The sequence below is a fragment of the Ixodes scapularis genome, unplaced genomic scaffold (assembly GCF_016920785.2).
Source record: "Ixodes scapularis isolate PalLabHiFi unplaced genomic scaffold, ASM1692078v2 PGA_scaffold11__112_contigs__length_91849675, whole genome shotgun sequence".
Classification (NCBI taxonomy): Eukaryota; Metazoa; Arthropoda; class Arachnida; order Ixodida; family Ixodidae; genus Ixodes; species Ixodes scapularis.
The window spans coordinates 47,837,289-47,909,377 of record NW_024609837.1 but is presented as its reverse complement, the minus strand read 5'-3'; the positions used below and the strand labels follow the sequence as shown (position 1 = coordinate 47,909,377).

The window sequence follows — 72,089 nt, the reverse complement described above, 5'->3', positions numbered from 1 at the left end:
AAAACGTGAGAACAAATTCGCATTCACGAAACGAAATTATCGTAAGTTTTGCGCAGATTACGACAGAATCCTAGGACAGCTCCGAAGCTGCCTTACGCACTTCTTACGATCAAATCAGCATGGCCGACAGCGTCGCTCAGTTACTTGGTCGCGACGACCAACGGACGTTTCTCTTTGTACGTGCTCTTCTCACGCGTCCCGACTACAAGCAGCAAGAAAAAAAAGTAAATAGTACTTCAAATAAACCACAACGAACAAGAACGCTGGATCCACAGACACCCGGGAAATGCTCCAACGGCCACGATTCCACTGACCCCGACCAAGCGAGCTCGGCAGATAGGCCTAGCAGGCACTCCGACTCGACGCAGCGGTGCTCCGACGGTGCTTGGCCGATACCGTTTGCCCACGACCGGCTGGCGCGCTGAATGGAATATGCCCGCGCGACCCTTGTGAACCCTTCGCGTATTATACTTTGACCGTTTACCTCAATTTTAGATTAAGAGGTCAATCTCTTCCTCTTGTCATCTCCTTGTTTTCCGAGGCAGCGGTGACTCTTGCCGGTGAAAAAGCGGTGAATCTCCGACAGACGCAGGAAAGGTAAAGCAGCCATCGCTTTGACTAGCAGACGTAAAGCAGACGACGTTAACTGCGCTAGCCTGCCAACGCCGTTAAAGAGTGAGGAGTCTCGCCGCACACGAAAGAAGGGAAAAAGTATTTGGGAGGGAACTTGCGGACGCTCACCCCCTCTCGGTTCTTAGCAAACAAACCTCGGCGCCTCGGGACACCTCGCCAGTGAGTCCTTTCACTTCTCTCCTTGATGCGCGTCTGCTAGTTGTTAGACAAAAACAACGAACCGCTCGAGTTATTTCGTCTGCCCTCTGTGAAAGGCGAAGTCGAGCTCGCTCGTGAAGACCTGCACTTCCGAAAGTCGCTGCAAAGGTGAGACAGACGCAGACGATGTTGCGAGCAGACGACGTTGCAAGAGAGCAGACGACGCTCAGATATGGGGTCGCGATCAGCCAATCAGGGCTCGGGCGTTCTGACGTCACCGCTACTTCCTTTCTCATGCGCAGAGGACGAAAATGAGCCCACTTGCGAGGCGTATAGTAATGACTGACCTGGCGGCCGTCGGCATCGGCAGCACATTCATGTACAACCGCTCGGGGACGGCGTCGGCCGGGATGGCCGCCGCCTGCTCGGGACGGCGTGGGCCTGTCGGAGGCCTGGTTCGGAAACTCCAGAGAGGTGGCGGCGTGGCGTGTAGAGGTCCGTCCTCGATCAATTGCAAGTCCAGTAAAGCGGAAACGGCGCGGCACTTTCTGGCGTGCGACACGCGGCGGTGCTGCCCAAGGCGCGCGTTGTGCAGTAGTCCGCCGGGGGTGTTGAGACCCGCATGGACCTGCATCTGGACGATCGGTGTGAAGTTCAGGAGACCCATGACGATGCGCATAGTCCTCCTACACACAACTTTCAGAGTCTCAAAGTTAAGTATATGGAAACCATGCTTATTTATTAATGTGTTTTCTTTTGTTAGAACTTTCCAGAGTTGCGTCGGCATTGTATTTTTTAACTTTCTTTGTGGGTGTCGGCGTTTTGGAGGGAGCATCGGCGGGGCCAGAGCGGCCGCAATGCGGGAGCCGTCCCCCGCGGTCGTTAAGAAGCGTCTCGGGTTTCGGGAGTCTGCTCGGACCGGGACCGAAAGAGCCCGCGCTGGAAGATGCTTGTGGCTTATAACCGAATGTGCGTGTATGCAGAGGGTTTTGCCGCTTAGTGTAAAATTGTCCTTTTTGCCCGATGCAATAATTTAGCGGTTGGCGCCAGACAGGCTGGGAAAATTGCAGAGAACAACTCTACAAGGAATTTAGGTTTGGAGGTTAGGGCGCCAGGATGACAGCTCGCCGACCATTGGAGAACATTGTACCACGTGTGAGTGGCGGAATTTGAAGAGATTGGTCGGTTCCTGAGGGGAAAGGAGGCCCCTACGGGTCTACAAAAAGAGTGTGGAGAGGATTTTGGGGGATTCAGACTTGGATTTGATGGAGAGAAATTGGGGACGGGGGTCGAGACTTTAGACGAGGCCGGATGGTCTCCCAAGTTGGGACTTGTAACTAGAGTGTAAATAAATGCACGTAGTTCTATTCAAGCAGTGAGTCGACCCGTCATTGAGCGACGTTCGTGCCACCACACTCCAGACCATCGAAGCGGAACCTGCCTCCCACACCACCGGGAGGAACAACAACACTACAACTTTAACTCTCAAGTTGCGTCTTCGTGATGCCCACGTTGTGGAACCCATAAAGGTTCCTCGCCTGGATTAGGCTCCGGACCAGCATGTGATGGATGATTGAGTGAGCGTCCCAACCCTTGGCAGTTGTGCAACGAATGGTGTGCACCATTTTGCTGATGGAGGCTTTGGTTTTGCTCACTGACGTCTGGGGTGGGCCTTATGCTGAGAAGTCGACTCTGTAAACTCACAACACGTTGGTGTCCTCGATAGTTTTGCCACCGAACTTAAGATCGAGGCAAGACGTCTCCTCGCGGAGTGTGATGGTGTTTGCAAACAAGGCGTACTGTGTCATGACTAGGAAGGATGTCATGCCTCGTTCTGCAAAAAAACCCTAAACGCCGTCCCCTTGTGCGGCATCTGTTTGAGGACCGACTGGGCCACCTGTCGTTCACATGGTGACGTCGTCTGCGTAAATCCTGTGGCGGACGCCGGGGATCTTGTCGAGGTGGCAGCTTAAGTCTGTCAAGACGAGATTTAAGAGAAGTGGTGATAGCATTGCGCTTTATGGGACCACCACCACTAACGAACACGATAGAACACGGGCTCAGGGTGTCTACCAACCCGGAAAACCGGGAAAACCGGGAATTCTCAGGGAAATCTCAGGAAAATCTCAGGGAATTTGCGCTTCTATCAGGGAATTCTTTTCATTTTTTGAAGTGTTACAGATGGATTCTCACAGTCCAAAATTCTTCAGATATCAATGGAATGGGCCAAACTTACTGTCGAGCCCGGATATATCACACCTGCGTATTGCGAATTACTCTTTATATGAAACAGTCCAAACATCCCCTAGAAAATCACATCGCTTTTCTGTATCGAACGCCCATAACTCCCATGGGGAGACACTCGATGTAGGGAACGAAGACGAAGCACGGCCGTCCTTCGATTCTCCCGGGGTCGGATTGCGCCGGCGGCGAGCACATAGGTCGGGTTGCGGGGCTGACAGACCGCCCAGCCAGCATACGCGCACGCGGGGATACGCAACGAAAAAGCGATTGTATAAAAAATAAAAAAAAGCAACCAATAAAAACAAAAAAGTGGAGGATGGCAAAAGCAAGGGGAAGGGCACCCGTGCGCGTAGGGAGGGCAGGGAGGGTCCGCTGTCGGCACGGTCGCGTGCGCTCTTTTACCCAAACACCGCTGTCGCTAAGCGACTCCTTAACCCCAAAATAAAGAGAAAAAAAAAACAAAAAAAAAAACATGATTTTGTCATGTGGAGTGTGTTGACAACAAGGGTTGAGCAATCGCACTTTGAACGCCTTATCTTTGTTTACCTTTTCCTTTCCCCGTCATTGCTCCCGTTTTTCTTATACACCTTTTCCGCGTAGTCGTCGCCATCTTGCGTGTTGCAGCGACAGCCGCGCCATCTGGCGTACGGTTGTTGTGCGCCCATTTTGGTATGCGGAGAGCAGCGTTGTTCCTAGCTCCCGCGTTGTCCCAATTGACCCCGTGCATCGTATCTTCATTGTTTTCCCTTTAGTGAGTTCTTCATTTGTTTGTTATTCAAAGTGTGAATTATTGTGTTCTGGCGTGCTTATTCGCCTTCATGGCGCCCGTTGTTGCGCCAACAGCGCCGAGAGGTTCGTCGCCAGAGTCGCTGATAATCGTAATCGGAGGCATGTTCACTTTTCCTGAGGACGTTTTCCAGTGTTTACTCTTCGCGTGTTGTTGTTTGTGAAGAATGACAGCCTTCTGCGAATGACTAACGGAGGGTTTCTATGCGCGAGCGAGGGCGACCCTGGGCATAGAAGTATCATCGTTTAATCGTAGAAATACTCACAATCGGAGTTGGCGACGCGGGCCGAAAGGTTTATTGTTATTGTGCACCGTCGAGGTACGATCGCTAGTTACCGGGACATTTCTACTTCGAATGACGCCCAGATGCGTCGGAACTATTCAGGAGATGGGGGTGAAAGGAGGGGGGGGGGGGGGGGGGGGGGAGAACGACGACGATTTGCGCCCTCTTTTCGTATCGTTTCCATTAACGTATTTTAACGGGCCTCGCTACCGAGCAACACACAAAATTATAGTGCACATCCTCGTAGGAATGAACGGAATGAAAAACAAAACTTGAGTAGCCAATAACAATCATTACACCCAGGGTGTAATGCACCACAAGCTGCAAAATTCGTTCTACATTTGACTTGTCGAGGCCTATTACTGCACTTGTAGATGTCCGTTTCTATACTGCCTATTTGCTTTTTTTTGTGCTGATATTGCATCGCTTCCCCGCTGATATCAGCGGGGAAGCGATGCAAAGTGTATAGGTGGTATTCACTGGGCCTGCAGGTTCAATTTTGCCAGGGAGCGCCACCGTCGATCCGCCATCTTCGAGGTCGCTATTTGACGTTTGATTGGCTTGTGTATGCGGTCATCAGTTGGTAGTGTGTGCTAATCTCATATCGTTGAAGCAGCTTCGTTGAACAGAATAGAGAAAACACTTTACCTCGGGGGCAAGCCGTTTTAATTCCCTTGTTGCCGCCGAGTACCGTGTGTAAAGGCTGAACAGCATGTAAGAAATTCAGCGATCGAGCCACGATACAAGACGAGCGACGGCGACCCGCTTCGCTGTCGCTCGGTCACTCGCGCGACGAGGCAAACCGTATAAAAGTGACGGGAGCAAGCTACCAAGGCTATGAGCGACGATTTCCAGAAATCTAAAAACCGAACGACGCTACGAGCGACCGTGAGGAATCTCCGTCGCTCGTCGCCGACTCCCGTCGCTGTCGCCGTCGCTCGCTAAATCGCTTACATGCGGTTCACCCTTCACTGTCGCTCGTCGCTTAGCTCAGTTTTTGAATTTTTAGAAAACTTATCACTCATCGCTTTGGTCGTTTGCTTCCGTCGCTTTCATGCTCTTTGCCTCGTCGCGCGAGTGACCGAGCGACAGCGAAGCGGGTCGCCGTCGCTTCTATCGTCGCTCGCCAAATCGCTTGCATGCGGTTTTTAAATCGTTCAGGCTAATAAAAAATGCGACGCACTTTTCATTAGCTGCGCACTCGGTGAGCCGCACGGTATGTTTCTGCAGAGAACGAACACCGAAAGCACGACGAACGACGCGGAGGCGATGGAGCAACACGGTTACGCGGCCGTAGTGCAGAAAATCCGCTAGAGAAAAAACAATAAGGGAACTAGCAAAACAAAACAAAGAGTAATCACACCGTGCTACAAAAGCCTCAAAGTATAGAATCACAGTTCTCGTAAAAGAGCTACCGTCGTGGGCACGGCGCGCGACACGGAGCGCGTCATTGAGCTGATGGAGCAACGCCGCCGCGGCGGAAAAGTCCGATAGCGACAAAAATGAACTAAATCACACACAAAAAATATTCCCACGGCGCTTTAAAAGCACCAAAGTCTAAGAATAACCCATAGTTTCGGCCAAAAAGACCATTTAAAGCTGTAAAATGTTGCTATCCCACGCTGAAAGGTCCAGTCAGACGGCACCTGACACATACGTGGGATAAAAGCAGACCTCGAAGATGGTGACCGTGGTGGCCGATGCCAGCGCACCTAGCGAGTTACGTCAAGTGAATGTCACCTATACGTTACAACCGCCTTCGCTTTGCGATATGCTTGTGTTCGGTGCACAATTTGTCGCGCGCTATCTTCCGTTTTCGGAAATTGCTGCTGCAGCCAACGACTGCGCAGTGGCAGCCCGATGACCAAATATGCGCGGACATGATACATCGAAGTATTAACCCACCTTATTACAACTCACCTCGCTGTCAAGGGCTTGAAAACCCGTTTAACGCGCACCACTTCAGCATCTTTCCAGCCGGCTAGGCCTGCTCCCGCATACCGGAAGTGTTAGAACCGGGAGAACTATTCCCGCTGTGCGCCGAGTCGCCGAGTCGAGGCTACGCACGTTACGCGCTGGGTCGAGGTTAGACGGAAAAGGTGTATAGAGCGCCGCTCTTAGGCGCCCGTTTCTTCCGGCTTGAGCGGCGTCGCCGTCGGCGTACCCGTTAGGTCACGTCACCCCCCCCCCCCCCCCCGAGGTCACATGACCTCACGGGGAGAGGGGGGGGGGGGTCACGTAAACCTCAGTCTACCTTTTTTTATACTTTATACGCTATGAATTTTGCTAACAACTCCGTTCTGTTTTCTTTTTGAATCTAATAAAAGTTACTCGTTATCATTAAGACTGTAATATGTTTTTTTTTAATTTTATAACATGCTTTTTAGATAGTGACAACATCTGGCGACATGGCGTCAGCCCATCTTGACCTAAAGCGAAGTTCTGTGTCACTGAGGGAATTTCACAAAAGTACTCAGGGAAAACCTGGAAAACTCAGGGAATTTGAAAATGTCAACTTGGTAGACACCCTGTGGGCTGTCTACCAAGTTTTAAGTAAGCTGTACCGCATTGGCTTCCAAGACCTATTTTACGCATTACTTAAAACAATTGTCAAATCGTACGCAGCTCGTTTTCATATGTAAAACTCATAGTCCAAAATGTTTTCTTAAGACTGGCGTTCCGCATGTCTCTGTGTTGTCCCCTCTTATGTTCAATAGCTTTGTCCAGGATCTTCCGCAAATACGCCGATGATACTATTGTGTTGTCAAGTCATATACATTACCATGACGCCGTTAAATTTCTTCAGTTAAATGTGATACAGATAATGTACTGGTTTTCAAACAATGACATTCAAGTCAGTGCTCAAATAAACATAAACGCAACTATTATTTATTTCTTTTTCTATTTAAACCTCAAGCCCCTTTCGAGCATTACATAAGGGGAACGTGATACAACTGTTCGTACAACTGAACCAAGTGGCAACAAAAAGATAAAAAGATAAAAAATAAAGGCCAAAAGCATAAATTGAGGGTACCAAGCATCTGGCGTAATTTCGGCCTTCAAACATAAGATATAAAAACTATGGCGCACTGTAAAAACATTTACATCAGAAACAAGACACTGAGGACAACAAATATTGCGGGGATACAAGACTATTCAATGTTAAACATGTTTAGAGCTGCGACAAAAGACTGATGGTGACTGATGGAGGCAATTTCTCTAGGGAGGCTGTTCCAGTCCGATATAGCGAAGTGTAGTGGAGAGTTATTAAACATGCTGGTTTGTGCAAATATGAGGTTACTTTTGAAAGCATGACCTAAGCGGGACGACATATGGTGAGCCGGTAGTAGTAAAGTCCCCAAAAGTCGAGGGACTGTAATAAAGTTTATGTATAAATGATGATGTACGAGGTGCCTTCTTCTAAGAAGAGGTGACAAGTTAAGTCGTGGTTTCTAACTCCTCACGCTTGTAACTCGAAAGTAGTCGCAAGCTATAAATCTAGCAGCATTGTTTTGAATAGATTCAATCTTATATGTCAGATATGTTTGATGAGGGTGCCAGACAATTGCTGCATGCTCCAGTTGAGGTTTAGCCCACTAAAATCGAGTTTCTTAGACGAGCCAATATTTTGGTACGCTTCAAACTGTATCTTGCAACTCGGTACCAATCGATTATCTGAACACAATTAAAAATCGGGGAATTCATTTTGATTGAGACCTACCATGGAAGTCTCACATGTCCTTCATCTTCAAAAAGCTACCAGCTGTTTCCTGCACTCTCTACAAGTTGCGCAAATTTCTTCCTATGTCAACCGGAAGACTGCTGGGGCATGCGCTCGTGTATAGCATACTTCGCTATAAGATAACTGTATTCGGGCAAAGCACGTGGCAATTAGAATAGAAAGTGAACTGTTTACTTAGGGTTATTTTGCAAAGCGTAGCATATGACCGAATCTCCAACCATCTGATAACCTCCTTAATGACCTTTCTACACCAACACTTGAGCGCTATTTCGGCGAACTGTCATACTGAAAAACTACTGAAATGGCATGTTTAAAAACCCCAACAATGTATGTTTCACCCTTCGCGATCGGACACTATTTATAGCTGTCCGCATCGATGCGCATTTTAGAAAATGCATTTATCTTTACTATGTACCTCAGATTTTTAACAATCTTCCCTCTGGGCTAACAGTTGTAACACCTCGAGTAGCTTTGAAACGTAAACTGATAGCATTTTGTTCAGGCACATAATGCAGCGTTAACATGCCCATAGAATTTTTGTTTTCATTTTATCTTACCGTGAACTCTGCACGTTTTGCTGTTGTCCCCTGCTTGTACATATTTTCTTCCGTCGCGCGTTCGGGCTTCTGCCTTTTCAGATTTTGATGTAGGAGTGCATTGAACTTAATATTTTTAGGGGCTAGTCCTGATACACTTTACGGCTTCGATGGTCCCGTTCCTATACGTCGATATACTTGAGCCCCTGCAATAATCTATTATTTTTATTATTAGTAGTAGTAGTAGTAGTAGTAGTATTTTATCTATCTCTACTGTCTACCGTCTCGTGAATCTTCTTTGTCGTCTTCATCTTGATATCATGGCCGATCCTGAAATGTGCGGCATTTGCTCGGAACTTCTGCCATTGGACGGCAGATGCATGAATTGTGCTGACTGTTCTTGCCTGTATCATTTGGGAAAGATGTGCTCCGGCATCGCCGACGGCACCTTTAAAGTAATGGGCACTGCTAAGCTTGAAAAGTGGCGATGCCTCGCATGTCGTGGAGGTCCAGCGAAGTTGGATTTACCTACCGACCCTCCCTCTTCTCAGGCTGAACCCACTGCGTTTTTGGCGCAACTAGAAACAGTGAACCAGAAACTCGATTTTCTGGTATTTCGGAAGGCGCTCCACGAACTGCACCCCAAAATGTATGCATTATTGTCGATGAAGCAGGCGGCCGATACGATGCGCGACACAAAGGCTGGGATGCAAGAGTCCCTGAACTTCGTGTCGTCTCAATACGATTTTATTAGAGCTTCAGAAAAAGCTCAAGACAATATCATCAAGTAGTTTTAAACAGAAAACAACTACCTTGCGGTCAATGATATCTGACCGATCAGCTGGGCAACTACAAATGAAGGACTTCGAGCCATCACACGTTGAGGTTGTGCATCGCCTTCCCGCTAGGTGTGATGTCGTGCAGCGCTGGATGGCGTGTCGTGGCCTCTTGGGCTCTCTCACAAGACAAGATTCACAACCTCAACTATAGTTCAACGACAATCTGACAGAAGACAACAGAGAACTCTTCTGGGTAGCAAGAATCAGAGGGAAAGAGAAAGGATTGAAGTTTGTGAGGCTCGTCCTGTTTTTTTTTGTTTTTTTTTTGCAAAGGAAAACGTAGGCTCTTTTATACTCCGAATCACTAACGCTGTTTTTTTGGAACATATTCTGTAGAATTTATGACCTCATTTGTAGACTTTACGGACCTACGCCCGTTCTCAAGAAACTTCCAGTTAAGTTCGGGTACTTCCTTTACTTTATTGAGCGTTAGTATTAGAAGTTTACGTAAGAACTGGGATGAGTGATGTATTTGTTTTCACATAAATTAATATTTACAATGAACAGGTTGATATGTTTTCGCTACCTGGATTCAGCAGCTTTTGTATACTCGGGACAAAAAACACGGAGGTGGTATCGCCATTTTCTTAAAAGCCAAAGCGTTTTATTCAAAGATAACCATTTCATTTCTTTCTTGCATATCACCGGCACTTCGTGTCATTACTTATGCTTATGTCACCTACTCGCTCGCCTTTTATAGACCACCTTCTTAAAGTGTTCCTGGTTTTGTCTCTGAGCTACGCCACTGCATTCAATCTTTGCCGGGTAATGCAACCCTCTGCGTCGCAGGAGACATCAACATTGGTCTTCTAAAACCCTTCAAATCACTACACTAGTTTGCGAGTGTCTTACCTTAATGGCTAACTACGGAGTTGAACCCTAGGTTCTTTAACCACCAAGAGAAGAAGTTCTAGGTGACGGACTTCTAAACTCATCAATAGATCACATGAACGTGAGGGCATTATCATAGGCAAATAAATCGGCAATTATAAAACAAAAATTATCAGATCACTATTTCGTATTGTGGAAAATCGAATTTCCAGAGCGGGTTTCTACTGACAGAAATATAGACATCCCCCGAATCGAAATCGTCGACATTAAGACTTTTAATAAATATGTCTCCGGTTGCGACTGGGTTACATTTCAGTGACGTGTGAGCCATTCAGAAATCTATATTTCGTCTGTTCAGTTGTTTTGGCAGTTTTATCATGCAAAAAAGAATAATATTTCTAAAACAAAGAAACTCAAGCATACGTTGGATAACTACTGACACACTATGCGCCATTAAACTTAAAGAAGTAGACTGGAAGCGTTGCCGTCGCTCATTTCATAATCGGAGCCTGCAGAAAGAGTTTCGATCTGCAACAAAGTTATTGCGCTTATTTGCTAGGCTAAACAAATTTACTTAAAAAAACAGCTCTTGGAATCTCGGTCCAACTCCGCTAAAACTAGGTCATAAATTAACACAATGCGAGGTGTCTCGTCGGGCTTACAAAAAAACCGTCTTCAAGACGTGTTTGGGCATAATTACCTCATAACTCATAATACTTTTAATGATTTTTTTGCCGCCTCATATGGTAGACTCCGGAAAAGCACCTTGTCTTTTTCTTTTTCTTATACAAACTCTGTTTCCGCTTTCCTTTCACAGGTAACAGGTGATGATTTGAAAGCTATAATTTTTAGCTTAAAGTCGAGTAAATCCCCAGAATTCGATAGCCTACGGCTGAGTGATCTACGCAGGGATTTCAATTATGTTCGGGACACACTTCTTCTGTTGTTTGACAGTAGAATCGAATCTGGTTTGATACCTGATGAACTAAAAATCGCGGTTGTCACACCCATCTGAAGGGAGCCTATCGTAGCAACGTTGAAAACTATCGCCGTACTTCTATTTTGCCGTGTCTAGCTAAAATATGAGAGAAATTTTTTTTATCACCATGTTCTGCTTTATAGACAAGCATAATTCTTCATAGAACTATATCGGAACAGGTTAGAGAAATCAGGCGAAACCGTTGTTTCACATGAATAAAGTTTTAGTTGAAAATAAAAAAAAGATTGCGTCCCTATTTCAGCCCCCGTCTTTCGGTGCTGCCATCTTGGAATCACGTGACACGGCCTCCACTAGGTTGCTTCAACTCGTCGCTCCGCTGTCCTCTCCGCGCATTGGCGAATGCGGTGAGTCCGTGTTTCTCGTATTTATTATATAGTTGCACATCATATATTATATGCCTAGCTTCGGCGGTAAATGTGTAACTCGTTTTGACTATTTTAACCGTCGGCGTCCCCGATGTGTATGAGGAGGCTACAGGAGGCGCATAAATCAGCGTTAGCACTCACACACATTAAATATTTAAATGGCCAACTGCACGGGGCGCCAAATGCCAATTATTTGACATCTCCGTGTGTCTGAATAATCGTGGCGGGATAGCTTCATTGAGAAGCGCAAAGAATATTTCCTCGAGCGCGGCCGGCCAAGCAGGCAGCGCACTCGTGGCCTAACGGCTATCGTGCTTGCCTGCCAGGCGAAAAGCCGAGGTTTGATGTCTGGCCGCGGAAACACATGTTCGTTGTTTCTGTAATGTCGTGCTCTGGTAAATTCGAAAACCCTGTTGTTTATTCGAGATTAGAACCTTCTGCGCTCCGAACCATCTACGCCGATTCTTCCAGAAGCCCGCGCGTCTACATAAGGGACTCCGCGTGCCGAGACGGAGTCAGACTTGCCCCAGCGCTCGATCCTGCTCTTTCGCCGACATCGACGCCTGCGACGCTAGCCTTATTATTATATTTTGTTCTGGGTGCAAGTTCCCCTCATTAAACGTTTACTTTATACAGTTATTTGCCGCCTCATCATTTGTCATTCATGACAATATTTATGATCGCGCCTTTATGAATAAAAGAAGGTGGCATAAACAATAAATTTAGTAATAATATAATAACGCGTTTTATTTTCCGTCAAAAAATGTATGACGGAGGGAGACCGAGGAAAAAATCTCCATGATGCAGCTTCACCAGCCCTCGCAGTTGTAGCAGTGGTGCAGAAAACAAAACGGCAAAATGCACCTGAATAATTATTCGCAGACAAAGAATACACACAGGGAAAGCACCGTTCATTGTTTCAAAGGAAATATGATACATTTGCTAAACAGTCATATTAAAAAAAAAAATGCTCGAATTTCATTAAATGACCGGTTAGGGAGGTCGATGTTTTCAGTGGGAAATAAGTGGAGTAGCCTAGGTAGTCTACTTGAGATTATCATTTCCTCGCCATGCGTTGTTTTGTAATTTTGAAGCACCCAGTACTCCGTGCAACGGGTGGAATATGCGGTCACTCTGTGTGTTAGGGAAGCGAGTTCCAGAAATGTACGAGCATTTTTTCTAGGTGTGATTTATAGGTCAGACACAGTCGATATTATTACAGGCAATTCAGAGCCATCAAAGTCAGGCCATTAAAAATAGGCGCACTAGGATTGTCATGTGGAACATTGCAGATGTTTCGTAAAAGACTTTTCTTGAAGGACAAGTATTTTATTTAAATTTTCATTTTTTGTATTTACCTTGAGTAGATGTCAATAGTTTACATGGAAAGATAGAATGATTTATTAACTAGTAATTTCTTATGTCTTGGTAAAATATGGCGTTGGCGGTATATCGCGCCAACCACGCGTGACAGCTTTACCAATACATAATTTACATGCTCGTCCCATTTCATTCGATCTGTGAAAATGACACTAAGCGTTTTAAACCTAGAAATAACTTATTATTTTTGATGAATTTAGGATATTATCACTGGTAATATTATCATCCTTGTTTCTTGGACGAATAAAAACGGCTTTTGTTTTGCTCTCATTAATTTTTTAACGAATCATAACTATTCCAAATAACTAGGCCCTTGAATGGTTTCTGCTTTAATTACTAATTTGTGACCGCAGTTGTTTAAAAAAAAACTAGACTTTTATCATCAGCATAAATTATATATTTCATATCTTGTTTACGGTTACGAAATCATTCACCTACAAATGAAAAAAAAAAAAAAGGCCGCAAGATATTAAGATATTCCCTGCGGAACACCGGATAAGATTGGTTTCACATAAGAACAGAAACCGTTTATGTGAACATACTGTTTTTTATGCGATAGGTACGACGTAATTAATGTTGACGCATAACCACGAAATCTGCATATTTCCAGCTTCCTTATAAACAGGTGGCGGTTTAATTGACCGAATGCTTTGCCGAAATCGATGAAATTTGCGAGTGTCATCGTTTTATCTTCAAAACTACTCAAAATGTAATCTTCTTGTTCAAAAAGAGCAAGTTCCGTAGATCGGTTTTTGTGAAATCCAAACTGTTATCAAGTGTTTGTATCATGCTTATCAGCATAAAAAATGCCTTTGGAAAACACTGATAAGATTGAAATCGGCCTTGAGTTTCCTATGTCATTCCTATCAGCCTTTTTGTACAAACCACTGACACATAGGCAACGTATGAAGCATATCTGTGTTTCCGGAAAGCTTCGAGCTTGGCTTCGTAAGAAATTGAAAACCGCCTATTTTGGTGAGATTTCTATCAAATGATGAGATGCGATTTCTGTCAATGTACGTCTTTATGCCGACGCTTGTGTGATGTATAACGAAGCCAAGAGTGTTGATGACCAAATTAAGCTTAATGATGATTTGAACAATATTCTGCAATGGTGTGACACATGGCAAATGTGTATAAATGATGACAAAAGTGTTTATATGTCCGTCACTAATAAAAAGAAGCCACTTTCATTTTCCTATCACATGAACGAACATATCCTAAAAGAAGTTACTGAAATAAAATATCTGGGCCTCTGGATCAGTTCCGATCTTAGATGGGACAAACAGACCAATTTAATTTCCTCGTACGCCCTCCGTAGATTCTTTTTTCTCAGACGAACACTAAAATCAGCCACTTCAGATACTCGACTCCTCGCGTACAAGACTCTTATCCGGCCAACCCTTGAATATGCAAACATTATTTGGGACCCATTTACACAGGTAGGAATTAATCGTATACAACGAATTCAAAATAAAGCTGTCAGATTCCTTTTTAATGCCGATAAGAAGGCGTCCGTTTCCGAGCTTAGCAAACAGCTTGGGTTTGTCCCGGTTCAAGAACAAAACCGTGTGTGTAGACTTCTTTTTTTATTTCAAATAATTAAGGGAAAATATAAAATTAACGTTGAGGAATACATCACTTTCTCGACTGGTTACGCCACCCGAGGAAGAACCCCACTTATGATTACACCTTACCAACCGCGCATCAACGTTTTCAAATTCTCCTTTTTCCCTCAAACGATTATAGAATTAAATGGGCTTCCTTACGAAAGTATTAACCAAGATTCTGTAAGTTCATTTGTTTCCGCTTTGTGTTCTGAATGAGTAACTAGTAACGCTTTGGTACTAAATCGCTTCATTTTATGTTACTTTCCACCCTGCTACGATCCCTGAAAGGGGTCAGCAGTATTTGTAAATGAAGTAAATGAATAAATAAAAATAATATAATTCTTATGGGGCACACATTTGAGTTTATATGCCTTCTCTCCTGCTACGCTGCCATTTAGCGGGAAATTATTCTCTAGATGTCTCGCTAAATTTAGCGGAAAAAACTGCCCCCTAAATTTAGCTGGGAAATTTTCGCTCTAAATTTAGCTGGGAAAATTTGTTGTTAATTTTACCGAGAAAACGTTCCCGCTACATTTAGCGGCAATATTTCCCCACTAGATTTAGCGGGATAATTTTTCCGCTAAATGCAGCCTGCAAATGTTTCCGCTAAATGTAGCGTGGAACGTTTTTCGCTAAATTTGGCAGGGACCTTTTTCCACTAAACTTAGCGAGGAATTTTTTTTCGCTGATTATATTGTACGGGCGCTAAGAGCTAAGCTCGGAAATGTCTATGGTGAGCGTGCGGCACCTAAAGGGGGCGCGCCAATCCAACCTATGTGCTCGTCAATTGACTTTGTTGGGAGCCGCTTCGCGGCGCCACTGTATTGTACACGCGCCCCATTTTCACTCCGCAGTCAATCAGATTGTGGCGTTGCTCACCATGAACAACGAAAAAGGAATTTAAGAGCGCACTAAGAAAATTAGCCCCGCTTACTTTGTAAGTGAGAAGGGGCTATTGTGTTTATGTGCTGCCTGATTCCTTCTTCGGCGTTCATAATAAGTAGCGCTGCAGTCTCATTGGCTAAGCATCCGTAAACATCAGCTGGATCGGCTCGCGCCCATTACGTGTCTCACGAGCCCTATAGGGAGACAAAGAAAATCTAAGTTGGAATTATTTTCTTTTCCTCGTTCTTATGGGTAATGTGTTTAATTACATTTTATTCGTTTCAGACAAACCATTTCTTTGTCTTTTACTCGAAAAACTTTGTAATGATAATGAGGTAGTCACGTTAGAGCCGCTAAATACCCGCATTATCCACTGAGAGGCCATATATCAAAGTAGAATAACACTTCGCGCTCAAATGTCTAAAGAACAAATCACAAAAAATTGATATAAAACCTCGAAGTAGAAGTGAAACGAAAACATGCTCGAGATTGTGATTTTAATTGACACTTCAGTGGTCTATAGGCCGCCACTGCTTTTCATGTTACCATATTTTTTTTTTTTTGAAATCATGTTAAAAGAAACAACCTCGCATATTTGCGTAACCTTTGAGCATAGTACGGCCTTACAAATAGAAGCATCATGACGCTCACAAACAGAGCGTTGACTAGACAAGGTGCAGTGAATATGTGTGAACTGAACAACCATATTACGGACGGACATGAACATTGCCATTTTAATTCCGTGAAGCTCGGTAGTGATATTGAGTTGTTTACATCGCATAGTATCGCGCTGTTTGACGGAGTTGCAATATTCATTTCACAATTATTCACACGCAGAGGCATTACAACGTAACGTTAATGCTTAATATTTCACGTTTTTAATCATGATAGCACTTTTACGACGAACTTTCCGGTCTAAAAGTGCACACCAACAATCACTGGATTATTTGAACCGGAACCGCTCTGCAAATAGCGTAGTTTAAACATTAACAGAGGAACGGGGCGAGGGGCATGGGGGACAGAAACACGATTACTTTCAAAACAAGCTCGCATTTTATATATAGTAACGATGCCGGGGTATAAAATGTGGCACACGCGTTATTTGACTTTCTCATTGGGGGTAGGTTTCACACACTGGCTGTGGGGAAGTTCTAAGATTTTACATACATTTACAGAAATGGCATTTTAGGGAATGGAGCAAGATACAAGAACCCCACATTTTCATGAAGTAAAAGTCAATTCTCAGCAGAACTGTTCGCTGACTTCTCCTGACAAATATATCTTATCTGCGCGTTTTATTTCGCTTTTTTAACATGGCTCTTTTACCACCTCTAACATTGGTACGTAAACCATAATATCTACGCAGTAATTTGCATGCGATAAATAAAGTAGTTATTAATACACACAAAGGGGTAATGTACAAGGCATCTGCGAGCAAACCAAGCTGTATTTTTTCGCATCGCAAAAATAAACTTGGCATCGTGGGGAGCTCGAGCTCCGTCACGACGTAGCCCCCGCCGTTCGAGCAAGATACCAGAGTTTCAGCACCCACCGGGACCTTATTTAAAAGGTATAGGGGACTTTCTTAAATTTTGAACTGGGAAATGGGGCCCATTTTCGAACGCTCGCGCTCTCGGTTTCTGGCGCCATAGAGCTCCATTATTCGACAGCTTAGTCGGCCGCCATTGTACTATTGATACGTTCAGAAAATCGTTCATAACTCTAGAATAATATTAGGAATTGGTGTTGAAGCTTTGTCATCTTTATTAAACGACGGGGGCTACGCTCTGGCGGAGTACGAGTGCTTCGCGATGTCTAGTTCATTTTTCCGGTGCAAAAAACAGGGTTCGGTTTTTTCGCGGACGCCAGGTATAGTACCGGGAATATTGATTTCCAAAACTCAGGTAAAAAAATGCCTTATAAACACCAATGGGATTCATAATGCGTGCCTTTACGTCCACATTATTAATTATTTTTCTTTTATCTGTCTTACGCTAAACATGTGTGAATTTGACCTAAATATCTAGCAACATTGTACAGTGTTACTCAATGAGATCGGCGGCTGTTTGATGGAACGGCTAAATTTGGTGTCTGAACGTATCAGGCTAATATATTTTTACAGACGAGGTCAAGAAACGCGCATTAGTTGTTTATAAAATTTCAGTGAACATACTTACTTGACTAAAAGTTAAAAATGACAAACATCAAACTCCCGCCTACAGCGGCTGCGTACTAACCAGTGGCGTCTGATTAGCGCAAAATCCGATAAATGTCGGCAGTGTTCACCGTATTAAGAACCGACGTCTGCATTGAAGGCACCGCGGGTACCACATTTTTCAGCGTGAGCTTCGATGATGACACAGCTGTTGTCGTTGGCTTGTTTTGGAGGTTTCCTTACTCGTTGAGGCGCGCGTCACCCGGCGTAGACTTGTAGGGGAGCCCGGAGGTCGTCTCCGAAATTCTTCACGAAAACGTCGGTGGTTCTCTTTTGAGCTCTCAAAGATCACCCTTCACTTGCTCGTTGGGAAAAGAATTCACCATGGAGATGACTCACACCCCAAAACAACACGGATGAAAGTTGTCGAAAAGAAAAGAGACGCGCTAACGACCAGAGAGTGCAAAGCAGACGACATCAATAGCATAAAAAAATTGTCGAAAAAAATTATAGCCGTTTACAGCTCCCTGTAACGCCGAATTAGAGCACAGCTCTTGGAGAGGAGGAGGAGAGGGTACTGAGGGGAGGGTATACCCTCCTCCTCACCTCCTCATCCTGCAGGCTACACCTCCCTCGGAGCGACGTCGCCGTCGCCGTCGGCGTAACCGTGAGGTCACGGGGCTTATGTGACGTCACCGGGGTCACGTGACCTCACGGGGGTCACGAGATTTCATGGTTACGTCGACGGCGACTGCGACGGCGACGCCGCTCAAGCCGGAAACAGGCGCCTAGGAGCTGCGCCCTAAAAAAAGGAGGCGCCACATCCGTTTTGTTGTTCTTGTTTTATCTTCGTTTAATAATGTTTTACTGGTAGCATACAATATTCATACATTGAGAATTAATGCAGAAAAAGATCGCATCGCTTCTGGCTCAGAAAACTCGTCTGCTATTGCCGAGGTCGAGGATGGCATACGAGGACGAAATATGACATTGTCTGAAGACTGCTTCTGGATATACTTGCAGTGTGACCGTGGCCTGAGAGCACGCCACCGAAGCATCTCGTTGTTAATATTCCTGGAATCCCAAACGTATATTTCCCTGCACCCGGACGCCCATATTCCGCGATAGTGTCTGCAACCGCGGCTCGGCTCAAGCATACCGCCAGTAATTTTACGTGCCGCCATTTGTCCGCTGCTGCTCTAATTAATCAGACGCCTTTCTTTAGCAGACGGCCACCACAGGTAGGGATTTGTCGTTTTCATTTTGAACATTTTAATCGGGTATTCTGTGAAGTGAAAGTTTTATAAGATTAATGCACTTCCTTCAGGTCACCTCTCCAAACAATTTGAGTTCAATACGCCAACAAACCGAATTATACGCTCCCTCCAAGTAGGCATCGATCCACGCTTTTCACTTTGTAGTTTATGTTTTTTTTTCCTTGCGCCAAAAACGCAGATACGCGAGTAATCGTGTGCATTTCAGTGACACTAATTGACTCTTTGCAGGCACTACACACCGAGTGGATTTGGCGATATTCCTGGTTGCATCAGACGGTGCTGGCGGCACGAAGTAAGACCGCCATGAAGAAGCCCTTGAGGGCGGCATCAGGGCAAACCAGACTTCCCAGTGCAGAATGCTGGTGGAGTGGCTAAACTTCTGCGGAATACAATCAGCTTAAAAATGCTCTCAATAGAAAATGCGAGCCTTACAGATACAGTTCATTGTCAGGTGTCTTCATCATTCGCGTCGCCAAACACAACACGTATCACGAATTCCACAGGCGAAGATGGCGTGATGGGTCCACGGTACCATAAGAGCGTCCGCATCGCCATCATTATCATCATGATCGTCTTATCGGTGTTCGGAAACAGCGTGGTCTGCTGGAAGCTCGTCTTCAGAAGACGGCGCCGCCGCGTGTCCAAGGCCCGCGTGCTCTTCCTGAACCTTGCCATAGCGGACCTCCATGTCGCTTGCATCACGATGACGTCACAGGTCGTCTGGGAGGCCATGGGACGACTGTGGATAGCCGGCGACGTCTTCTGTAGGTTCTTCAAGTTTCTGCAGACATTCGTCCTGGTGTCTTCTACGTGCATGTTGGTGTGCATCGCCCTTGACAGACACATCGTCATCGTCACTCCACTGGCTCCGAGCCCAGATCCGTGTAACTGGCGATCGCAACCTGGGCCGTGTCGTTGTTGCCGTCGCTACCGAACCTCTATGTGTTTAGGAGCGTGGAAATAAGTCCCGGCAAGTGCTACTGCGCATCCATCTTCTACGACCGCGAGACGCCAAGTACCACCGGCAGGTCTACATGGGGTTTGTGTTTTTTATGGTGTTCATCGCGCCCCTGGTGCTACTCGTGGCCTTGTAGGCTGGAAGATTGTTGGTTATCTGGAGGCGCGGTGCAAAGAGCAGCACAACGCGACAGCAGACCGCATCGTCATTTCCGAGAGCAAAGGTGGGTGTGTCTTGGGTGTCTCCATGCTTCGTAATTGGCGTCTCCGATGGTTTGCCCACTTGGGTTTTTGAAAGAAAACAAATTGCTGTCTAAGTTTAGCACTATTAGCGATGGTTTCGTGTTTTGCATTGCCTAAACGTGATTTTCCACAAATGCGTTTGGTAAACGCAAGTTATGGCTGAATCCGAGACAAACAAGAAGAGGAAGGCACTGTAAAACAGCAACAGACACCTTATGCGTCGTCTCTGTTTTTTCGTGTCAGTCTTTTACTGCAGAGACTGATCTTTCAAGGGATGGTGCGTGTTGTACTTCTATTACGTATCTTCCTCTTTCTTTCATAACTCGCGTTTTAATTTGAAAAAAAGCATTGGCGTGATTGGTGTTTTGTACGCTGTTACCGCTTTTGATCCTTCCTATGAGTGTTTTCTGCTAGCACGAATTTGCTGCCAGTTGACTAGTAAAATCCAATCGTAAATATCACCTTTATAAGACGACTGAACTTTTTTGATACATTAAAGTGCTTCTGGTGTTAGCGACGCAAAATATTTTGTTAGCCAGTCACATTATGTAGTTCGTAGTGTAAGGTCAGAATTGGTCTATTCTGGTCTGCAAGTTGACATCAAAAGCGTTAGATGCTACCTTTGAAAACCGCATGTCACTTAACCCCCAGAATACAAAATAACAGTGTTTCATAGAAAGCTTGGAGAAATAGTTTCTCATGCAATCTTAGAGGCACGCGATTCCCAGGGCTGCTTCTATCGGGTATCTTCCTTGGCGTATCAACAGTTGGCTTTCGTTTAATCACCATTTCCGCTTAACTTTATATTCGGCGTGAAGAATGCTGGTTACCATTACGAACCTATCGCCAAATTACACTTTGTATGTTGCTTACTGCTCTTTTAAAAACCTATCGCAACTGAAAGTTTTATTTCAACACGTGGATTATTTTGAATGGGTCACAAACTATCGGGTATGCAAATTAAAAAAAAAAAAAACGAGTAATAAATATGGTGCAAACCAAGTGTAACGAATAGAGTCATTTTGGTGACTGTAGGACGTCGATTGAACAATTTTTATTGCCTAAGGCGATCGTGACAAGGCAGTAGAGGTTAAGTTATTAATAACGTTGTTTATGGTCACATAAACGCGAGTAATAAATTAAAGTTCCGTTATTTTGATGACTCAACTTGGCTCAAGGAGAACATAATTTATTACCTTAATGTTTATCACCTCATGTTTAGGATTCAAACGATTAGATAAACCACATAAATTTGACATTCATATCATTTCAAAGGTTAAAAGCGTGAACTGAAACACGGATGATATGGAAAACGCGTACGAAAACGACAGCGACTGTCCTTGTTTTACGCTTATTCGTATATATTTCGTGATTTTATTAAAGAAACATTCACTCAGCCAGACTGTCATTCACCACTCCGATATCAGGCCATGCAGCGATAACATATCAGCAGTCATAAAGCCATCTAGAAAAAAACAAAAATAAAACATTTCCTCATCCAACAGAAAAATAGCCAGGATCCTCGCACACTTTTCACCCGTGTTCTTGATACAGAAAGCTTCAACGATTTATCCATCCCTCTTCATTTGCTGTTTGAACAAGCCTTGTAAAATCTAAAAGCGGTTTGCCCCCGCCACGCTTACAATTGAATGATATTATGAGGTATATTGCGCTGCGAAGTTACACTGATTAAACACGTAAACTATAAGGCGATATGGTAGACAGAAAAAAACACGACGTGCATGCGAGGGCGCAGACTAACAACTGTGTATCCGACCTTTCTTCTTCCGCCTTTATACCCAGTTTTGAAATAGGAATATTGGCCTTATAACTTTTAGAAGTAACAACTGGACTACGCTTACAATGCTCCGCGAGATGCCGCCCCCCCCCCCCCCCCCCCCCTCGGAACAGCTACGAGCCTGAGCTCTCTCGCCCTGTCATTAAAGGGACCATGAAATGTCTTTTTTTACTTTGACCAAATAACTTTTACATTAACTCTTCAATGTTCACAGAACACCGCTGACGCATCCGTTTTCGTGAGGGTTTGTTAACAGCTGCACGAAAAATTATTGAAATATCGAGTTTTTCTTCTCCATCTCAACACAAAACAAGCCGCGGCGTAATCATAAAGGTCGTGACGTTCTCTGGCACCGGAACCGGAGGTGCTCTCGGCAGTCGGACAGTGTTACCGTTGTCGGTGAGCTGGCTGTGTGCCGGTAGGCTTCAGAACATGGTTTTACTGCGCTGATGGTTCGGATACCACCGACATATTTTCTTAATCGGCACCTCTCATCACCACCATAGTCGTGGCCTCATCGCAGCTGAAAAAAGTACAATTAGATATCTTGCGCTACAGCGACAGCATGAGACTGGTCCTATACGCCGGTACACCTGTTGGAAAGTAAAGACGAGTCTTCCAACGAAGACTACAGGAAGGCTACGTCAGACAAATGTTTGGTTTTTCTTAAAAGGAAACGAAAGTGGCGATATCACGTCTGATTGGTTAGAGGCTCAAATGGCGCAATGTCCCTGCGAAAATGATGGCAGAGGCAGGTAAGACGAGCTTTACGTGGAATTAGCGAAGATAGCTCATGCCGGTGTGCTCATTCAAGAGGTAAATGCGGACACACGAAGGGGAAGAGAAGAGGGGGGTTATCACAGCAGGGGCCTCTGCCACCTGTGCTCACACTCACAACCAGGTTTTTCATCCCTCTCTGAGACGGTCCGGAATTTCCCGTGACCTTGACTTTAACTAAGCTTGCCGTTGTCCACGCCTCCGGTCTTCTAAAGGTTAAAGCTGTTTGACAGTCTACGCTGGCAGATCTTAGTGATAGCTAAGTGAAGGCATGTGGGAACTGCTGAAAGCAAAGAGACAGTCTTCGAACGTTGATTGTACCTTCAGCACACATGATAATTTAAAAAAAAGAGGATCCAGGAGCTGTATGCAATTTTCCGCTGGTAATTTCCATGTGAAGCTTAGTGCACGTGAGAGTCAAATAAACAAATGAACTATTTGTGTGACAGCAATGTCGAAGCCTTATCTCTGCACAAAACCCCGATACAACGAGTAAGTCGTCCCCATATGGGAAAACTCTCACCGAATTCATCCCGACCAAAGCTCGAAAAACGCTCTTGTCTATGCCAGAAAGAAAAATGCCACAAAACCAGTTTTATCATAGCCCAACACAGATTCCATCTATCTGAACATTGAACTGTGCGCCGAAGCTGAAAGCTGTTGAGAGCAAATAAAATTCCAGTAGAACCAAAAAGTTATCACTGTCAATTCCCGTCGAATTCTATAACCGAATCTCTCTAACTCTTCAATCTTATTGCGAACAGCTCTAAAAAGACCACTGTGTAAAACATAGTTATACGATTATTCCACGTCCAAAGAGAAGGCTGTGATCGCACCGTTCAAAGGCGTCATCAGCTGTTGCACAATTTGACCGGAGCTTCGAAGAAATAAAGGTCGTCTCTGAGCAGGTCTCTCAGAAGACGTTCTAGGTACTGGCTGCCAGAAATTGCAAATAACGTTTTCAGAAACAATAACCCGTAATGGACAGTTAGGTTTTTCTCTTCCCTTCATGTTTCATGTTTTGTTCGTGTTTCAGTTCGCGCGCGTAACTTTTTAAATGATACGAACCAACTAGACCCAACAAAGCTTTTTATGAGAATCTCATATTTGTGCCATATCCTTTTTTAAGTGTTTTAGTGTTTTAGGTATATGCTCATTCATTGTCATTATTGTTCGCTATTTTAAATAAACAGTATTTCCGTTATGCTTAATATGTAAGATACGAAGTTGTGCGTCTTGGCACAAGAAATAAAGCGACATTAATATTTTATTAGAAAATAGGCCAATAATGTTATTATCATGAAATATACTAGGAATAGCATTCGCTGCGGAGGTGCCGCCCCGATAGGATGCATGTCTGATTTGCTCTCGCTGCTCTTTCGGACGACAAAGATGTTTCGCTGCACTGAGTGCCAACTTCGCGCGCAAACGAAGTGCGCATGTTTTCCGGAGACCGAACGCCCATTTCTTTAGCGTGGTGCGAGCTCATTTGTCTGCCAGAGCTGTGTCAAGATCGGCGGTGGAGCTAGGCCTAACGACAGCGGCGTGGTCTCCCGTGACCCCGGTGTTCTGTTCACCCACTCTCCTCCTCCGCTCCTCCGCCATCGGCCTCCCCTACTCGTCCAATGGCGCTGCCTGCCTCCTCTCCCACTGACCTCGACGCACGTGGGGCCCCGACCCTGCAGTCCCTTCTAGGGATGCCGCGAACTTTTTTCGAACCGAAGTTTCGACTATTGAATCAAGCGGTTCGAAAGGTTCGAAAGATTTCCAATTTTCAAACTTTCTATAACGTAAAATTCGACGGACGTCGAATTTTCGACCTTGTTTCACTAAGAAGTTCGACGTTTTTTGAACCGTCGAACTTATGACGCTAAAAAGTTCGATTCTTTTTGAACTTATTACGCTGCGAAATTCGATGCTTGTCGAACTCTCGACCTTGATAACCCAAAAAGTTCGATGATTTTCGAACTTTCGATCTTCTTGCACTAAAAAATTCGAAGCTTTTCGAACTTTCGAATTCTCTACGCTAAGGAATTCGATAATTTTTTAAACTTATTTATCAAGAGAATTCGAAACGTTTCGAATTTCGAATCCTGACATGTCAACAGCTCGACGAACTTCGAACTTTTTGGGGTGAAAGTTCGACGTTCGTCGAACTTCGAAAGACCGGCGGCGGTTTCATTTGTATTCAAGTAGTGAAGTACATTCGTAATTTTTTTCTCGAATTTCTACAATCGGTGCTGCGTTCCTTGCGAAAGACAATGACGTTTCTTTCAATGTTCTGGTATGCTTACTTTTCAAGATATAAATTCCGGAAGGGGCGAGGAAGGACGGCAGTTCTTTGACGATTGTCGTTTGTGCCATGTTTGAGGCGCGCTATAGCCGCAGCTATTTATGGTAGAGACATTAGACTTTTTCAGAATGATCTATGTATAGCCTAGGTAAGTGTCGTCTTAAGATCTGATTATTGTTATTCAAGATAAGTTTTGAAGAAATGTCCAATCAAACAACCTAAACTTGGGATTTTTTTCGGCGAAGTTGTTTGATGTATCGCATTTAAATTAACACTACAGACAGTACATATCATTGCCATCTGCAGAATACAAAATAATGTATTTATTTTTTTTTTCACGTTCAGGAATAAATTAACTCATGGGAAAAGATATCTAATATCATTCAAGTTCAACACGTCATTAAAAAATAAACATTTGTTTTTTTCGCTTCACGTTCTTTGGACGTGTTTCCTTTAGCCTGTACAGATTTTGGTAGGAGAAACTTGTTTCGAAGTTCTGAGCTTCTGAATATGCAAGAATAGAACATTTCCGGTGGGTTCTTGATAGTTTTTTTTTTCTCCAGCTCTTTATCCCTGCATTTATTGTTATGTTTATTTTTATTCTTTTTTATCAATGGCACAGTCATTTAGGTCGAAAAGACGTAGCTGTGAACTTCCGAACCACTAAACATGTGACCAGTAGTGCCTTCTGACAACGACTTTCCAAGAATGACCATCTCCGCGATCTTTTATGCAGTGAAGAGCGCCAGTAGCTATACTTATGCATAAATAATTTCAGATTAAAATAAGCTCGACCACGCCCTCTTTCCCCGTATTGTTTTCTTTAACAGTCCGAAATATTTGTAAGGGGAAAAGGGAGCTGCAGCCCCCCCCCCCCCCCCCCCTCCACCCTTCCCCCCGTTTTTCTTCTTCCGACGCCACTTGTATGGTAGAAACTCCTCGACCTCAAGTTGTGTCGGCTTCTGTGCTTTTTGCGAGGCGTTTCCTGCGTCACGGAAAATAAACCTCCATGACAATTACAAACTTAATTTACTATATATGCCACCTTCACTCGGGCGGCGTTCGATCGGATTCCTACCAGCGTGCAAGGGGGTAGGGAGGTAGTTTGCCAGGTCGCTTCAAGGCTTTTCTGAGCTTCAACCTCCTGCCCGCCCCTGGCCGTTTCGAACTGGATAAGTATCGTAAAACAGTGCGTCAAAATTCTTGATCTATGGTCACACGTCACCCTGCACTGGCAAATATTCCAGCACATCCGGGACACTCGTCGTCTCATTTAATTGCCTGACCTAACTTCGCGGAGTCTAAATATCACACCCTTACTTTTCTAAACCTGATTCCGTGAAAACCAGTGAGTCGTGAAAACATTATCGAATCTCAAGTAAAAAAATAATCGAAATATTCGAATCCCAGATTTTATAAACCGTGAAAGCTTCGAACTTTTCGAGTTAGAAACTCCACTGTGATCGATTGTTGTGCATTTTTCGAATTCGGACATTGGTCGGTATGAAAATATGGATATTTTTGGAATTCGAACCTCAGTTCGTTTCGAAAATATCGAAACCTTTCGAAATCGAACCTAGGGTGGTTCGCGACAATCCTAGTCCCTTCGGTCCCTTCTCCTCGGCGCGCTGGAAGGAATTTCTTTCCTCACCGAGGAGGCTGCTTCCCTGAGTGAGGATAACGCGCGTCTCCGTCGTGAGCGGAGACAACAGGCGAAAATCCAGACAGGCTCCATGCCTGCCTGCGGGCGGAAGTTCCCAGCTTACGCGGTGTGCTTGGCAAGCGAGTGCGGACTGATGCTGAGGTTCAGGCAGGGCCTTTGAGAGGAAAAACATTTGCTGCGGCCATGCGCTTCCCTCCTGCCTCGACTCTCTCGGCTAAGTCTGCAGGTGCACCAGTGAACGGGACGACGAAAGATGATGCGCTGCCTCGTAAGCCGACGCTACTGAAAAAAAAAAACATTTGAAATTCAAACTGGTCGACCCGTTTGAATCAAACCTGTCGATCCGTTTGAATCAAACGTAATTATGGGATACGGGTACCCGTTTGAAACGGTACCCATTTGATACGGATGCCCGTTTGATACAGGTGCCCGTTTGATATGGGTGCCCGTTCGACCTGGCACGTGACCACACGTTTGAACGTGCCATTCGGATTCGCTAGCCCTAAATGGGTAGCGTCTGGGAGGTTGGCTATTTTAACGTCCCGAAACTCATAAACGTATTTATAACATGGAGAAAACACGTAGAACAAATGCGCTCGCGTAGGTGCTTGCAAATGGACAGGAAAACAGACACAAAGGATTGTTTTCAATTCTCCTCGAAGTTTATTACCTCTTCTGACGACAAGTACAAACGTGCAAGCGATCTGTAAAATGTGCGAGGCACTTTAAGCTTTTATAAAACTGAGAAGATTGCAAAGCAAACAAGAACCGAGGTAATTCTAGACTATACAGCTAGACTTTCGGGGAAATTTTTCCCCCGGCTGCCGCGTGAATAGGCGCTGCATAATTCTACGGATAACCTGGAAGAGTACACGCAGAAGAGCGGTCGATCGTTGCCAACACGTATTTTGCAGTGCACTTACCGTAATAATAGCAGATTTGAAAGATGTAATCCGTGATATTTGTCGTCACGGTCGAAGCGGAACCACACAAACACAAAAACGGGAAGGAAGGCTCGTTAAAGTTTCAACACTATGCGCCGCACAAGCTGTCATTTGCCGAACCCAGCCAAACCGCAAAAATTCCTGACTTATTTGAAGAATCGCTTGTTTCCGATATACGTGTAGGACTTTTCGAACATTTGGTGGTGCACATCTCATACGTTGTCGAGAGACATTCTTATAAAACCGCAGGGAAAGGCGGCAGATCTAAGCAGGCAGGACAAACGAAGTTGCAACGGAAAACAAGCAGAAAAAGAAGCAAGCGACTGTCAATAACGCGCGCGCAGCCGGATCTGGCTATGCTTAATTTGCTTATCAGCGTGGAGCGTGCCCTACCCTCTCTCTGGTCACGTGACACAGCAGACCAGAGAGCAGAAAGGAGGCGACGGCGAGGTCAAATACTTTACCATACTTCGTTTCAGCTTCCGTCCGAGCGCAGCCTAAGCTACGTGCGGCCGGAGCCATTCACATACCGGCAATAGGTCACGCGATCTCGCCTGCACTTTTGTATCACTCCGCTGCGCCGCCGGTCGGCCGCGCGGCCCGCGCTCGCCGAGTATTTCGTCTGCTACGGGTGTATCAACGATATCGTCTGCTACAGCTTTAATAAGTGCCCTTTCACGTTCTGAAACTTAGTCACAGGGGATGTCAGTACGTAGGCTGGCCGCTGGCGTCTGTGTCCGAGCTTTCCACCTGTTCGGCATTGTTTCGAGTTGTAAGTACACGTTGCAAGGTCCCCGATGACCGGGCCGTTGATGTTTTCTTGTATTGTTTGGATATACCAGGGCTCGAGGCGCAGTCCTCTCCACCAGCTTCTCGGCGTTCAATGTGATCGGCAGGTAAAGGGGTGCCCTAATTTCGCCGCGTATCTGAATTGCAGTGGCCCGGACGTTTTGCTTGTTTACAACGCATCAGACGCGGCCGGAGTCTCCTGCCGAATTTGAAAGTAGACATTCATCACGACTTCTCGCGCCTGACGCCCAAAGGTGCCTTTGCGAAAAGACGTTTTGAAGCGACTCGGTGAGGAAAGCAGCGAAGCACATGTTTCGGCGATTACGGGAACGAAATCACACAAAAAAACCGAGCGCTGCAGCCGTGTTGCCAGCGGCTATACATGTTTTCACCAAACCACATGCATTTACATATATAGACCTTTTCACCCTCCACCGCATGGGCGCTGCCATCTTGGAATCACGTGATGCGGCCGCCATTAGGTTGCTTCAACTTATTGCTCCGCTCTCCCGTCCGCGCCTTGGCGGATGCGTTGAATTCGTGTTTTTCGTCGCGTTTCACCGCGTCTCTTGCCTTACTCCGTAAAGTGTCGTCCGATTCTTATACTTACCATGCATTACATTACATCATTATGCGCGCAACTCCTGTAGCTAATTTTGTAAGATGTTTTGAATATTTTTTACCGTCGGCTTGTGGGATACGTGTGAAAAGGCTTTATAGGAAGAGGAATCAGCGTTAGCACTTGCGCACATTGGATACATATATGACTTGAAGAGAGCCTCGAGGGTTCAAATACCAATAACTTATAAGTACTGAGGTTTGGTTACTAATAATGGCGGAACATTCGCAATAGGAAACCTAATGTTCTTATACATATGAGTGCGCATTGGTGTCAAGGAAGAAAACAAAAACACTCAGCGTAATTAGCCACGTGTTTTTCCTGACAACATGGTGTTCTGTAGTTCCAACAGATCGAAAACAGTTTCTTTTTGATTACACTAGGGAACTAGTGGACAAGGCGCGGGAACAAACATTTAGTTTGAATTATTTATTATGCTAGAAATAATGGTACCTTAACATTAGGCAACTTGTTTGTTCGCAATATACACCTATATTTGTTTTACGTTCTTAATCGCGTCCGTGATATAAGCATTCGCTTTATCGGTTTATTTATGAATTCCACGGAATTGTATATCGTGCTTGGTCCCATGTCCATAGTCTTTCAGTTGCTTAAGTAATTTTTGATATAACCATGCAGTTTCATTTAATTTATTTCAACACAAATATTTGAACTCCCCGCGTAAGAAACTGCCACAAGAAGCTTGATAGTGCCTATGATTCATAAAATGTGACGCCGAAAAGAATCCTTCTGCATGAAAATCACCCGAGTGCAGCCGGTTGTCGACTTCGAATAGGGAGTTACTTTCAGTAGCTGGCGACGTCATAATGTGCAAAGCGCATCGTTTCAAATAAGCGAACAGCTTTCTACACAGGTCCATTGGGGGGCACCTGGCGTTTGACTTCAACCAAACTTATCGGAGATCATTTCTTTTACGCTCTTCAATTTCATTCGGCAAATTTTACGGAAGATGAATATCAGACTTTATTTGAAATCTGGCATTCACTTATCTCACCATCCTCATACCTTGAGAACGTCGTAAGCAAATGTCCATATAACAAAAAGTTTATTTAATAAGGCCAATATTTTGAAATGCTGCAAATGAGTACTTTAGTTAAAGAAATTTTCTAGTCAGCCTATAGTCCGTTGCAACCTAAGAACGAAGGGCGAGAGTAAGATTGGCCGGGGAGGAGGAAGCAGACGGAACGCTGGAGAAGAGAGGGGGAAACCTCCTTCTCTCTTTAGCGTTCCCTTTGCTTCCTCCTCCCTGGCCCGTCTTACCCTCGCCCTTCGTTCTTAGGTTGCAACGGACTATAGGCTGGTCTATCAAAATATTTCTCGAGCGCTTAATTTCTTTAAATAAAACAGGCCGAGATAATATCACTTTTTTATATTATCTACGTGATTATATTAAACTTTTCTAGTCATTATAAAAGACCTTTCCAGTCTCGAAGTTAGAAAAGGTTGTTGTACGGAAACCAAACATCGAACAGTAAACTTGTCAGTTTATCTGTTCTTGGTGATTCAGCAGATTGTTAATCATGTCGTCGATCTGATTTTTCACTAAGCACTCATGCAATATAGTCTGTTGCAATATAAGATGATCAGTTCAATACCTGACTTGAGCGCGAGCTATCTACTTCCGTACCGCTCAGTGCACTTACAACCAAAGCACGGCGGCAGCAACGAGCGCACGCTGCAGGCGGAGCTTGTCCTGCTCTTTATTTTTTTTTCTTCTTGAAATTAGTGTCCGCGGGTACGGCCGTGGACAATGGTACTTTTCCCTGTGCATCAGCTCAGTTGTTTCACCACCGAACCTGGCCGAAATTACTGATGGACGGAATCAGACGCATAAAGTGCTCGTAAAAAAACATCGCAATTTAGGCTCGAAACCATTTCGTGGTTTGACAAGTGGCTTAATACTATTGTTTCATTCGCTGTGTGCTACAAGAAAGAAATTCATATCGCAAACTTAATCGAAAGTGGCATGAAACAGCATCACAATCGCGTGTACGTTGAAACCGAAACCGACCAAATTGAAGCAACCTAATGGCGCCGAGTGCGCCAGCGCCCTCTACCCGCCGGTCAGGCAACTGCTGAAATGAAAAGGTCTATTAATAGAAATATAAACTTCAAAGATTTGATTCCTTTAGTTGCAAATCATTCTCATCAGTACACATCTGGAACATTGTGCAGTTTTTACGCACAAAGCAGTTATTCTAGAAGAAATTACTTTTGTGAACTACTTTGTGGTGCGTAGGAATGCTCTTCCCGAAGTTGCGAACCGTCCCTCAGCCTTTGGCTGCGCTCGGACGGAAGCTGAAACGAAGTTTAGGGGGGATACTATAGTCAGTTACAGGTCAAGAAGGTAGCGGCAAATGCCCCTCAAAGGGAATCACATATCCCTCCGCCACCTCCGCATCCAATAGCGTCCCACCGTTTCCGTGACGTTGCGGCCAACGCGCGAGGAGGGTCTTGCCTTTCTGTACATATTTGCTTTATTTTTCGAATCTGACTTAGCACTGTGGAAGCCACGAGAGGGAGATTAGAGTTCTCCCCAACCGACGGAAACAAATGCGACTTTCGGGGATTAGCTTCCCCCCCCGATGGATACAAAGGCTGCTTTCAGGGGCTCGGTTTCCTCTACGATGAATACAAAGGTCGCTTTCTTAAAAAGTGGGATCGGAGACAAGTTGGAATCTATTGAAGCGGAACAAGGAGCGTTTCCAGTGAACTCTTCTTTCGACTGCGGAGAGATTTGAAACGGGCGCATCACGCTTGTGGGAGGAGCTTCTCCTACCTTCTTGACTTGTAACCGACTATAGAGTGCCTTCATGTGCGCTTCGCATAGAGTGATGCCAACTGCCTGTTTCCCTTTCCCACACCCTCTTCCACCGCCATTTTGTTTCTCTCATTGTTTCCCCGTGCGCCGGAACGTGGCCTTTGTGTCCATCGGTAATCCCATCCGAGGGGGAAAATGCTAATCCTCCCTCCGTGGGTTCCACAACGCTGCTCCGAACTTCTGAGATAAGGTGCTTGTTTCCGGCAGGGTTATAAGCCCCACGGATTATCGCCGAGGAACGAAATGGCTGCTGGTTTGTCGGCGAGTGGTATTACAAAGGGTGGCATCACCCTAGCAAAGCGCACATGAAGGCTCCCTAGGGAATACATTTCACTCCTCTCAAATACAATAGCCTCGGCGCGGACAGGTTTTCAGGGCTTGGCGAGAGCCATCTATCGTCGGGGAGGTCTCGGCTATCGATGATATTCATGTTCTACATACCAAATTCATTGTTGTGGAAAAGCGCGGGATACGTGCCGCGCGCCACTTCTAAGAATAACATGGCGTCTCAACTCTAGCTGAGTGGTGCGCTAAACACTTTGCTGCACTGTGCCGCCATGATCTTCCCAAGGATCGCACGTTCCACGTGCCTCGTGCATCGACGCACCTTGCGCTACTTTTGAAACATGAAGGGGCTTGTGGAATCGGAGACGACACCGCCGCGGCCGCCGCGAACATCCACGTGCACTTGCGCGTGGACTGACGCGGACCTCCACTCCGTCAGCGGCGCTGTAGGCGTTCTGTCTAATGCAAATGAGCAGAGTGGAATGTATTCCCCCTAGTAAAGTATTTGGCGAGGTCAAGGAGCAAGACACCCGGGCACCCCACCCCCCTCTCTCGCAACCCTCTCCTCATGCATTCCAAAAAAAAAAAAATGCGGTCGGCTTTTTGTGACAATGCAGTCAATGCTAGGGGAGAGGGTGCACGGACCGCTGTACACGCGCTTTTTTTCTCTCCTGGAGTTGCCACTGCACGTCACGTTTGCAGCCTTGGAAAGCAGGCGAAACGCGCGCATTTCAGCACGCACGCTGGAAATTGCGTCCGCCATGAGCTCGGCTTGCGCCCGAGTCAAAAAAGCACCCAGCACGAGCTCGTAATTTGACTGCTGCAACGGCGGGCGTGCTCCCGCAATGCTCGATGTTCTTGCAGGCACGTGTTCGCGCTACCTTCGCTGCGTCTTGAAATGAAGTGAAACGCATTCTAGGGTAGCTAAACTCGTCGAGCACAACTTTGTGCCCGAAAGTTGCGGAACGCGCTAATTGGACTCTCGCGACGCTGACGTCAAGCCGAGCTAAGTGTCAATCATCCAAGCTCTCTCGGTGCTCAAATTCTAGCGAGAATGTGAAACAAAAAGTCGTAGCGAGCTCCATCGAAGCGCGTGCGAGCAACACCGTGGTGCCAGCCGATTGAACGGCTGCACTGATGACGTCTCGCCCGAGTGTCCCTACATCCCTACGCCGCGTTAGAGTCAATGATGCGTAGATTGTACCTAGGCGGCCGGTAAATACTCTGAACTTTCTCGCAGCAAGATCGTCGTTCGTGGAAGTTATTGGTGACGACGAAGTGACGTTTCACAACTTTGGGAAGGAGTTATTTGAGGCCAAAATCTTCGCTTCGGAATCGAGGCGAAGATTGAACTTTGTGATGTTGTGGAGCCGTGCGCGGTCTACGCGGCCGGCTTTATAGAGCTCATCTTCCGCCACTGTCAACAACGCCACCCGGGTCACCCACAGGCAGTTTTTGTAGAGACGTCGGTAATGTCTGAGAGATGAGGAGAAACAGGGGATAACAAAAAAAAAAAAAAAAGCCGAAGAAAGGGAAATAAAAAAAAATTTAAAGACGTTTACAAATCTTTGTAATGCGAAATTAGAACTCAACTCTTGAGGAGGAATAAGGGAGGGTACGGAGAGGAGGGTATGCCCCTCTTCCTCTCCTCCCCTCCTCCTCCCATTCAGTTTCTCCGCTAAATTTAGCAGGGAAAAGGACGTCACATGACAATCTAGCGGAGAAGTGAATTGGCGTTGAAGTCACGTAGCTGGGAATTGAATTGGTGTTGAGGTCATGTGACGTCCATTTCGCGCTAAATTTAGAGGGCCGGTTACGCCAACGGCGACGCCCCCGCGGTTGGCGTAACCGTTGGCGGAACCGCCGTTGGCAAAACCCGGAAACGGGCGCCGAAGAGCTGCGCTCTAAAAAAAGAGTTAAGGTACGACCAACACACACACGCACACACACACACACGCACACACACACACACACACACACACACACACACGCGCGCACACAAACACACACACACACATACACACACACACAGACAGACACACACACACACACACACACACGCACACACACACACACAAACAAATAGGGGTCTCAAGAAGGGCCGTATAAATTGTTCGGGAAAGAGAGAGAGAGAGAGAGAGGAGGTGATGGTGGTGAAGAAGGGGGATATTCCTTTCCCCCAATATTTGATTATAACTCTCTGAAATACTATGGTGGTTCGGGGCTGGGGCGATACTCCCCCCCCCCCCCCCCCCCCCTTCCACCCTTATGCCCCTTGCCCGCTCTTTCGATGCAACTGGGGGAGGGGGGGCTAAATCCCCCCTTCCCATCCTCCTGTTTCAACGACCCTGCTTAGAGGTGTTCCAATGAGCAATGACGAGGAACAGCACAGCCTGCAATTTTCGAAATAACGGTTCAAGAGATTCTGGAATTAAAACGGCTCGCGTTCCATGAACTCAAGAGTGGCCGTGACAGACTTTCAAGCGAAAGACTCGTGCCAGGGCACGTATGTAGTGTGCGGGCGCGTTCAGTGACGTAATTTTATAGTTGATACTAGAGCCACTAAATGAGCTGCGCTTAGAGTATCGGCACTCCGTTCCCCGGCATTGTTGTGGGCGCCGCCATTTTGGCTCGTATGCAGAGCAGACACAACTACCGATCGTCATGATTAAAAAGTGTGACTTCCTCAGCTTTGGATTCGGTGTTAGGAAGGTCGCGCAAAGTTGCTTTGCTCTGTCACGAACTGTTTAAACATTTGTGGAGGGCGGAAAGGCGTTTCCCTTGATTTCAGATAAAGCTTCAGATAACTGACAACCGTGATTTTAAGCCACAATATGGCCAAGTGTCGTTACTCTAAAGCGTAGCTTATTTAGTAGCACTAGTTGATACCTTTGACGATGGAGTCAGGATTATCAGTTGTGAACGACAAATTTGATGGTGCGTGTTCAAATCGACGATATCAAGTTTAGTGTCCTTGCGTTCTTGAAGCATCACCGCCAATATTGACAACCTGACATTACTTTTATTACCTTATTTCCGTTCATAAACATACTTAATCACAAACTGACTACCATAAAATGATTTTATCCCGCCGATGAAGGGACAATTGCCCGGAGGCGAAATTCGCCCGAACGTGGACAACAGTAGTCGGCTGGTTGTGACCTAACCACGTCGGGCTACACTTTGGCCAGATTCGAAAGGCCGAGATAAATCAAAAGAACGGCAGGGACGCTTTTTTGTAAATTCCGCTTTATCGGCGGAAATAAGAACGATACCAGACTATCAACTTCGACGGCGTTGATTTTAAAATGCAATTCCCAAGCATCCATCGTGCTTTTTAGAGACCATCAAACATGACGGTCGCAGCTGATAATCTTTGTTGTGACGTCACACGTATGAGCCACGGTCGTCTCCGCGTGCTCTCTAGTGCTGCTCTTGTTCGGTGCCTAGGGAGGCGTAGGGATGTTTCGTCCCCTCAACGAAAAACGTCACGAAGACAGACTGATCTGCGGGTTTGTGAGAAAAGAACACTTCGCAGCAATCTTTCGGCTCCTCCCCCCACTATGTCATAACACAAAGAATATTTTTGTTGACGAGTTTAGCGACCTAGAAGTACATTCTTTCATGCGGTCGCGTCTTTTGCGAGAGAGATTCCAGCTTAATAAGAAAATTGAGGCAAAAAAGATGGACAAAGTTTTAAAGTTCTGTCAAAAATATCGGCTCACCAACGTCGCGCGTCTACGTAAAAAAATAAAAAAAAATGTGTTAGTTTTAGTTGCAGTATAGGCGCACATCAGCGCACTTAAAGTATAAATACAATTACTTGCATTACGCGGGCGATCTGAAATCAATGAACCGGCGCTCCCAGCCTTCCGGAAATATTGGCTGCCAGGGCTCAAACAGCTAGGCGTGCCCAGGCCGCCGATCTGTACGTTCAATATCAAACCGGCTCCCGAGAACCGTTTTATTAAACCGGTACAGTTTGACGGTCACCGGTCACCCGCTTGTGCAACATGTTCATCGGTTTGGGCAAACGTGCGACAACTTTGCCCAAACGAGTCGCCCATTTGCCCCGACGAGTGACCCGTTTGCCAAAGAAGTGACCTGTTTGCCCAAATGGGTGACCGTTATGGCTCATACGGGGGACCCCTTCGAGTCATACGTGCGACCCCTTTGGCAAACTGGTGACCGGTATGGCTAAACTGTTACCGGTATGGACCCGTTTATTTTCATACAGGCGCCAAATGTTTTTTTTCAGTAAGGGAACCCCATGAGCCCGAAGGCACCGGTCTCTGCGCTGGTGAGTGTGGCGTCGGAAGATGATGTACTGCCTGTTAAGCCAAACCCGATCAGCCCGAAGACTCGAATCCCTGCGCAAGCCGCAGCGTCCGTGGCGAGCAAGCTGAGCTTCGCCCCCTCATCTTCCCACCGGAGATCATTGTTTGTGACCCACGCTGGATCCGGTCACAAACTCTACTGACATCGTTGGGCATCTGTGTTCACTCGATGTGAAAAACTTGAAATGTCACCGATTGAAGACTCACTATAATACCTACGCCTCCTTTCACGTCTCTGTAGCTGCCGAAGACTTCGAGAAACTCTCGGACCAAGCTTTGTGGCCCAAGGATTGTCTTTTTTATCTTTTCTGAGGCGCACTTTGTCAAGAACTCCTTTACTTGTCTGAAGAAGTCCACAAGCCCAACACTAAGTACGAAGATGAGTAACATCGATGTATTTTACCAGAATTTCTGTTACCTGCGGACGAAAGCTGAATTTTTCTTTACCAACATTACTCTCTCTAATTACTCAATTGTTTGCTTAACGGAAACTTGGCTATGTCCTAGTGCTTGTTCCTCCGACTACTTTCCGCCTAGTTTTGATGTCTACCGTCACGATCGTGATTTCCCTGCCCGGGGTGAGCAGGAGGCGGTGTATTGGCTGCAGTAACAGGGAACATAGTTCACGAAGACATGAGAATTTGGAAAGATTTACCGCGTCTCTGCGGCTGTAAATTGAATGTTCTAGGAGATAACGTATTTTAATAGATCTGTTTTACCTTCCTCCTCAGACGACAGCAGATGATTTCGAAAGATGTCTCGCTGACGTTCAAAATACAGTGAAGGACTCACAGGGGAGCAATATCTTAATCATGGGGAAATTTAACGCTCCATGTATTAACTAAACACAGTTCAATATCCTTACTGACAACTTTTATTGTAAACAAAAAAGCAACTATCTCCTCAACTTTTTCTTTAGATCTTAGACAGAAAAATTACACTCTAAACAACCAAGGTAATGCTTTAGATTTATGCCTTTTATACATAGATGGTACAGGCGTGGCTCGAAGTGAACTTTCTATGGTTCCTGAGGATATATATCACCCTACCCTGGATGTAGTTCTTTATGTTTTCGATCTTCCGGTCCTCAGTCCCTCTAATGGTCCTTCCCCACACACATCGTATAAGTATTCAGCGGAGAACTACACAGGAATATATCCCCATCAATCGGGTGTTGGCTCGGCTTCTAGTTTGGAGTCGTCTGATGTCAATGACCAAGTATATATCCTCACAACTGTTGTTCAGGAGGCCATAGACATATATCCCAGGTAGCACACTTGCTTGGTTTAGCTGGGGCCAGGATTGGTGCTTAACTGTGATAGCTTGGCCACGACTGCCCAGCCATTTACGTCTGTATGCCAGCATGGGGTTTCACAGTCTTTCCTTGCCCAAGAAAGCGACGGAACTACCAGGGAACGTCTTTCCTGGTTGACCAATCAATTTCATTGGTCATTGATGATCAGGGTAAACAGGCTGCTGCCAGCATTTGATGTAGCCTGGCTGTCTCTTGATTTTCCTCAGTCAAAGATGGCCAAGGTAGCAATGCCTCTGCCAAGCTTTGACGTTCCATGGTGGTTCATAGGAATTCCCTGGTCCACTCAATGCAAGCAACAGCCAGTGTTCGGGCATGTTGCCAGATCGAAGATAGGGTGAGCCAAGGAATGGCAGGGAATTGCCGCTATACAATGTTCCTTGGCTCAAGCTCGTATTTCATTGGACCCAGAATGCCCGCTGAAAGCCACTGTTACTCTATAGTTCGTCTAACTTATTTACCGTTTTTGTTAAATTCGTATGAGCGTCCTCTTCACTTTTTTTTTTTTTTTTTTTGCTTTGTGGCACGAGTTCTCGCACTAGAAAGCGACGTTTCAGTGCAAGGAGTCTGTTTTAGCTAGAGACATAAAGAAGAACACGTTTTCCCTATTGAAAAAGAAAAAAATAACTATTTGAAAACAGTTTGGATATGAACAGGCCAAACCTGAGATGAACTGGTTGTAGTGGAATTGTACCGGACAAATTGGAAATCAAACTGTCGAAATTGGTCGAACTCGAACTTTATAACTTCCCGCTTTTTACCGCGGCCTTTATCTACCCTTGCTTGCACGGAAAAGCCGCTTCCAGCGCAAGTACCCGAGGCGGGGAGCCTCACACGGGATGCTGGAAAAGCGCGGGAAATATCCTGCACCCCCAGATGAATCAGGCGCTTGGAATGCGCCAGTGCCCCGGGACCGGAGATGATGCAGTGTCCCCGCGCGCGGCGCGGATGCCTTGAATGAGGAGAGCTGCTCACGTGCCAGAACAGTGAGCGCGCGGGCCAATCAGCCCGGCCCTCGCGTCCGCTCGAAGCGCCAGTTTTGAATCAACAACGGCGCAATTAAAAAAAAAAAAAAAAAAAAAAAAAAAAAAACGGATTTGGCGTTAATGGCGCAAACTTGGGTCTTTGTTCGCGCTGCTGTTCTGCTTGGAGAAGTTACAGGCTGCTGTGTTTGTATAAGATAGTTTGCCGTTGCCTTGAGTGCTGCCTCTGCCGATGGTTCCTGTGGCTGATGACGTCCTCCGCCTGAGTTCCACTCACTCGTGGGCGAAATGGCTGCATTCTAAAGCGCCATGTCCGGAATTCGCTCCGTCCTCAATGCAGCGCGGGCAATGGCTGTCTCTGTCTCGGCGCCAGCGAGCCAGGTAAGCAGGCTCGACCATTTGGATTCATTTTCATAATTAGGTGCATGTGAAACTGAACCTTTTTAAAACAACCGCTAGTGTATACATTTAGCTTCAAAGATCCTCTGCCACAGTGGTTAACCACTGTGGTTAACCACTGTGGCAGAGGAAGGGGGTAACAACAGCAGGATCTTTTCATTCCTAGGAGTTGCTTTGCGTAAAGGATGAACCGCATGTAAGCGAGTAAGCGAGCGATGAGAGTCGGCGACGAGTGGCGGATACTTTCCACGGTCGCTGTCGCATCGCTCGGGTTTTGGATTTCTATAAATCGTCGCTCATCGCCTTGGTCGCTTGCTCCCGTCGCTTTCATGCGGTTTGCCGCGTCGCGCGAGTGACCCAACGACAGAGAAGCGGATCGTCGTCGCTTGTCTCGTCGCTCGTCGAATCGCCTGCATGCGGTTTACACTTAATAGTCGCAAGGCTGGCACCACATGTACGAATGGCGCACGCTTCCATATTCCCTCTCATGCTGTTTATGATAGTGCATATTTTTTATTGGTGGCATTAGTTACCTACCGTTTTAGAACAGACGGGTGCAAATAAATCTGCCATGGTTCTAATTACTGATGTTTATTCTTATTTCAGATGCCTTGGGGTACTACGTTAGCCACCACCGGAACCCCGACACTCCAGAAGATGTGGAGAATCTCGCCAACCGCCTGGGACACATGAATAATATCATGACAATTTTTTTTGCATTGTGCATATGTTTTTATGTTTATTTTTGCGGCCTGCAGTATGTATTTTTTTGTGGAAATAAATTGAATTTGATTAATTTACGACGTCTGTTGTCAATATGACCAGTTAAACTGGTTTAACTGCATGGTGAATTTCTATCGTCTAGCCAAGCTTGACTGACCACCCGGCCACTAACCTGGCCCATGCTGTATGTACAATAAAAGCCAAGCTTGGGGTACCACTGAGCTTCCCACCTGGCCCAGGCCATAATTCCAGCGTTGAGCAACTCAATGGCTACACAGGGAACTGCCAGTGGTCGCCAGACTGGCATACCAGGATGGGGCTGCCTAGCGCCATGGGGTAAAACAATCTAGGCCCAGTGAAACTTCCCCGGCTACCCAGTCTGGCTCAAGCTTGAGCCGGTCGTAATGTGCTGCTTGGGATATCACTCTTAAAACATCTAAAAAATCTCTCTTCCCTAGCTGGTTCTCTCGTGAGCTCAGAAGGCTTTTAAAACGAAAATATTTTTGCACATGAGGCTTAAGAAAAATGGTCTTCCAAAATGGGAAGTTGAATTTAAAATTTGCGGAAAGCGATGTAAGAAAATCCTTAACCTTGATTGCCAGGCGCATTGTGACTCGGTAGAATCAGATCTCATTAAAAACCCCAAAAAGTTTTGGATGTAGGCAAAATCGCGCTTGAGGAAGAATATTGAGCCCAAAATCGTTTTGAGTCAGCATAGCGAGAGTGCGAACGAAGGTCATGTCTGTGTTGTTTGCGGATCACTTTGCGTCAGTCTACAATAATATTAATAACTGCTCTTAGCTATATTGCCTCACTCGGACGGGTTTAAGACTCAGTATGTTCTGTAGTTCTCGATGAGGAATGTGTTAGGCTATGTATTAAAAAAATGAGACCCACATTGTCTGCAGATCATGACGGGATACCCGCTGCAACTGTTTAAAGTTATCATGAATTACTTACGCCTATACTGTGCGCAATTTGTAATGACTCCTTGACGTCAAGAATATTCCCTGACGACAGGAAACTGGCAGTGGTTTTTCTGGTCTTGAAACCTTGAAATAGGGGTGATGTTCTTAATTACAGACCCAATTTTTCTTCTCTCTTCGTTTTCCAAACGCTTTGAAATGGTAATCCATCGATTCCTCTTGTTCAAGTTTCGTAGTATAGTCATTCCTAATCAGCATGGATTCATGTACGGCAGATCGACATCTACACTCTCAGAAAAAAAGTGTATTATTACACCCCTTGTCCCATATAATACACCCCAAAACTTCGTTTCGACGTACAGCGCCGCATAATCGAACAGGCGGCCCCAAAGTTTACGAGGGGCTTGATAGCCGTGTGGTACAATTTATTAAGATAGCTGATGTACGTATTATTGACTATAAAAAAGATTATGGGAGTTTTCTTGGCCGCACTGCAAAAGCTTCATGTTTTCTTTCTTTGGTCTTTGATACGTGTTTTAGCAATTTAATAAGTTATATTGTACCGTTATCAAGCCCCTGGTAAAATTTCGTGCCGTCTGTTCGACTCTAGGGCGCTGTACGTCGAAATTAAGTTTTGGGGTGTATTATATGGGACAAAAGGGTGTAAGGTGATACCCTTTTTTTTTAGAGTGTACCAATCTTGTATCTTTTACGTCTGCTCGTCTGAAGTAGTTTGTAATGGAGATCAGCTTGACGTTTCTTATTTCGACCTGAGTAAGGCATTCGACGTAGTCAGCCACAACATTCTCTTATACAAGCTTGCCTCGTACGGAGTATGTGGTTAACATACAATTTGTTTAAAATCTATTTGTCTGATAGGCAAGCCTGCGTCCGCGTCAACAATACTATTGTCGCGAACGGCGATGTGACAAACAAGGAATAACTGAAGAAACTGAAACGTTGAATGAGGCGAACTTGTGCCCAAAATAAAAAGGAAAAAGAAGAAAACGGCAGAGCGTCGCGGGCGTCGAGGTCGGCGTAAAAGCAGAATCGAACGCTGGGGCGAGACTGACTCCGCATGCCTTATGTACCCTCGTTGGTTTCTGGTTCATTCGGCGTAGAATTTTCGGTGCGTAGAACAATCGGAACACAATCGGGCGAGAAAGTTCTCGGACTTACGAGAAGTTCAAGCTGAAAGAATAAATAATATGAGAGCCCGCTGACTGGAATGGAACCTACACCTTCCGCGCGACAGTCAAGCGCGGTAACCACTCGGCCACGCACGCGCTTGCTCGTCAACGTGCGTGGCACTATCTCGTTCTCGTACAAGGCAAGCTCTGGAGTGCCTCAGGGGTCCGTCTTGGGCCCCCTCCATTTGAACATTTCCTTTTTTTATTTTTGTAAATGATGTTTCTCAAGTTATATTAAACTCTTCACTTCTGCAGTACGGTGATCATATAAAACGTTACAAAACAGTATACAGACCTTAGAGGCTTGCATCACGCTTCAGAATGGTGCATAATCCTTCGGTCATTGGTGTTTAGACATTGACCTCCGTTTGAATCATACTAAAACAAAAGTAATGACATATTCTTGCAAGACCCACTATATATTTTTTCCATATAGTTATCATGCCGAAGTGCTGTCACGTGCAAGTGAACTGAGGGACATTGGTGTTTTTTTTTTTCTTTTTTTGAGTCAACCCTGAGATTTGACACTCACGTTACCAGAGTGGTTCAATCGGCCTTGCGCAAGTTTGCCGTGTCTCGCATAACGAAGGAATTCAAAAGCCCGTCCGCTTTTTTCACGCTGTACTGTTCCTTAGTTAGATCCCAGCTAGAGTACGCCTCGGTTGTTTGGAACGGCATTTCCAAAACTAACCGTTTATCTGTCGAGCAAGTCCAAAACAAATTTATTTCTATCTTTAAATATCGTTACCTCGAAAAATTTGATCCTTGTTTAAACGTTGGCTGTAACTCGCAACTCGTCAACTTGTTGAGCCTGCAGTCGCGTCAAGTAAAGACCAATCTCCCTCTTTTTTTTTTAAACCCTGCACAGCTCGATTAACTCTCCCAGCCTTCTGTCCGAAGTGAGCCTCAGAGTTCCACGTAGGCCTAGACGGCTTCAATCATCATTTTTAAGTAGCTCGACATTTTAGCCATTAAATCCCAAAGATCGGCTGAGAATTATAACCACTGCTCTGACACAATTGTTATTTTTAACTCATGCGGGAGAGAGTTCGGAAATGCTGTTCAAAACTTCCTCTTGCAAGAAAACGGCTGATTAGTTGAAGCGTTAATGTTTGTCAGTACGATATCCACGTATTCTCTTTTTGCTCTCGCACCTGGTTATGTCTGTATTTTTTTTTTTTTTTACGTTTGATTTCCCTTGATGATTTTATTGTCTTTCGTACTTGTTAATATTTTTATTCTCAGACCGGCGAACTAGGTTCCCCTTCTGCACTTGTGCGAATATGTGTTTGTATGTGTATGTTTTTCTCCTTTTTTTACTGTGTCAATACTAAGACCGATTGGTTGTTCCTGGACATTTTAATAAACACTGATTGATTGATTGATTGACTGATAATGATAGTGTATATATACGCGCTAAATTTGCCACATGTAGAGGTATTGGCACATTCAATACAAGGAAGAGGCTGTGTGATTACACTTAAGAAAGTAAATATAAAATAAATAAAACGTAGTGTGAGATTTTCTCGTCCACAAAAGAGTTATAGAAAAGAAATTGCAGTGGCTTAGCTGGGCTATGCCAGGATATACGCTGCGTAAGATTAGGTTCAGCTGGTTATTCTGAGCTTTCCTGGTTGTCTAGGATTAGCTTGATTATCATGCTTAATGCTGCTTCAGTGATACGCAGATGGTATAGACGCTTTGCACACGCGCCAAAATACAGCCGCCATTGCTGACCTTCTGTTGTTTTACCGAGATACCGAGCCACTGAAATTGGTGTGGACGAGCCTCCACAAATGCCAATGCTGGGGAGAAAGACAGAATAAAATCTAGGATAGCAATGGCCTAGCCTGCTATGGTAATAATGAAGGGAAGTAAACGTAAGAAGGGGAAACAAAAACTGAAGGTCAGTTATGGCGGCGCCCATGCACAGCAGCTGCAAAGCGTCTATATGCATTATGTGACTACTTCGGGATTCGATGAGTTAAGCTGTGCGCAGTGTTGTTATGTATCAAGCAATCAAGCCGCCGCCCAGAGATCGAGATCACGGCGCGAGCCGTGATCTCGAGCGGGTGCATGCGTGCGGCGCGTTCATCGGGAACTGACACGTGTGACGTCACTTCTCCTCGCGCATGCGCAGCAGGGCTTTCCAGGAACCACGCGAAGCGGCTCAACCTCGGCCAGTGTAGCTTACGCTACAAAAGACGAGAGCGAGAGGCTGAAGTTCACGAGAAAAGCGATCGAGTGTGTTGATCAATGTTCATGGCAGTTAGGGGACGACCCATTCATCTAAGTAACCCAGTTCCTGAAAATATTGCAAATAAATACGTAGGACGTAACCCAGGCCACAACAATGGTTACATGCAAAAACTTTATGCAATAAATAAAGCTGAATTAAAAAATAAAAGCCAGAAGACGAAAAAGTTCGATGCAAAGTAATATTAAATTGCACAAGGTATAATAAAACGAAAGCAAACACAAAGTTGTAACTGCACCAAAAAAATAATAGTCCTTCAATCCAACATGAATACAAAGTAATTTGTCACTAGGCAGAACTGACGTTAATACGCTTGATACCGCTTCGAGTTATTCCAAATACCATAGCGACCGGGAGATCATTTGACCTAAACGAAACATAAGGATTTACTGTAACTAGTCCAACATTGCTGTACAATGAAGAGATGGACAAGACTTAATGTGTGGGCTGTGTGAAGTGCTACTTTGAGATCACTGTTCCAGATGTTACAAAGTACAAAAATCTAAGCAACGAGTGGATACGGCCATGCAATTGAATCCCTTTAAAAAAACGTCTGCCACCAAAGAAGTGTGTATTATATTGAGCACTATTCAGCATTCCCTTCAGTAACGTATAAACGTTTGCTTTGGTACACTATATTTAGTTGCCATTGCATTAATATTAGTGTTGGCAAAAACAGGCGTTGTATTACGAGAAACTACAGCAGCACCACGTTTTTGAAGCTGTCACTGTTTAATATATTTTAGATCTATGAAGATCAGAGAGATAAGTACTCTTTGACAAAATACTGTAAGAATATATATTGATAAAATTTGTTTTATTTTCATTTTCTAGTTTTTTTTGTTTTTTTTGTGCGGATGTTAGCGTGACGTTATTTGTGTTCTCATCATCATCATTATTCTCACTGGATTCCACGAACAAATCTGAGAAAAGATGCATCACCAGTAGTTTTAGTTTTTATTGTTTATTTTAGGACAAATGTTATCACGTAACTAAACTTGTTTGTCAAAACACCTGTAGAAAACTCCCCCTTTTCTTAGTGATCATGGGTTACCAATAGAAAGTGGTGTGGGAGGTCTCTAAAGCTACGAAAGGCGGACCCCAGGAAGGCCTGCAAGTAAGGTAAGGGGGCTTACATGATGCAGCGCGTGAGACGATGGCTGGGGAGCAGCGGGCAAGCCGAAAAAGGAAAGAGACATCCACAGAGGTGGGAGATTACAACTGAAGTCACTGGATCCTGAGAAACTAGCGCCATTGCCCCCCCCCCCCCCCCCCCTGCCTGCTAGCCGGACACAAACAGGTACTAGTATACAGAAGACCAAAACCTCGCCAGTCGATTGGCTAATTGGTCAGTGTTGCAATGGCAATCGCCATTTTGGGTCCATTTAGATCTTCTAAGCTGCGGGAGCGTCGGTCTAAACAAGTCGAGTCAAGATCACCATGGAGCATCATCGAACTAAAGGCGTTCCTCGCCCATATAAGCGTCTTTGGCACTGCGTATGCAATCAACTTATCAATCATGCCCATCTCCGCGGATCTCTAAAAGTTCATGTTGTTGGGCTAGTTGATGAACATTTTGAAACATGTTTAAAAGCGCTAAAGAGACGAACTCGAAGGATAAGACGAGAAAGGAGACAGAAGACAAACACGGGTGCTCGTGTTTGTCGTCTCTCTTGCGCTCGTCTTTTTAGCGCTCTTAACCATTGTTCATAGACCTCCACGGATCTCTTACAACGGTGTTGCGCGTTTCGCGTTTGGAGACGAGAAACCTATATTTCGAGCCTCTAATCACCGGCACCGCATGTTGTGATGGTACCAAGATGTGCGCACGTTTCGTTTGTGTGTGAATAGCAAAATCTCGGTATACAGGAAACGTCTCTATACGTGGCTTGCACATGACGTCATTTCCGATGACCTCCAGAGAAAAGGGGAAGAAGGAGTTCCCCTCTTATCAGGATCCTCCCTTGTGCTCTTTGGATTTGCACAGGCGTCGCTGTTCTCCTCCCAGAAGATTATAGAAGATTAACCTGTGACTCAAAATTCTTACAAAAGCAGCTTCCCTCTCCTCATTTTACATGGTGTTCAAAAGTTTGCGATGTGGCGTTCGTGCAAGGAGCCTATAAAGCTACCCGTCATAAGGAAATTTAGATTGGCTCACCAAGAACGGGAGGTCAAGGAGAAATTGATGATTCCATGAACCAAAAAGGCGACTATGCTGGAGGCTTTGGTGCTACTTTACCAAGATCCAGTGACACTAATTAGAACAAGACTGATTTATGACACCTATAGCTCCCGGGGCACGCGCCGCCTTGGCTCGATGTTCGAGCCCGTGCGCGTGACCACGGCGTGCTTAGCAACGCTGCACGACGCACAAAGAATACTACGCTTTTTACGTCCTAGTGGAACTATCGTTAAATTTCGTTATTGCTGTTCGTTTGGGGTGAAGGTCAAAATATTAATTGGAATAATTTTTGCGCAGCTAATACCAGCGCCGGAAGACAATATTTCGTTTCAGCTTAATTTCCCGAAGGAAAAATCCATCAATGTAACCCTGTTTGGCAGTCAATGTTTTCTAGTGGACCGCTGACTGTGCCTGACTGTACGTCAAGCATGTCTGATTGGCCAACAAGTTACTCTGACCGACAGTCAAACTCCAGTCAGACTCTGCTTGTCGAATTTCTGATGGTTTCCTGGTGGCAGTCGGCCGCCGCGAAATTCCATCAGGATGTCTTGGTGGCGATTCTGACTGTACATCGATTGTCTCTGACTGTACATCAAAAAGCTTTGACGTGCAGACAGACGTACGGTCAAAGGACGTAAAGCTCGTTCGGACACCACTATTTCGTCAAATCCATGAATACGAAAAGCAATCTATGCACGAGAAAACGATTTCGGGATGTGAGCCCATAAAACCGCTGACGTTAGATATTTGACACGCAACCGACCGACAACCTTGGTCAGAAGCCCGCCGAAGCGCGGAAAACGACACTTCGCTTCGCCCATAGAGGCTTCGCCGTTTCGCCGAGCTTTCATGAACGATCGCTCTCGACTCGTTTTGTTTGCCCGCTTGCTCCAACCTGTCGATCCTGCCAGGGTTCTGCAATGACTTATGTTTTAGTAGAATTTCTACCCGACAAGACCCAGCCTGTTGAGAGTTCCGACGATGTAAGGGACTTTAGCGGTGTAGTTGAAGACGACATGGTGTACCAGGTCTACTGGGCCGGTGACGCGCGAACAAAAGGATCGTTCTACGACGCGAAAGTACTCTACATGGCAGGTGAGTAGAACTGAAGTACGGCGAGTGATGTACGAGTGCTTTGCATAACATGCTGACGGCTTAACTGCATTTGCAGCCGAAGCATCTCGTATAAAACGATTAGTGAAATCGAGCTTCAAAAACAGTTCCATAGCATAGCGGTTAACGTGTGCGATTTGTACGCAAGTGGTCGCGGGTTCGAATCCGCGGTTGTCGTGCTTTTTTTTTTCTTTTTTTTTTTCTCGAACATTTTGTTTTATCGAGGCATTTGGCGATATTTATGAGTGCGTATAGCTTTACTCTTATATAAATGCTGCCCTTGTTGATGAAATTCCCTTGGCAGTGGCAGTCAGACGTCATCTGATGGACCATCAGATGACGTCTGATGGTCCATCACGTTCCACCAAGGCTGCTGACTGGCAGTCAGTGTCCCAAATTACGTACCTTGATGGAATTTTCAATAGGGTTCAGACACAACAAATGCTACAAGCGCGAGTTCTGGGCTTTCAGTGTCCCTGCCAAGCACGAGCGCTCGTGCAATGCAGGCACAGACATAACCATAGCCTCCTCTATACTGACAAAGCCTAGCAGATTGCCACGAGATGCGGCCGCCAAAAGGGAAAAGGTAGAGCGGCAGACTAGAGGCTAGGGTGCCTACATGTCTGTCTGTCTCAGGGTGAAGACATCCATTGTTGCCCTGAATGTGCCAGCGCGTGACGGGCTCGCGCACTCGGTGCGTGACTTGGGCGGTAAAATGGCGTCTATACCTTAGCCAAAGCTAGGAGCTCGAGCTGAGTGACACCAGATTGCGCGCATTTCAAAATGCATAAAAAACGATTGGGCGGAAAAATGGCTGAGATGTCACCACTCAAGCAAACGCGCGCGTGTGTATGAAGGCTTTACTAGAGGCATGTAACGGGCGCCCCACTGCGGCAAGACGCCGAAACACACTTCTCCCGAGCGATGAAATATCCGCTTGTGCTTCTAGCGTCCGTCGCGCTACCTCTTCGTTTCTCCTCGGGTTTGAAACCATGTTTCGGGTCCTCGCCGCCGCAGAAGCTGTGCGCTGAATACAAGGTTCCGCGAAAAATGCTCTGTGTTACCAGATCCTTGCGCTCCAAATCTGCGACTGGGCACTGTTTGACTCCGTCGACGAACTGCCAGGCTTTGTGAATATAGAGGAGGCTATGTCCTAACAAATCGTGAAATCACGTGGCCGCTGTAAAGGGGAAAGGAGGTCAGAGAATAGGGCGAGCGCAGAGGCCCTCTTTGGCAGTGCCAAACAAGGACCCAGCGGTAAAGCAAAACAACACAAACACACTAACTTTTTTTTTTTTTTTTTCTGAAAAGGAGAACATTTTGCTTCGACCTCTTTTCCGCCCCTCGCCCGTTTCTCCACGCGCCGGTTGCCTTCTTTTATTTATCTCCGCTGCGGTTTATTGTTGCGAAGTAAGGAAATGGGCTTTTATTTCATATTGAAATATCTAAAAGCGCCAAAAACGACACGGACAAACAAGAGTGGATAGAACACAAGGCGCACTCGCAACTTTAAGTTTATTTAAAAAAAAATATATATTATAAGCCGCAGGAGAACGCTTATTCGTCCCAACAATCGATAAAGCCCCTTGATAAAATCAAAGTCTTTCTCATAGAAGGCAAGGGAGGGTTTGCTGACGCACTCAAATTATGTTTTCCCTCATCTCAAAAGCCTCGGGAAATTCTCTGCACACTTTTTCCTTTATGTTTCGCTAGAATCTTACGCTTAGAAGTTCTGCATGATGTTAAAATTCTAACGAAGTATTAAAAAAAGTGTGCCGGAAATTACGCGAGGGGCTGGAGTTTGTAGTTAAAGGAAATGAGTGCGTCAGCAAACCCTTCTTTGCCCTCTCGGGGAAAAAACTTGATTTTATCAAGGGGTTTCATCGATTGTTGAGACCAATAAGCGTTCTAAAACAGCGTATGTTATGTCTTTTTGTTAAATAGAGTTCAGTTGCCACAGCACTTTGTGCTGTATCCACTCTTCTTCGTCCGTGTCGTTTTTGGTGTTTTTATATATTTGAGGTTTGTTGCGGTTTTGCGGAAATGTCACCGCCCGTAATTTTAGCGCAGACTGAAGGGTTACCCTCAAGAGAGTAGCAAGTTTCCGTAGATCGTTTTCGCCGTCCCGCAATGCTCTTTGCCACCCGCTATGATAGCCGGAACTCTGAAGTCAAGCAGAACAGCGCGCAGGCGCAGTACCGGCATCTTCGTTGCGGAGGGCTTAGCGGAGACGGAAACGCGGTCTACGCGAAAGCTTTCCATTGTTGATGTTTCCCCTCGCGGAGCAGAGCACAACAATGGTACTTCCAGGGCGGCCATGTTGGATACAGGGCCGTACTGCGGTAAGCGACCGTACCTTCTGAAATAGCCCCGTATGCGCGAGCTAAGCGATCGTCCTCCGTATTGTTTTCTTTTCGGACTTTAAAAAAATGTTTTAAAACATCACTCGCGTTATAAAACAACGCGATTATACTGTATACAGTCGCTACACGTAGTGTGGAAAGGAACCTTCCAGTCCGTTCTATTTTAGCGTAGGACGCATATTTCGCAAACGCAAAGCGAGAAACATGATAAGCCCGAAACGACGCCTGCAAAGTCGTTTTCCCGCACGAAGGACGGATTCAGCTCGATGCACCTGACCACTTCTCTGCCAGTACGGATTTGATGGTGGAAGGAAAAGGAAGGTGGTACACTGGCTCTGCAAGCAGAGCCTCTATGCAGTTACTCTAGGTTACCCCGGAAGCGGCTCAGCACTGCCATATGGGTAACCGTTTGGCGCTGGTCCACGCCCTTTTCCCGGGGCCGCAAGCTTTACGGCTTTATCGTGGAACTAAGGAGTTATCTAGAAAAGAGGAGGGAATGGCAGTGTTCAGGGCCACATGCCTCGCTGCCTTTCCTTGGGGAGTTTATTGTGAATAAGCCTACGGGAAGAGATTGTCGCCCGTTTTGTTGGGACAGTACATATTTTGGGGGAATAGATATCGCTGGAAGGCCACGGCTCACGAACTCGAGGCAAGACAGATTCAAACCATCAGGTTATCATGACGATACCCTGCTTCGTTAATCCTTAAGCTAACCGTGCGGTGAGAGCTAGGAGCTCACCAGAACCAATCAACAACCTTCCTTTGATCATCTGATCCGTCCCTTTCTCTGCGCGTGGGTGTAAACGAGAGCCCGGTTACGTGGCGAAATATAAACGTGTGACTGTTCCAAGGAACATGTCGCTTCCACCGTACAGTCACGTTAATGATGGGCGGCTTGTAGGCTTCAAGGCGAAGGGCGCGTCACCAGTGAGGTCAACACATTTTAAAACCTCAGAGGACAGGACAAGCATATCCCCAGCATTCTTGTTTTTTCGTCAAGCAAGGTCAAACCGTAAGCTTGGACCATTGTCCATAACAAACGACCGCGATAAAGAGTTCATTTAAGATGCCTCGTAAAAACCTCAGAACGTTTTTTTTTTTTTTTTTTTTTTGCGTGTTTTTGGTTTTGTAATGTAAAGGTGCTTTTTGTGGTCAGAAAAGCCGTAAATCAAGCAAAGCAGGTGCTGCTCGCGGTATGCCTCACTGCCTTTCCTTGGGACTTTTATTCGGGAATAAACCTACGAGAAGCTACTGCCGCCCGTCTCTTGGGAAAGTGCACACTTTAGGAAGCTCGCGCCATTCATTTTCTTATCTGGCGACGCTTCTGCCTAGCAAATATCCAGCCCCAGTGTTTGACAACACGCAATAACTTGTGCACTTCGGGTGTTTGGGAACAAGACTAATTGAGAGGAATGACCGGGGTTACGTCGAGTAGTGCTCTTGGGGGAGTAGGATTATATTGCCTTCAAGGCAGAAGGGAAAAGTTTTATGTGACGACTTCTTGTAAGAGCGAGCTGACATGGCCCGACTTAACAGACTCACACCGACTATAACGTCTGAAATGAAACTTGCCAGAGTTTGTTTTATACATAAAGGTGGTCCACGCAACAATATAAATAACTGCAAAGCTAATTTCTGTGCCACCTTTATTTTCAAAAATTCTAGAGCACGTAATCAACGTCAGGCTTTCTAGTTACCTTGGAAAAAATTACATAATTGTAAAGCAACAGCATGGCTTCCGGGAAAACAAATCCACGGAGAAAGCCTTGCTATATATCACAGATAAGCTAATTAATAGTTTTGAAAATCATATATATACAGTAGGAATTTTCCTGGATATTCGCAAGGCATTTGATTCAATGCAATCACATTCTTTTAAAAAGGCTGAAGGACAATTGCATAAGGGTCCCAAATTCAAACCTAATTCAAAGCTATATATCTGGACGATCACAATGTGTAAAAATAAATGAGTATGAATCGCAACTAATGAAAATAAATTACGATGTGCCTCAGGAGTCGATTCTGGGACCATTACTTTTTTCTTTTGTGCATAAATGATATGGTAAACATTCCGGGAACTCCAGATATTATACTTTATGCATACGACACCAATGTGCTTTTTTGACTGATAAGGATCTTTGTGTAATAGAAGGTTAATCAAACATTTGATTGCGCGAACTTGCGTTGCGATTAGGGTCTAGTCAAATAGAATTGAATATTAACAAAACAAAATATGTTATTTTCAAGCCTGTGCATAAGCAAATCTGTAGTAACTTCTCGGTACAATTTAGAAACTCAGAATTAGAAAAAGAGTCCTCCCTGAAATTTTTAGGTGTCTCGTTAGAAGAAACCTTAAGCTGGACAGATCACATCGATCATATTCGCTCTAGCACATCCAGATGTATTGGAATCTTGTATAAACTGAAATATCTCCTTCCCTGTCGGCTTAAGTGCTAACTCTACTACAGTATTGTACAATATCATTTGCATTATTGCTTACTAGTTTGGGGGACCACAACAAAAACAAATCTAGACAGAGTGTTCGGCCTACAGAAAAGAAGTTGTTCATTGCAGTGAAAACCTTCACTATACAAATCATTCAGCCCCAGATTTTGTAAAATATCGAATTTTAATTATCCATCAGCTCTTTATTTAAAACTAGCGATGATAATATACCCCGAGTACAGCAGTGACCAAAATGAATTTTGTGAGATCTACCACCTTAAACAACACAATATGGTTTAAGAAATGAAATATACGCTAACCCAAAAATACGGACAAATTATGGCTCTCAAGCTCTAGCGTATAAAATACCACAGCTTTTGAACGAGCATCCAAGTGGTTCTGAATAATGAGGAATGCTACTTCCTTTATTGCCTTTAAATGTAACATGAAACGTTATATTTTACAATAGCCAATAGCGTTTTGGTTATGCATGTGGTTGAATAGCGTATAATCAGCTCTGACCACCGCTATTTCTGTTAATTCGCTTGAAAGCTCCGAGCTCCTGCCATGATTGTACTTTGGTCCTGGTGTGGTTTACTACTTCACTATTATGTAGATTGACTGCTTTGTACCTACTTCGCATAGGTGACAGATTGTTTGAAAGGATTTATTGTTGTTTTTTACTTGTGTTCCTTTCTCGTCTCTTTTGATTCTCTGCTGAGCAATCTGTAGGGTGGTGGGGCCTCATCAGGTCGTCCCCGTTATTTGCTAAAACGTCGATTCACTCAAGAGTCGCTGTTCGCTAAAACGTCATTCGCCCATGTGATATGGATCCGCTCTTGAGTCACGGCTGAAAAGCGCCTGGCGCGAGGCTAAGAGCATCGTCTTCGAGGGTTTGGACGATACTTCTGGTTTACTTGTCTGGGCATGGTGGTCGAGTCCGCTCCTCACTTTACAGTCAACCGCCAACATAAAGGGGGAAGGGGGGCGTAGGCCATCTTAAAAGTGCTGACGGAGAGAGAGATAACGCGTAAAGGTTGTGTGATCCTCTATTGTTTTAGGAGACAAATGGCCACCGCTTCTGTCGTGCCGGTATGAAAGTGAGAACCGATGAACGATCGATAACCAGCAACCGCCACTTTTTCTCTGACTGGTCGAGTTGTTGGTCATGGAGTGTCCGCCGTCTCCATGGCCATTTCGTGATGATATGTTCAAAATTCAGGTCATTATGAAGAACAAAAACCTAGTTATAGTGCATGCTTTGCTTGTTAAAAAAACGATAACACATTGTCGTAAGCATGAATAACAAACTCTAATCCAAGGAAACACATCAAGGTGAGCTGGGACACCTTCCTTCTGAATTGGCTATACATTGTAACGTTGGAACCAAGTTTTTATTTTCGGGTGAATAACAGGCGAAACACCGAGTCAAAAGGAAGCTTTCGTAGGTCGCTTCTTTAGCTGCAAATCTCGTAGCGGAGGTAGACGCTGCTACTGAGCATGCGCACCGCTAGCTTTGTCTGCAGAGCTTCAGGGATCATTTCCGGAGGCCATAAGCTTGCAGGATGGCGGGTGTGGTTGCAGCCTTCGAAGCTTTGTCAGCTTACAGGTAAACGGATTACACTTACACTGTATCTCTTAAATACAGTAGTTTATTTTTACGAGAACTACCAGATATGGGCGTATGAGAAATGAAAAGTAGTGCTGCAGAACATTTTTGAAAAATATCAAAATTGTTTCTAATAGTATTGAATAAGTGGCCGGAAAAAGTAACGCGAAAGTAATTTGTAACATAACGAATAAAGTAATCCGTCACTTTTCAGCAAAAGTAATTTGTAACGGTAATTCATTACATTTGAGGCTCGGCAATTTGTAATTGCAATCTATTACATTTTTCAAGTAACGAGCAGAAGTCTGCCGTCGCGTCTACGATAATGGAAACCGCGCCTTGCGACGTCGCGTTCTATTTCAAAAGGATTCACGAAGTTACCTATTTTTTTTAGTTCTGCTCAACTTTGCTTAAGAATTCAATGCAAGCATTCGCTCGAAGGCCAACGTACACTTCACGTCCATTTTTGGCCGCCGACTCTTTTGTTATATCTCCTAAATTTTTTTACCTCGCCTTAACATGGCACCTTTCGCAGCTTAGACGAGGGGAGCTCCAAGAGATGATCTCCTGTGAAAATATAAATAAAGGTTGTACGTCGGCCTTTCAGCCGGCTACGTTCCTATTTGGTGTGCCCTGTGCTACAATTGGTTGTTTCAAGGGCGCCTGTCGCACTAAGCTTAAACGTTTTTATGAATGTTTGTGACCAGAATTAAACGTCGTTGCTATTTGAAAGAATACGGTCGTCCGTGTACGTCTTTAATGTTTTTATTCTTTCGTATTTAAGTATTGATAGTAACAACGCGCATGAATTCATTAGTGAAATAACCCCTGTCATTATGTGCAGGTAGTAGCACGGCTTACCTTGCGGTAATTTGACTTGTTTGAGTATCCGTCACTGCGCAGACCGGAATGAAAACAAAAGTATTAAGGGCGAGCCTGGGGCTAAATTATCATTTACAGTAGCAGCGCTGGGAAGTATCGCCATACTAGCTTAGAGATACTTTCGAATATGGCAATCTCTGTATCTAGATACATTTCAAAAATATATATTGGTATATCAGTAGGGAAATATATTTATGATGTATCGCTCGTATTGCAATACTCTTCCAGGCTTGCGTATCTCGTTCTATACTACGTGGGTGGGGGCGCTGCTGTCTGTTTTGTTTTTCAGCTCGCAGACTACCTCGTCGACGGCCCATTTTCTGTCTGGTCCTTGCCCGCCGCTCGTCGCTGCCGGCTTCTTTTTTTTTTCTCTTTTAACCCTTTTTTCTTAGTTCGCTGTCCGATATCTTTTTATTTTAATTTCTTCTCTTTGACCCTGTCACTCCTTCCTCTTCTCCATTGCGCCGCATTCATTTTCTCCTCTCCCGTATCTTCCCCTTTACGATAAGGATCCTGGGGAAAAGCCGAAAGACGGTTGCTTCTGAGCTATTGGAGGGATTCTTTATACAAAAAATAAGACGGCATGTGCCAGCGACACATCCATTGTGCTTCGTAGTAATGAATTTCAGTTTTTGATTGATCGGGTACAAATTATTAAACTTTTATATGGCGGTGCTTTGCCTGTCATGTGTTTATATGCTTGGTTTTCTGAGTAAAACTAGTTAAAAGTTTGCGCTCGTATTGTATACTTCTTGTCCTTGCCTTTTTTGCGCTATTTTATATGTTCATTAACGTAGAAGTTTGAGCTAGTTGGTAAGTAGACATGATAAAAACCAAACAGCGCAAAGAAAAAGACGAAGTAGAAAAAACCACAGGACACAGCGATGTGTCCTGTGGTTTCTTCAACTTCGTCCTTGTCTTTGCACTGTTTTGTTTTTGTCATGCATGCTTATATGTTTAACTAAGATGAAAAAACCAGCCCTACAGCGTACCCTGCTTTTTCTTTCTTTTGCTGTTTGTTGTCTTTCATACCGGAATCGGAGAAAGACAGGTTGCCGAATCGAGGTCACAAGAGCGCTATCTGGCTTGCGTCTCATTTGAAACACAGGCATTTCTCCTCTCCCGCGGCACTGGCGACCTCCACACAGGATTGCAGAAGCATCTGAATGCCGTGCGAGAAGTTGAGAACGAAAAATGACCAAAATGTATGGCCCCTGCAGACCGCTCTATTCTGAACGGCACGTTTTCTGAATCTTTAGAAAGTGAGTGTTATTAATTCTGCACTGTGGAAATGTGATCTCGGGTTCGAAGAGATTAACATCGAATTTCAAGCTACACACGAAAGTAAGAACCGCTTCTTCCACTTAGTTATATTTTCTCTTTCTGCCTTTTCAGTTGGTTGTGTTCACGTTCATTGGTTTTACATGTGTTTATGGAGTATTCCCCAGTGCTATTTCATAAGAAAGGGAACATGCAAGCGGCGCGTCCTAGTACGAACACTATCCGAAGAGACCTTGGAAGCAAAATTGTAAACGCGCGAAAACCATTGGGTGCTCCGGACAAGGATAACCCCAGTCAAGGATAAACAGTTACTTCGGCCCCGCTGCAAAGTTCCCCGAGTAACAAGTTCTACAAAACTTGATTGTTAGGACCATGTGTCCTCTGAAGTTTGTTGAGGAAGATACGTTTGAGGACTTCGGCAAAGTTTCAGTGGCACAAGGAAAAAACCACGAGATTTTCCATATGTGGAGTAACAGGAGTGACAGGAATGTCGCTGAGAACAGAATAATCGACGACGCATTTGATAATAAACTCCGCAGCACCGGATGTCCACTGGAAGCTACGACACACCTGTGCACCACCGCAGACGTGTTGTCTGTTTCAACATAAAGTTTATTGTTCGTTGCACTGGGTGAGACAACCTTCTTAATTCAATAATCCGTCGAGAAGGACATTTAATTATATTATAGCTGATTTCAAATGAACGGTTCTTCACGAGAGAAATGGCGGACAGTTTCTCTAAGAAACTAACCAACCCGTCGCCCGAGTGCCATTTTCAAGTTCTGGATGCTCCCCTCCTAAGGCACGAATAGCATTGAGCACTTTTAAGGCGAATTGAAGGGAGAATCGTTTAGCGTCTCGTTGAACGTCACGAGCACCCACAGCCAATGCATCAACACTCAAGACCTCGTTCAGATCGCCAACGTATTCGTCGACGCAGATGCGGTGTGAATTGCTAAGCGCGGTTCACGGTAATTTTCGGCTAGTGCAAATGTTTCTACCTGATTTTCCCCTCGGTCCTTTCCGATCGAGCCCTACACGCTAAATGTAAGTCTACGGTGTTCGGTTGCGGACGATTCATCGGAACTGATTCGTACCATCGGGTGGCCGCTATACGTTGCGATGTCTACGCAGACATTGGCTAAGAAACGAGCGAGATTGTCGGCATATGTACTGACAATAGAAGCAACGCTGCTCAGACCTTCAAAGAATTTTGAATTGATGATACCACGAATGGTATGTGTGCTTATAACCACTTGATTGCTTTATCTGAGCATTCTTGTACTAAATTTCGCTTTTGCTTTAGTCAGTGAGACCAGCGCGTGTGTATTTGAGACGCCTCTATTTACTTTTAACTCACTGGGCTGGAGGTAGACGTAGCTTTCCCCGTGAACTTTCGCGACCAACCATTCCTGCTTATCTGCGTTGCGCGTGTCATACATTGTCTTATCGCAACAACGGGCATCAAGAAAACCCTCAGCAGAAAAACCACGTGCCGTCTCCACGATAGCGCCATTGCTTAATGTGCCCAATACTGTAGCTCGTACAACTGTCCAACGTCTGCGGAGATTGGAATTCCATTTCTTGCACGAGAGCTGCTAACGTCCTGCATCACTGGGTGGAGTTCACTCTTCCACTCCCTGGATGGGCGTCTTAACAGCAAGAAAAGACTGAAGTCCCTATCGGAGAAGCTTGATCTAGTACGGCTTCAAAATTCGAAGCTTGAATTCCTGAACAAACATCAGAATATTATATATGAAACTGCAGTAGGTGAGGTACTTTTTGTGTATATACTTTATTGTTGAAAATTGTTTTACCTCAATATAACTGCTAGTTCTTTGTGGGTACACCTTGAATTTGTGCCTGCGCACAAAATACTCCACACTATATTGTGATTTTCCATTTCTTTGCAGCTATCGACATCTTTCAGACGAGAAAGAATGGCTACTACGTAGAGCTTTTTCCGACAGTCCTCACAGTTGAAAAGAAGCTGATCCTGTTTAGGCAAATATTCAGGCAACGCTCCCTCATATAAGATAGCAGCCTCACCGGCCTCTTGGAACGATTGTCGACGCTTTTCAGACTGAAAAAGCATACTCGTGTCATTCTCACACCCTTACTTGAAAATGCGGTGAACCTCAAGCGAGGTGGCAAAAGCTTATCACTTTGAAAACTTGCTCGTACGAGCCGCAGAGTCTCATGGACCATGCCGAGAAGAGTTGTGCAGTGGGACGATAAAACCGATCACGAACCACGTCTTTTGCGACTTTAAAAATGGTTATTCCTCGGTATCAGCAAGATTGGGACGAAAAGTTCGAAAGCAGAGGTGTTCCGCTACCTTGATGACCTTAGACATGAATGTGTCAATGCTTCAGGACTTCCCTTCTGTGAAAGCGGTATTTATTCGCTTTAACACGAATTTATGTTCGGCTGCGGCGGTAGACCGGCGTTCTTCTTTCGCCAGTCCTCTACCGGGACCAAACCGTCGGTGCCTCAATGATAAGCTCTTTGAAGATCTGCTCATGCCGACATGTAGTAACTGATTTTTGAACTGTGCCAATCCATTTATTTATTAAAATAAACATGTGTATGTTTGAGAATTCATGTCTGCTCGTGTTTTGTGAGATATTTGGAATTTGCAATACGTTTGACGCTGAGTACAATACTTTGCATTATTATATCTGTATGCAGAGCATGACGTCATTTGGGGAAAAATGGGTTTTGAGATGTATCTGCATCTGAACCTGTGAACCGAAATACTTTATTGCCATTTTTGTAGAAGTATATCAGTCGTATCCCGTTACATAAAATACAAATGTATCTCTGCATGTGTATTTCGGCCTTAACTTATACGTATTTTTGTATTTGTGTTCCCAAATACTTTTAGAGTATCACTGCCCAGGCCTGAATAAAAGGCAGGGGCGAGGTTTAAAACGCAACAGACGGACAAGAGATCTTTATTACCCAGTCACTCGAACACCCCAGGAAAGGGAGGGGGGGGGGGGGGGAGGGGGGTGGTTACTGCAGCATATTCTGGCGCCTGAGGTTATTAACGAAGATTTTTCTTTTTGTAAAAATCAATACAAATTGAGTATACAAATATTGTAGTTCAGACGTGCCGGAGTTAAGATTCACTGTCTAGTTCGTTGATCGTTACCTTGCTTCTGTGGGCATCAATTCCCGAGGAAATGCCAATTCTGGATGTTTGGTTTGGTTAGTGGCATGTTTGGTTTAATGAAATAGAATCAAATCTGTATTTGAGATAAAACAACTTAAGATTTATTGATACTGTTTCTAGAATTACGAATGTCAAAATTATATTTCAGATCGACGCGCCAAGCAGCCGGAACAGCGCTTTCCAAATAGCACCGAAACCCCTCCTTCACGTCGCTTATGCTACGAGGACGGATTCATATGACGCAATATGAAGATATATCTACATTTCTACGCCTCCCACAAGCCTTACCCGAGCATTCAACAGGAAGTTTTAGAAGATCGCTTTGAAAGGCCCGCATTGCTACGGGCGCGCGCCTCTGAGCACGCATTGAAGTTGCAGCGTGAGTTCCCGCCACAAATAGCGTGGCCTGAAAACAGGATCTAAGAATATTCTCTAATGGCGCTGCACGCGTTCTCTCATGTGCGTCACGCGCAAGTCAGCTGAAACCTTTGGGTATGACGTCACACACAATGGTTTGTTTTACCTTTTTTTTTTCTCGTCTGTCTATGCGTTTGGGTTTAATTCTCGTTATATTCAAATTCACGGGAAAAAAATACGACTAATTTCACCCCTAACTCGTTTTTTTAACCTCTTCAGCTTTACATTGAATCTGCCACTGTGGCAGCGATTTATAACGAGCCACACAAGAGCCATTAAAAAGCCAAAGTTAATTGCTTTTTCACTACCCTTCTACAACAAAATCTCTTTGGGCGCAAGTTAAGCCTCTTAGGATTGGGAAACTTGGGAAAAGTTAGGTGTTTTTGAGGCGCGCTGCTTGGACTGCGACGCTTAAAAGTGGCGCCTGGCTCTGGAAAGTAAGAAAGTACAAAACGCGCAAAATATTTCAGCGTGTGGTTTCGTAATTACCACTGCGAAGGAAAATCGTTTCCCGGAGCATGACATATATGTACTGTTTTTTTCTTTCGTTTTTCTTAGAGGCCGAAATTTGATTCGTGCAATGTTCAATTTTTTAGCATCTTTGATGTTAGAAGAGCTCTCTTTATATTAGCCACAACAATATGCACTAAACACGTGCGAAAGGTGAAGACACATAGAAAGACAAAACACAGCGCCGACTATCAACTCAAGTTTCTTCTTACACTTCTATGTGTGAAACAGGACAAAAGAGTACATAAAAAGAAAAAAAAAATAACTGAAAACCTTCGCCTATTACAGTGACTACTTCCTCAGGTTCATAGTTAATAGTTCATATATTATAGTTACAACGAGAGTTTTATGTAAAGTATAATAGATAACGAAAAGAATAAAACATAAAATATGCACTCGTCCGTGTTTGTTCCTTTCTGTGTTTTATTCTTTCTGTCATCTAGCATAGTTCGTTGGAAGATAAGGCGCACGATCTTCTCGGCCTCTATAAGTTTTTTAACGAAAGCGTCGCCTTTCGTGTCATTCTTTGCTAAAGAACTATACTACTTGGTAAAGAATTGAAGGTAATGAGCAAAAGTTTTCAGTTTTTTTTTTCTTTTCGTTTTCTGTAAACCTTGGTTCTGCCTCATACAAAGAAGTAGAAGAAACTTGAGTTGACAGACAGCGCAGTAGTTGCCGTTCTGTGTGTCCTGCCTGAAACCCCTCCACGTGTTTGCGTTTGTCCTCCAAGAAACGCCAAAGGCGACGGTGCACAATGCCCGCATCTCGATCGGCCCTTGGAAGCAAACAGCGGCGCGGCACTGAAATGAATGACCCTTGCAAGCGAATGGCTGTGAAGCAACCCCACGTCGCAAGTGTCCGGCGCGTTTCTCCAACAATGGTTGGCGGTACTTGAAATTTCGATTTTTATCGAGGACATTTTGTCTTCTTCTTTTGTCTGTGTTTATTTGGCGCTGTTAATACTAGTATGAACTCTCAGGGAGTCGCCCAAGCTTTTATTTCTTCGTTTAATTGTGTCGTCGATGGTCTTTGGAGAGAATATGATATTTCTCCTTTCTGCACGCCTTTAACATTCTTTTTCTGAACAAGCTGTTCAGTCAGAATTAAAACAAAGAACGAATCTAATACCTTAATGAGTCATAATTAAAAAAAACACAATATTTATAGTTTTATTTAAAATTCTATTGACAAATAAGATTTGTTTTTCTTTAGTTAACTTTTGTTTGCCTCAGCATATCCAAGCTATAACTAAAAATATTATTTCAAACGCTAAAAACAACAAGAACGTTTAAGGTGATATTAACGATGTCTTCTGCTGTATTTTAATAAATATAGTGAAGCTACGTTTATCTTCAGTCCCGTTCCTCTTGTCAAAGAGTGTTTAAAAGGATCGCGAAACTATTTTTGCACTTCTGAGCTAGATATTTATTTAGAATGCTCGTTCTTCACCGCGTAACCCACGTCCATTCGTTTTATCGCCCGCGTACGTTTACAAGCCTTAAGAAACTTATCCGATTCCCACAAACTTGTTTCTCAGCTGCGCGAATAGGAATTAATTCGTAACCCGTAGTGAATTTTTGTTGTCTGCGCAAGATGGCGATATAAACCGGACTCTACGAGCGAGGCCATTGCGTCAGATATCGCTCCCACAGCAGCGCCACAATGTCTTCACGCACGCAAGTGAACGGGTGACATCTGACGCCAAAAAATTATCCTGAGATAATTGTAAGATGGTCGACCTCATAGACCTCAAGCCGCTCTATCATCACCTATTGCACCACCGTGGGTTTTTAGGGCCCCAGCCGTGCGCCGTCCCTTTATGTCGTTTGTGCTAGCGTATGTGGTGTTACGAGAGAACCTTTGTGAGGGAATCGTTTGCAACTTGGATCCGTCAAGGGACGTCCCGTTGTGATCGCCAAAGGACAGGCTGAAAATATCTTCTCGCTTTGGCCAGAAAAAATGCCAATCCGCTGGCAGAAAAGGGACGAGAACGCTAGAAGTATGAGAGAAACGAATCGTTTTTGCATACTTGACTATCGAAATGCCACGTTACTACCAAGGAAGATCGTGGTAAAGGAAAATTGATGAAAGACTTACGATCGCCGGTCGTGGAAAATACCGAGATATTTACGTCCTATGGTTGGCCTGCAGAAACAACAGGCTCGAAAACGGATGTGCTGATATCCGAGAGGTTACGCACGCCTCCCTCCTTTCTAATGATTTCACCAAGTTCCGGGTTCAAATCCTATTGGGGTTATGCTCCCAGAAACCCAGGGGCAGGTGAAGGCGAGTGCGCGCGGTGACATCAGAGCCCCGAGCTCCGGTTTGAATGAATGGTGGGTAGAACTAAAGCTGCCTGCCCTTGTGTCCACGCCACTCGTCGAACGCTTTAGAACGCGGAAGACCGGCGTCTAGCGTCTGGCTTTCGCATTCAAGCGCGTTCGACGAGCGCAGTGGAGACAAGGTTGCCAGCTCTAGGTCTACCCACTATTGCCTCCAATCAGAGCTCGGGGTTCTGACCGTCCCCTCTCGTCTCCTCCTCTCTCTCATTATCTGTGCATAACCATAAAATAAATTAGACGAATATGACTTGGCCTAAGGTTGCTCCGTAGAAAAATTCAGATGCGCAACAATCGATGTCCGATTTCGGGGCAGTGGGGAGCCCGACAAGAACAATTGGGAATTTTGAGGTCCATCTAGCGTCGGTTTCTTCTGCACGCAGTGAAGACTCAATTGATCGATGAAATCATTCCGCAAGTCTATGGGGTACGGGGTGATGTGAGGCTGTACGAAGACTTGAAGAGTCAAGTATAGCCATGAGTTATAGCAATAGAGCAGACTCAAACTGGCGGCCGGGATCTCTAATAAGGCATTTAGGTACGCCGAATCGGGATATCGAACGCTTCATAAGAACTTAGCCGTCTTCTGTCTCTGCACGAATATCCTCGATCGGGATTGAATTCGACCCAACACCAAGTTTGTTAATGCAGGGAAGGGAAGCAAGTAGTCACAACCGTCTGATGTCGCTGATGGCCGAATGAAGTCCAGGTGGGTGCGATGAAGTCGTAGATCAGGTGTGATACAGGAGAAAAAAGCGAAGGTGTATGTTGAGCGACCTTGGAGCGTGGGTCCTGGAGGCAAGCACGTGCTTCCTCCCTGACGTCGCATACTTGACCCGATAAATCTATGAATTATTAGTCGTTACGTTTCGCATATCCCGTCCGCTGTACAGCTAGTACACAAATAATCGATTGCAAGTTACGGAGGCCAATCCTTGACGCTCAACATAGGGCTCCAAAGAACATTTCTATATATCTTTCTAGTTGCGGTTGTTTGATGCCCCATCGCGATAGCGGATATTCTTCGACGCCTCAAATTTCTCGTCGTAATCACAGCAAACGTCGTTTGGAGTCTAATGTGACTTCGGGACAAATATCGTCATAGAAAAACAAGCAAAAGCCTGAGCTCGTGTGTTTTGTTTTGGACCAGAATAACTGTTTTGAAAGGAACACTAAAGCGATTTTTGAGATCCTCGCTTCATTCTCAAAACTCAATCTATCAAATTCAAGCGTTCTAAAAAAACACGGAAATTACATTTATAGTGAAAAATAATGAAAAATGTGATAAAACAATGGCGAAACTCAACGCTGTCAAAAAACGATAGACGGCGCTACCGAACATTGCGGAATATGGTCGAACCGCGGTCGGCCCATGCCAGCCACTCACAAGGGATGGGTTCCCCGCGTGGACGAGAGGGAGTGGGCGGCCGCTCGTCCACGCTGGAGCCCATCCCTCGCGAGTGGCTGACAAGTGCCGTTCGTCCCTCGACAACATGCATCAAGGTTCAGTGACGACATCTCTCGTTCTGCGAGAACGGTAAGTGTCGCAATCTTTGATTACATTTTAATATGAAAATCGGCCGGGTATGAGTGTAATTTAAAATATTTTAAGGATGCTTAGCGCTCGTAGATTGAGTTACGACAGTAAAACGAGGATCTCAGAATACACATTCGTGCCCTTTTAAGCTCACTACAAGTTCTTTTTAAATATATGAGCGAACCAGTCATCTGCAGTTTCCAAAGCTGTTCCGCAAATAACGTTAAAAAAGTTTCTATAACAACTGTGGGCTCCTTAAAGCCTTGAACGGTGAACTTCAGGAAGTATCTGTCAGACAACCAACAAATGTCGCCCGGCTGCAATTTGGCTGTGTGTCCGGTGCGACAGCAGTTAATCTGACAACGCGCGCTAAATGAACGCCTCGGGTCAAAATCCGCGGCTTCCGTTCGGAGCTTATTACGCTGCACGCAGATCGGTCGGATCGCTTCGTTTACACTTGCATCTTAGGACGCAACTAGCGATCTAGAATACAAGAGGAGTGTTTCGCAGCCTTCACCTTGTTGGGTCATTTTACTTTAAAGCACGGCGTTATTTTGTTTATAAGGAATATTGCACACACTTTCCTCCTCTCCAAAATGAGTTAACTGCGTCTGTCCCATTTTAAAGCGCAGGTCTTAGGCGCCCTTTGCCGTGTTAGTTGAGTGGCGTCACCAGCAGCGTCGGCGTCGCCGTCCCAGAATGCAACACGCGCGGTTACGCCGTCGGCGTTGCTGTCGTCGTCACCTTCGGCGTAACCGCGCTGGTTGCGTGATGAGACGGCGCGCTAGATTTAGCGGAAAACTTTCCTCGCTAAATTTAGCGTAAAAACTTAACTCACTTTATTTAACTGAAACATTTTAGCTGAATTTCCTGCCAAATTGAGAGGGGAATTTAGCGAAAAGTTTTCGCTAAATGGGAGTTGAGCAGAAGGGGAGGAGGGAAGGGTACGGATGAGGAAGAGAGGCATACGCTCCCATCCGTACACTCCCCTTCTCCTCAAGAGGTGCGCTCTAATTTTGAGTCATATTATTGCTGGATCTGTTTCTTATGAGCTGCGGCAATTTAGCTTCTAGACTTACGTCGAGACATTTAATCACGTGTTGTTGTTCTACTGTGTGCTGCTCTTCTATTCTGTGTATTGCGAGAGACTCTGTAAACTCTTTCCTATTATGTTCCCATGACGAACTGATCGTATTTTGGAGCGTTCAGAAAAATAAACTCGGTGAGCTAGTCAGCACCGAACGAGCTGATATCCATCCATAGTTACTGACAGGGATGGGAACGGCAGGGCGTGTCTCTCTAACGTCGGGCTTCCAGGGCGTGCTTCTTGGCTTCCCGTGTGCTTTGGCTTCGAGCTCGAGGGCCATGAGACGCCGATGCGTTGTCGTAGGCAGGAAGCTCGCGTAAGAGTCGGGACAACTAAAGCTCCTCCCTACCCTTCTCAACTTGTCAGTGACTCAAGAAAACGAAAATAAAAGCTTGTTCCTGAAAATGAACACAAGTACTCTACTAAAAGAATGCACACATACGACCCCTTAACTATGATACCACCCGAAAGAAAAAAAAGATATCAAGTAAAATGTTGGCAGGGAGGCCGATACGTAGCAGTTTTATCAGCAGACTCGAACATTTTAAGTGGTCCAAGAATAATCTGGCTTGTCTTATACAAACATTATATTAGCGAAACGCACCGTATTTTCGGTGCTGTGCGCCTTGAATTGAAATATCGATAATTAGAAAAGTGTGAAAGGCGGTAAGAAGAGTACATTGCCATTTATGTGCCTTCACACAGAGAGAGTATGCTAGACAACCCTGGCTAAACTTAGAATTGTCCTGTGCTTCCTATTACAATGAACATATGCATATTATGGGTCAAACGATTTCTTTCTCTAACGAAATGCACAGGATATTCTTTCAATATCTCGATGATGGCAATGGAAGTCTAAGTGGAAGTGTTTCAGGAAACCTGAAATATCAAATAGCAGAAAAAGAAATAAAATTAAAAAAAAAAGTATGAAATCCAGATATAATCCAAAGAGATTTCCAGTTCCATAATCCAGATAGCGAAAAGTTATACTGGGTTTTTCCGTAGGGTCATCATGTATTATGGGATATGGGTCTTATGGGCACATATGTTTGTTTTTAATACGGTATGTTTGACCTGAAAGAGAGACCTCGCACAGCGTCTCCTTGCATCTTTTTCGTTCTAGGTCAATACCCTCAAGATGACAGTGGTCGTGTTTGGCGCATTCCTCGTCACCAACGTGCCATACATGGTCCAAGAAATGATCCTGGCCTTTGGGAACCCGGGAATCCTGGACCACAACGTTGTGGCGCTATTCGGCGTCATCTCCTCCTCCAACAGCGCCATCAATCCGTACATCTATCTTTTCTTCCAGCGATCGAAGCGACAGTGTGGAGGATTCTGCAGTGCCCTACTCAAAGACGCCAAGACCTGGTTTTCATGTCGTCGTCTCAGAAACCTCTGCAATTTGCGGTCGGCGAGCTCTCCTGTCACGATGACGTCGCTGCACCTGAATGGACACTACGCTATGACCACCTTGAACACGGGATCGCAGGTTGAAATACGGAGTCCAAACAAAGTTGATGTGTGATCTCTTCTGCTGGGAGTATTTCAATAAATGTAAAGTCTCGGAGTTTCCGGTTTAATTTTTAATGATAAAACCCTTCCGCTACGGGTTACAGACGATGAGGTTGCATGCAGCTTTGATATATTTATTACAAAATTTACTTTTCGGCTGGTTAGTTACTGCAATGTGGTGAGTGGGGCCATCACGTTCCCTAGTTGGTCACATATCACAAAACTCAATAAAGCGCTAAGAACAAGGCGAAGTAGTAGGACTAGGAGAAGTGGTAGGCGCGACTTACAAGTTGCGTCTTAATGCATTAGTAGTGTAAGACAAGGTAAAAGTGAGAAATGCGATAAACAGATAAATTTATATAATATTCGTTTAAAACGAAGTGTGAAAGAATATTGTTTTAGAAAATTATATATATTAAAAATGACATGAATGAGTGTAGAACCTTTTAATAATTAATCAATAAATATTATTCTATAAAAATTCTAGAATTATAAAAGTGATTAAAGCATCATCTTCTCTTGAATTTATAAGAATTTTATGTCCCAAAACAACCATGCACGTCTTCACATTGGTGCACACGAGATGATAAAAAAAAAAAAAAAAAAAACACGTCACGCGCGCAACATCAATTGTACAAATTAACCTGGCTACAAATAGTGGGCACACTTAACACAAAATGTTGTGCAGTTTCAACTCTCAACACGACTCCAAGTCCCGGCGAAAAAACTCAGGAATCCATGAAAATGTCCAGGCTACAGAAATCGATTCTCTTAAATGAAATTTGCATACAGGACGGGACAGTGGTGAGAGTTTAGACAAGGATTGAAAGTTCAAGACAGTAAAATGTCTGATAACGCGACAAGGAACATGAAAATCGGTAGAATTCAGAAGTATGTTAACATCAATTCGTATTATTTACCACCTTGCGAAAAAAAAATCACGCTCGAATGTTGTATGCGACAAAGACCTAAGTAAAACACTAGTAAGAAACTATGCATCATCAAAATAAAAGCGACGCTGAAAGTGCATGTCATATACAATGCCTATCATTATTTTTGCACGGATCCAATGCTTAGAATATGTGCACGTGTTAGAGAGTTTCAAACCACTGAGGCCAATTCAAGCCACGAACAAACTAAAGTACAAAATAAACGAATTATACAAGCAGGGTGTATGAACTTTTGAGTTATACGAGATATAACACCAAGAGTTTTCTTTGCACCGCCAACATCGAAAGAAACATGAGCATTGAATGACAACTCGCTATCAAGGCACACACCGATATCTTTCATTACAGTCGCCTTCGATAGGAGCTCCTCCCAAGGAGTAAGTAAAGTGCGTAGCAGCGTGTGGTCTGCTAAGAGGGAAACTTAGTTTTAGTGGGTTTTCATTTAATGTTATTTCATTATTCGCCGAATACCATTGTAGTATGTTATTGACGTCATGTTAAAGAGCATTACAACTAAGAGGACTAGCAAAGCGCATAAAAATCTTAATATCATCTGCAAACAATAAGAGCTCAGCGTTTTTGATACATTAAGCTATATCGTTAACAAATATAAAAAAACAGAAGAGGCCGAAGAATCGACCGCTGCGGGCTACCTGAAGTTAGGCAAAATAATTTAGAATGTAAATTCGAAATTCGAACATGATTTGTGCTATATGAAAAATAGCTTTGAAATCAGAGAAGTAGTTTAGAACAACCACCGTATAACAATAATTTGTAGAGCAATAGCTCATGATCAATTTCGTCGAATTCTTCAGAAATATCAAAATAAACAACATCTACCTGTCCTCTGCTCGTAACAATTGGTGCAGCGAATTATAAGGACCGTCCCGTAATAAACTCGTGCTGCGAACCAGGTAATTTTTGATGAAAGTAATATATTATACTTTTATGTACTTTCTCAGACATCTTAGAAAAACCGGACAGCAAGAAAAAACAGGCCAATGATTAGGGACAACCGATGAATTGCCCACCTTTAAGAATGGCACGACAACCACTTTCTTCCATAACGATGGGAACACACAAGAGCGAATTAGAAAGTTGAAAATATTTTTCAAATGGGTGCAAAGAAGTCACCCCTACCTTAGATTATAAAGCTCGGAGTACAATCTACACCACTAGATAACTTCGGTTTAAGGTTTCTGATGCCTGCCTCATTTTCATTTGTAACTACCCTAAAACCTTATAAATCATCCTGGCAGTTTACTTCTATGTCAATAGTCTGAATAATTGGCTGGCCAATTGTCTACCATTACTACAATAGTCTGGAAAGCAATCTGCCACCTCTGGTGCCAACAAACAATACTTAATGTGTCAGGTAGAGCAATCCCACAGTGACATTCCATGTGCATTTTTTCGAGTGTGCGATTCTGCAAACTTCCAGAACACCTTAGGGCGGCGTTCAGATTGCGCTCGACATCATCAATATATTACTGTTTATTTGCGCGAGTACGATTTTTTTGCCAGAGCACTATAAATACAGAATTTTGTGTACCACAAACTGGAGCATTTTTCTTTTATCTTTGGAAATTATCTTTTTCTGAAGGTACACTTTTAAATCATTGGAAAACTACTCTGGTTAAACCCAAAGTTGAGAAATACGTTTTGGGACAAAAATGCCAATCGCTTTTTGCACAATTGAAGTAAACCTTTGTGTTGCTAGATTGGCGTCAGCTAATGCAAGAACATCGCTCCAGTTGTAGTTATGAAGGTATTTATCCATTCCCTGATAATCTCTTTTGGGTTAACAATAAGCAGACGGCCTGTTCTAAACGTACAGCTTCCTTAGAAGCCGTATTTAAACCTTGAGAGCAGGACGATATCTATCCATTTCTACTAGAAGTTTCGAAACAGTGCGAATTGATATGATTGGAATAGTTTGTAACAGTAGGTCAAGAACATTAACGGCGGTGTTTATGAAACTGTTACGCTGAATCAGCCCACACAATGTACAAGACATAACTCTCCAGCTGCCTTATTTGACGTGATTAAATCACCACTGTTTACAACGCTCAATCACCAAGCTATTCTAGTAAGGTTAAAATCTCCGGATATTCAAGCATTGTACCTATCGAATTTCGCTTGTGTTTCCAGCGCTTCAAAGTGTTCTATAATAATGAATGATTGAAAAGAGGTTGAAAAAAGTAGTTTCCAGTAAGGTAATTAAAGCTATCGGCACTCTTAATTTCTACCCATAAACATTCAAAATACGATCCCAGGTCTAACCTTTGATGTGACTCAATCTAAGAGTAAAGCGCCATAAATACGCCACCTACTAGTTTTTGCCCCTTGCTAATGTAGCCTGACGCGATGGTAGACATTGTAGTTAGGTGCAAAGTAATTCGAATTCGTAATGCTACCGCACAGTTATGTTTCCGATAAACAATAACCTCGGCAGAGGCCCTCAAGACTGCTTAGGTGTGAAAATTCGAAAGCATTATAGTCCCACGAGGGAGGCAGAGCGCTCATTTTATATACTCATGACGTGGTGCCACCCCCTCCTTATTGGCTGCGCCGTCACCTGCCCATGGACGCACGCACTAGGCCATACGTTTAGTCAGCCAGATGGCTGCGACCTGACGTGTGCAATGAGGCACGCACTCGGCACACCTTTGGTCAGCCAGAACCGTGAAAATGACGTGGTGCCCAATAAAGGAAAAAAAAAACGCCTTGGCATCAAGGAAGCGTGCTCGTCTAGTACCCCGGAGGCGTGGATTCGATTCTCATCCAGACAGAAATGTTCCAAATTTTCTTTTCGAAGCCTTTTACAGGACCCTCCCTCAGAAATTTGACGTCAATCCGAGCATTTTTTATGTGTTTTAGTCTATGCGCCGTCGGCCATTTTCGGTATCATGGCTCCCTCACTGCGACAACGACGACAGATTTTAGCGTGATGAGCATATAATGCATTCTCATTAACAACGTCAAAGTCGGTAGTAATAGGAATGGACATAAACTCGTCAGCCTCTCTGTGCAGTCCTCGAACATTTTGATAAGAAATGCTAATCGCTGCCGCCATTTACATCCCATATCGTTTCGAGGGAGCAAGTACGAGCATGGTCCAGCAGGCCAGTGAGCTGGTGGAAAAACCTGCCGTACGGTCGAACTTCCGTTTGTTAATGACGTCAAACACGGCCTGATCACAAGACAAATAAAATAATAGTAAATAGAAAATCGAGTTACCATTTCGGAACAGACAACTGACTTCCCGTCCAGGACTGGCTCGACAAGCGCCTGTGCCTCGGCAACCAACGCATTTGATTACAGTCGAGATAAGAGAGTGCCACTCGGTGATCAGGCATAGCAACATCGTGCACCGTGTATAATGTAGCAGTGCCAGTAAACGGTTTCGCTACGTCGTCGAGGCTTGATATCGGTGAAGCTGTCATTTCGTCAAGCTGGTGGGGTGCGTTTAATTCACGAAATCCAGACGACGGTGGAGGAAGGGCAGGTTTCACGAGAGTCGTCAAAGTCGAACGTGGAAGAGAAGGCCAGTTGTTCGGGTGCTCAAGGGCGGGTGGTGCAAACAAAGCCTTGCTTGACGCTGAAGGCACGTGGGATGTGGGGCAGCTGTAGCAGCATAAAGTGGTGGCGACGAAGGCGAGATTGGGAGACGTTGAATTTCTGAGCGAAGGCGTTTATTTTCAGCTTTGAGACCTTTGAACTGGGCGGTTAGGATGTCCAATTTCCAGCCCATACTGTCAATCACGCGCAGGAAACCAGCGGGGGCGTAAAGGCTATCCTGTACCACCCCTGGCTCACCCGTGGAAGTGTTTGTCATGTTGTCATTCGAAATATTTGGTATGTCAACCTGGTCTTTCGGTGACCTACTATGGTGCCGGGACCAACCCATGCACTTTAAAGGGCTGGCCCCAAATTTTATGAAGATATTGTATTCTTTAAGGCCAAAGTTTAAAGAGGCCATGAAAAGAATTTCGGGCTGGGACAAATTATTTTAAATTGAGACTTTACTGATCGCATATCGTTTAGTTGGCCAAACCGAAGAGGGTAGAAAGTCAAAAGCCAGCTTTTCGGTACGAACTTTTGAAAACATAGCGGACTATTTGTACCTTCTTTCCTTCGAAAGCTCTCCAGCTTTTCAATATAATACATCTGCGGTTCCCAAAGCGCGTCAGCAGTGTCAACCGGACGTCAGCCGAGTCCAGCTCCCGTATTGGACACGAGAACTGTGTTACTCGGACGTAGGCGCTCGTCAACAATCAACCCGTCGACGAATATTTGGACTCGCGTTCGTGACCAGTGAGTGCCCTGACGGAACTTTTCGACACTGGCGAATGAAAGGTTCTATAGTGTCCATAGAAAGCACGGTGGAAGCTTGGAGTCATCGCACTGGTGCCGAAGAATGTCACGACGACGTGATTTCACAATTCGCGTTTGAGTTGTGGATTAAAGCTAAGGAGGAAGAAGTAGGAAATTCCTTTCATGACCCCTTTAAGAATATGCAGTCGAGTGTACTGTCGAAACCAGATAAACTAAACCAGATATTGCTGCTTTGGGTAGAAACGAGCTGGACAGGATGAACAATTTTCTTTTTGTGGAGCACTGGTTCACGCGCCTTTTG

The 72,089-nt window shown here is 44.8% G+C and overlaps 1 pseudogene; it reads left to right on the top strand.

Moving 5' to 3' along the window:
• The first annotated feature begins 19,108 nt into the window (after positions 1-19,108).
• On the top strand, positions 19,109-66,515 carry LOC120844124 (annotated as a pseudogene).
• The last annotated feature ends 5,574 nt before the right edge of the window (positions 66,516-72,089 follow it).